At 39.0% G+C, this 72,089-nt stretch overlaps 1 protein-coding gene across 3 annotated transcripts; it reads left to right on the forward strand.

Moving 5' to 3' along the window:
• Positions 1-30,101: 30,101 nt before the first annotated feature.
• LOC311081785 (zinc finger MYM-type protein 1-like) lies at positions 30,102-42,349 on the forward strand. Of its 3 annotated transcripts, none has more exons than XM_084112427.1 (5): positions 30,102-30,161; positions 30,885-31,024; positions 31,539-33,096; positions 33,187-33,289; positions 37,796-42,349. In XM_084112427.1, exons 2-5 carry the CDS (start codon positions 30,940-30,942, stop codon positions 38,321-38,323), a joined length of 2,274 nt encoding a protein of 757 aa, XP_083968553.1. In that variant the 5' UTR covers positions 30,102-30,161; positions 30,885-30,939; the 3' UTR covers positions 38,324-42,349. The 3 variants fall into 3 exon arrangements, with proteins under 3 accessions (XP_083968553.1, XP_083968551.1, XP_083968552.1); XM_084112425.1 differs by having other exon boundaries at positions 31,494-33,096; positions 37,796-42,348; XM_084112426.1 differs by lacking the exon at positions 30,102-30,161 and adding an exon at positions 30,255-30,345 and having other exon boundaries at positions 31,494-33,096; positions 37,796-42,348.
• Positions 42,350-72,089: the final 29,740 nt, after the last annotated feature.

A 72,089-nucleotide genomic window follows, 5' to 3' on the forward strand; every position in this document is an offset into this window, starting at 1 on the left:
AAGCATTTACATGAAACATTTCAGTAGAGCAATAGATTTAGATTTTGGCTTCCAATGAATATGAGAACACAATAATCGAGATAAAACGATTATTGTGCCACATTCCTTTTCTTTTCAGTGGTGCGCTTTCACTCCTCCTCAAAAGCACAAACTTAATATGCATGTATTGTGATTTTTGTAAAATGGGATGTGCTTGATATTAAAAAGTGTGAAACAGAACTTGTGCTGTTCCTCAGGCAGCTTTCTGTACACGCGCTCCAAGATGGAGTGGAACACGGAAAACAAAGTTAACTTTTGAGCTTTGGCTGTGCGCCTAAACGGGTAAATACACACTTTTGGCAACAATATGTCAAAATGCTGGGCCTGGTGAGTATTCATGTAAACCCAGTCGGTTATGAATGTAAACCGTTGGGTTAAAACGGGATGTGTATCAGTTAGGCTTGCTACGATAGTCGGTGTTACAAGGTGTTCAGTTGCAACACCGGTTTCATCACTTGCCCACCGCGGCACCACAAAAAAAAAGTTTAAAGCGTTAAAAATATTTAACGCAATTACGCAATATCCGTTTTAGTAGTCCTGCCTATTACACACACAAAAACACACACACACACACACACACACACACACACAGACAGACAGACAGAAAAGACGCACGTCAGTATTGAGTTCTCTTTTGGGCTTTAACAAACCATAACACACACAAATTATGCCAAAATGTCTGTTTTGTCGAGTGTCCTCATAAGAACAGTCTTAAATGATTTAAATAAAGTCTTAAATGAATGTAGAGATTTGTGAGAAAATCTGTCAGCAGCGGCTGGTCTTAAAGTGTCATTAATGTTAATCAAAGAACAAAGGTAAGAGAGTAAATTACTCACTCAGACCCGGCACCAGGAGGATTATTATACCGGTAGCCCAGGCACGGTGCCAGGATTCCAGTTTTGGATGGGCCAGACCAATTGTGGGTGGGCCTTAAATTAAAAACGTTAAATTAAAAACGTTATCCAATCACTGTTTAACCTCATAAAAATTACTGACTAATATACTGTTATATTATCTGTGCGTATACATAATATAGATTTTAATAGCTTGATGCTCTTTAAATATTTTGTTGTATTGTTAAAAAGTTTCGGTGCATAGGACGGACCTATCCGCGATCGCTCTCCTTGGTTCTGACCAAAGAAGAGCGCTTTGGAATCTCCATTACGCATCATACCTGGGCTGCGTTTCCCGATAATAAAAAAAAAGCGGTGTTCTTTATAAAAGAAGCACTTCAGAAATAGTTGAAATTGCATTTATTAGGACTCATGGGATATTATTAAAAAAAAAATCTAAACTATAATAGCCTATATTTAGACTGTAAAAAGTGGTCAGGAATGTAATATTTTCCCAAAACATAGTTTAGTTCTGCTCGTATAACATGAGGCCGAATATTTCACAATTCTTCTTAATTGTTTTAAGTTTTCAACAATACATTACAGATCAACAACACTGCCCGACAGTTTCAATCAATACTCGGGCACAGAACTTGTTCATTGACAACGTCATCTGTCCATTTATTTATTTTCGATTTCATTAACAACAGACTGACTTATTATACAGAGAAGATGCCTTAAAATGTAACCTATAGGCTACTTCGAGATAACTAATACAATATAGGCTACCGCCAATTCACAGTCATCCACGAAGATTAACAGCCCTTTAACGCATGTCGGATCAAGCATCACAATATCAACAAAGTTATCTGCATTGCAGAAAAACAACAACAACAAAAAAAATTCAGAAGCCATTAACTTATCAGGCTAAAAAATAGCAACTGAGTAGGCTAAAAGACACTCATATTTTTGCGCCAACAGACAGGCTTAAAAGATTGCCAAACGTGAAGGTAAGGGATGAAGAGAGAGTATGAGAAGAATATTGATTCATTGCAAATCAAATTGTTTTACAGAGCAGTAGGAAAAGGCATGCTACCTATCTCTCCGAAATTACAGGAGTAGTCGGCGGGGTTTGCTCTTGAAAATGTCAATGATTTCATCGAAGTCGAGAGTTACTGTAAGCTCTCTCTCAAATGTCAACAGACAGAGGGACATAAGGCGAGAAGTAGGCATGGTGCTCCTATTTGGTGTTTTAAACCGGTTGACACTGGAAAAGATGCGTTCAACTGTACAGGATGTCATTGGCAGTGTTATCAAAGCTTTTAAGAAAGCATGGATATTCAGGAAAACGTCCTGATTGCATATGTCCATCACTTCAACAAGACTTTTGAGATGTTCTCTTTTTTTTCTTCCTTTCTATGAGTTGCACAAACACTTCGAGCTCCGACTCTGATATGGTTACGTGGAAGCGCTTCCCTGTATCATTGAGAGAGTTCACTATAGTGGCCAAGGTGGTGTCATTTGTATCAAGGCTAGGGGACATCAGGATTGCCGCAGATGCCATGAGGCCATAGGTGTCACTGTGGAATCGAGTGTTCAGTTCATTAAGCTGGCAGTCTGTTAGCGTGTTGGAAATGTTGCGCAGGTCACTGTCACTCCTCACCCTTGTCAATTTCCCCAACGTGCATGTGACAATACTTCCCTCAAATCGGCCTGGGAGCTTTCTTGAGCGGGGCAAACTGGGTACATCCCAGTTCTCGACATCATGATCCTCCATCATCTTATTTGTTGTTGCCAACATATTTGAGAACGCAGAGTCACCGGAGCGGATGTCTGTCAGTTCTTGTTTGAGGTTCTCGATCAAATCAACCGTGTCTGTCACTGATGTGTCGATGGACTGGAGGCTTTTAGACGTGAAGTCTGATTTACTGAACAACTGTTTGAAAAGTACAAGGAGGAATATGAACTTTTTTGTTCTGATCTGCTGAAGGAGTGACTGTGCCTCAATCTCACTCTGTCCCCCCTCTTCCGCATACTGTGCCAGCACCTCCACGATAACATCACACAGAATGAAAACTTTTGTCACTGCGGCCGATCTTGAATCCCACCTGGTGTCGCACCCTCGCTCCAATTCCAATGACCTCTGATCGGGCCGCATCTCTCTTTGCACATTAAGGAAATGGGCATGACGTTCGCTGCCGCACATGAAGGTGTGCAAGGTGTTGAGAGTGTCGAAAAAAGTAGAAGCATCCAGCGATGTCCGGGCCACAGCTGACAGGACGAGGTTTAACCTATGAGAGTGACAGTGCACGTAGATGGTGTTTTGAAAGGTGCCCTTAAGGATGGCTTGGACACCCCCCTTATGCCCAGCCATTACCGATGCACCATTAAACCCAAAACCAACGCAAAGGCTAGGGTCTAGTTCAAAAGGTGCGACAACTTCTAATATTTTCTGTGCTATCGCATAAGCAGTCATGTTGTCTGTGGCTACGAGGCCAACAGCGTGTTCTCGCACAGTCCCCATGTGCACATACTGAAAGCAAACGGCCACCAGCTGCTTTTTAGATACATCCTTGCACTCGTATGCTAAAATATCATAGAAAGATCCCTCATGCAGTTCACATTTAATCCGCCACAACAGGAGAGTGCACGCAGCATCCAACAGGTCATTCTGAATTTCGTGACTGAGCATCTTTGCATTGCTAGGGATCGCATCTAGTTGCTCTTGAGTTGCTTTATCATGCCTGCAGACAAGTCTATAAAATTCCAGGAAATTACCTGCGTTTCTGACCTCATCATTCTCCCGGTTGCCACGCAGGGGTACTTCTTGTTTGGCACAAGTGATCAGAACGTCCAGAATTACTTTGATGTGCTCCCGACTCAGACATTGACAGCATGTAATTGTTAAATTTATCCAGAGCAAATATGTGCCATTTGCTATTCTGGTGCTTTAAACAAGCGTGATTGAGGTGCTTCCAGTCCCGGTATCCAGTCTGGCTAAACTTCTCCTCCCTGCCCCGCTCACCAAAGTGCCTGCACATCTTACAGAAGACTGCATTCTTCCTAATGCTGTACTCAAGGAAATTGTATCTGCTATACCAGTTTGTGGAGAAACTCCTTGCTTTGTCACCTATCACTGTGACCGGAAACTTTAGCACTGGTTGAGTTGCGGGCTCATCCACGGAAGACAGATCCACAGGGCTATCATCCACTCGTGAGGCAGAGGCGCTGAGAGGCAGAGGCGTTGGCGCCCTCCTAGCAACGGCGCTGGTCACGCTAGCATCCTGCGGTGGCAGAGACGAAGATGTGCTAGGTGATGTGGATCTCAGCTCTCCTTTATCTCCTGGTTGCAGCAATGAATCCGAGACTGCACGTGCGCGTTTAAGGTACCTAAACAACGACTGTTGAAACATTGTCCTTTACTGGAAATTATTTTCACACTTTCACAAGCTAACGATAAGCGCTGGAAGCTGTTTCATGCAGCGGGGGCTGAGGCCTGGGTTGGAAAACGTGACGTCATTATGTTTTTTAATTTAATCAATGTTGATTTTGAAAGTGAGCATGCAGCATGATAAAGATATGATACATCATGAGATGCACAATATGTCTGGAGACATGGAGTGGGTAAAACATGATTTTGACCACTTCATTGAGTTTTGTTTTGTAGAAAGACTCTTTTTAAAAGATTTTCGTTTTGTATAAATTGTATCTTAATTTTGATCAATGTTTTATCAACCAATTGCTTGTATTTAAATGTATAGCAGACAATGTAATAAGGCGCCGGCACGATCACTTGCATTGCATGTGAACTGGAGGGCGCCGAAACTCAGCTTGTGCCTCACAGATTTGAGAAATATAGGCTAAATAATATATATTATAGAAAGCTTGAAATGTCTACTTTTAAACGAAAATATTCAAAACCCAAAAAAATAGGCTACTCTCTGATTATGTAATCCATATGAAATGTGCATTTCTCTCTGGCGTTCATGGCGAGTCCGCATCGTCAACTTCATCTTTGCAGCGACACAGAAAACACCAGTTTATTAATAAACAATTAAATGTCTCCTTGCCATTTTAGACACATTCATAATCATTATTTTTACCGGTTCTTTGTGGCAAGCTTTATGCGTGCGGTCGTGCGGCTATATAACATAAACGCTCATTAACCTGTAGGCTATATAGCCTGCCCAATTTAAGTAATTAAATTAATATAAAGCGGAGCGGAATATTCAGAAATGCGCTCTCTGCTCACATGTTCTGATCGGAACGAACCCGAACCTCACTGTCTGCTGAACTTGCCCATAAACATCAAAATAGACATACCCAGCTTTTTAAAATTATTTTTAAAACTAAACATTTAGACTATTTTAGCACAAATTATGAGCTTATTGCCGATTTTTTATAATTCTTGACAAAATTAGAACACACACACACATATATATATATATATATATATAAAAGATTTTGAAGAAAAGTATTGGGTGGGCCTGTTGAAAAGTGGGTGGGCACCCATAACGAAGCCTAATAATCTAGCCTGGATGCCAGCCGACTCTAGCCCCCGCACACAACATTTTTGCACATGAATCACGTAGTGTAATTCATCAAAGCTAATTTGATAGTGTTGCCTTTACTTTCAAAACCCTTTTTCTAAAATAAGAAAACCTTATATGTTCCCTATACAAAAGATCAAACTCATTCCAGAAAAGACATGAAGGATGTTCTGATTTCATCAAAAGTTTTTGTTCCACAGGATCAAATCCATGCACTGCAGTATGTTGAGGTCTTGTACATGTCATAAAATCCATCAGACAACTCAGACTCTATTAAAATTAAAACATACTATGTTAAAATGAGGGAAAACAGCTTCAAAACAAACATAAGTAAAAAACTGTACCCCAATATTTTCCATACAACCTGGTTCTGTTGTAGGCCGGCCATAACTGAACATTTTGTCTCTCTAATCATGATTCAACCAATTTACTATGGTAGAGACTCTCCAAGACAAAAAATTAATACAGATAGGGAAGACATCCAAAATGTGTAGGCTACTTTAGCTAATAATATAACATCAGAGTCAACAACCACTATCATCCAGCAGCATAAAACTTTTATCCAGGTAATTTAAAAAATAAAAAAAATAAAAAAATCTATCATTGACTAGTTACACAATGTTTCACAAGTTTTCAACGTTAATACTGTAGAAAATATAATTTTATACAAAATTATACATCTTGTATATCTTGGCCAGTCTGATAAATCGTCCGTTCGACACGGTTCAAAGGAGTACCGCTCTTTGGTTCCACATTTGATGCGTTAATACTGTGGTGCGCACCTGCATGAAAAAAATATCAATCTACACAGCTATCAATACGATGGTTCAGGAGTTCAAATAAAGGTCAACCCTCTCAACAAAGTCAAACACAGAACTACTTAAAACACTTACCTTAAAAATGTGTGTATATATATATATATATATATATATATATATATATATATATATATATATATATATTCTTTATTTTTCACTATTGTTAATTCATTCATTTATTTGTGAATTTTCAAATTTATTTCACTTTTCATAATATATACGTTATAATTACTTATTAATCCATATTAAATGAAGACAACGCATGTTCCATATAAAAATACAAATATATTTAAAAATGTTGACTTTATTATGTTAACACATCCACACTTAATACCTGAATCCAAAATCACACTCTAAACCCTAAATCACTATTCCCGTTACTCTATTAATATTCAATAGCAGGAGTGAATGGAAATAAGTAACCGAATTCGGACAATGCAATGCAATGTGAGATTCAAGTGCACTCAATAATGTCCACTGTGGTTGCAGACACCACAAACAGCTATACCCTCAAATAACGGCATATTAGACAATATAAAACGATTTCGTGTAGGAAATAATTTTGTCCAACAAATGTTTAATCTACTTTTCTTCCACTTGAAACGACACTGCGCACACTGGTTTTTAGGACATCAAAGAAATCTATAAATCAATTCGAATCGGTACTACCATGTTAATGCACATTAATATAAAATAACAATTTCATGCATACTTTTCCATTTGTAATAAACATTTTCTTGTCATATGTCTTACAATCTATTAACAAAACCTACACCATGTCACAGCTGCAGAGTAATTAGCCATCTAGACAGAGTTGAACACCTGACAAAGTGCAGGACAGCCGTATAGATACATTTGTAACTAATTTGATGTCTGCAAAGGCCCTTAAATCTAAAAAAAGTATCACATATACAACACCTGCTAGACGAACTAATTCACGTGTCAAACTACATAAATTTATTTCTATGTCGAATATATTTAAACTACCCTAAAGTTAATAAACACAGTATCGCTTTATTTTAAATAGAATTCATAAAAACGTCCTTATAAAAAGTTACACAAAACCTAAAATATAACGACATTTTTAAAACAAAGTAAGCCTAATAAATGAACAATCTTTTCATTTCTTTGGTAATCAAATAAACACTATGATGATCTAAGGCAGGGTTCACCAATCTCGGTCCTGGAGGGCCGCTGTCCTGCAGAGTTTAGCTCCAACCAGCTCCAACACACCTGTTTGAAAGTTTCTAGAATGCCTAGTGAGACCTTGATTAGCTGGTTCAGGTGTTTTTAATTGGGGTTGGAGCTAAACTCTGCAGGACAGCGGCCCTCCAGGACCGAGATTGGTGAACCCAAAGAAAATAAAATTGGACGACGAGACGTGTCACCGGATACAGTATCTATACTTAAACAATCAGCATAAAAAAAAAGAAGATATTTTAATGCATTACTACAAGTTGATCGCGACGACTTTCATCAAGTTGCCGTTTTTTTGCGTAGAGAAAAGAAATGTTTTCCTCCGAGCGCAAAACTGCAAATCTGCAGTTAAGTTGACTGGGATCTCGAAAGAACCAAGTAAGTAGCCTATTTAATCAACTTTCTATGATTTGTACGTATGCTACTTATTTTCCTACAAATAGTATATTTATGTCTTATTGCATTACCTCATTGCATTGACCTAGGTCATTCAGGTGAAGGCTTCGACATTGTATGCGGACGAAGAACCAATCTGACTGTAGTCAACGACCTGCAGTTTCCGTACAGAGACCCTCCACATAAATGCAAGCGAACCGTAGAGGAGGTGAAAAAAATGCCCCAAAGGCAACAAGTAAGTTCTTAAATAATTTATATTATTTTAAATTATACTTAAGAACTACTGTACTTGATCTGCTATTTTAATTAATGATTTTTCTTATTTATATTTTATCAGATTGGTGTACTCACTGCAAGGATAGCACACCTGACCGTGGGAACAGAAAACGTAGAGTTTCAAGGGAGGCAGCTGGAAACCCAGAGCACTCAAGTGGAGGACGTCACGGGAAGCTCAAATTGGATTACTTTCTTATGGAAAATCCTACCAGTTCACCTGTTTGAGCACAAGATAATTTAATGGAGAACTCTTTCTTACAACTACTAAAGAAAGTCAAATCGAAGAAATGCCATCCTTGCCTGGGCTTGGTGACATAACTCCTTATGCTGGGTACACACCAAAAGATTTTTTACATCTTATAAGATTTTCAAAATGTGATGGACCACAAACATGAGGACAAAAAATCCTAGATTTAACCGTTTTGCTCCTATAGTGTGTGGTGTGCCATGATGTGACAAGTCTTGACTGTGAACACAGGAAATCTCGCAAAATCTTGCGAGACTTCAGAATAACCATGCCGAACGATATGCAGGAAAAAATTGCGATGATAGTGTTTGGAATGATTTTGTTGTTGGAACAACAATACTTAGAATTATCAACAAGCTGATCCTCCATTTCTGCTGTCCACATCAATTTCACTTTGTGCTGCGCCATGACTGCGTTTGTTATGCTTCCGTCTTCCATCATCTAGCTTTCTGATTGGATATTGTTTTGTTTCATGTGATAATCTCCAGAGCGTGCGCGCGTTTGTCCTCGGGGTTCCCCCCACACATCAGGATTTCTGATCGTAAATATTAAACATGTTGAATATTTACGATTAGTGATCGGGGCGGCTCCGGCGTTCTTCCGAGCAGGTTCGGACACTCTTAACACACCTCACACCAAGGGAAAATCTGATAAGATAATCTGTTAAACAAAAAAAGAAAGAAAAGTGAAGTCCGCACATTGCGTGCTACTCAAGATAAATTTATTAAAAGCACAACGTTTCGACCATCAGGTCTTCATCAGGTGCAAAGACTGCATTTGCACCTGATGAAGACCTGATGGTTGAAACGCTGTGCTTTTAATAAATTTATCTTGAGTAGCATGCAGTGTGCGGACTTCACTTTTCTTTTTTAGTTTATGTTATTTTGATGTCCTGCACCTGAGCCCAATCTGGGTGTTTGGGATGTGCACACCAGTTTTGTATTTAAGATAATCTGTTGAACCATCAAGATAATCGGGACATAGCTAGGATTGTCGGAAAGGGGGAAATCAGCCCGATTATCTTTTGGTGTGTACCCAGCATTATGAAGAAAAAGAAGAACCGGTGACATCTGTTTACGGTGTCATACGAACTGCAAATTTTGCCAGACGGAGTTTCATCCAAAGAACAAATTCCATTGTTGCGAAAAATGCAAAATGCTTTAGAAACCGGGCATGTACAAGTCCACTGCCACTGCACGTCACTCTTTTCTGAGATTTCGGGGAGAGTATCTTCACAATTCACAATTCTGTCCTGCAAAAAAAAAATTTGAGCCATGACCTCACTAACCTTTTACAAGATGGACAGGACATTAAAGAATACTTCCTTGAATGTGGTTCATTGAAAGTGGACATTCAAAACGACAATGTCCTGGCGATGGTAAAAGTCCGAGAGGAAACTGATGGTCCATCATCGGAATCCTCTCCACAATCGTCCGTGCTTGCAGATGGAATGCCTGTGACTGAAGGTCAAAGTAGTTCTTAATTATGTTAAACAACATGTTCATTTTAATTAAACCGTTTAATTGTTCAAAAATAGTTTAAATGTTTAAATGTTAATGATGTTCTACTAAGGCCTAAATAAATGTTAACGTACAATTTCATACTTGCCAAAATAAAGTACACATTGAAAATAAAGTTGACAAATAAAATATTTACGTTGCATAGCCTATAAATAAGCTACTTCAAGTTCTTTTTTATTAGTGAATTTTAAATAGCCTTAAATAGTAGTTTTTTGTTCTTTATGTTTCAATTTCATTTCTGTGCAAGGCATTTTCCTTCCTGGTTCGGTTGAAACACGCCCCATAATCACAGCCAAATGGAGCAGTATCAGACTCATATTCTGACTAGAATCTGAGTATGATGACGTCAGGCTACTAATAATCATGAATAGAGCATCACAGTCCCACCCACAGCCCGAGAGCGCTTAGGTGCCGGAAGTAAATTTCCCATTCATTTCTCCCATTGACGTTTTGGAAAATCCGTATCTAAAGAGTTTTAGAGCATGTCTGAGGATAACCAGCTACGGCTGAACTCACAAGCATACAACATATCATTTCGAATGAAAAAACGACGAGAAAATCCAAAAAAAGTCAAAGGTACAAGACTGTGTACATATTTTCATTTCCGAGCGAAGGAACTACTCATCCCATAAACCACTGCGCCTCACTGAAGTCGACTGAAGCCACAACCGCAAAAGAGCCTTTAGAGCGACTTTCAAATCTGACGACAGCCACGCAAACTTTTTCTTGTGCAGTTTATAGCAGTTCTTTCAGTAGTAATCGTGTAAATAATAGTGTTTTTTATAGGTATTGTGTATTGAATTTTATATTTATCATTGTGTATTTTATCGTGTATTTTATATTGTGTGCGTGTGTGAAAAGCGGTTAACGATAACGTTAGCAACATGGTGCAGTGCTTTGTACCTGACTGCAATCACCGCTCAGTGGTCAACACATGTCGTTTCCATCGATTCCCCAAGAGTGATGCCGTGAGGAATCGGTGGATAAGATATATCAAGTAAGTACGTTATTTTATTATTTTTTTCAAATGAATGTAAGAACGCAATCAGGGTGTTGTGTGTTAATAGTAACGCAGTTATGTGTACACATTACCTATCTTATGTGTTCGTGTTATGGTATAAAGGACATCGACGAGGTGTACATTTAAATCCATTCATGCACATTAATGACAGTAGTGCATTAAAACATTTCTTAAATGCATTTGTGTAAAAATGTTTTTGTTCAGGTATTAATGGGAATGGCTGCATAGACCATGCAGCTACGGTATAAAGGACATCGACGAGGTGTACATTTAAATCCATTAATGCACATTAATGACAGTAGTGCATTAAAACATTTGTTAAATGCATTTGTGTAAAAATGTTTTTGTTCAGGTATTAATGGGAATGGCTGCATAGACCATGCAGCTAGCGATGTTTCTGGCTTCTGACTTTCTGCCTCTTAAGCTTCTACTTAGCTTTGATATTTAATAATTCAATAATAATCGCATAACTGTACTTGCTTAGGCTTTAATGAATAACTGTATTGGTTTATGCATTAATGCATACATGTACTTGTTTAGGCATTAATGCATAACTGTATTTGTTTATGCTTCAATGCATACATGTATTTGCTTATGCTTTAATGCATACATGTATTTGCTTATGCTTTAATGCATAACTGTGTTTATACATTAATGCATAAATGTATTTGCTTAGGCTTTAATGTATTTGATTATGCCTTAATGCATGTAAGTAAACCATGAGTATGAATAACAATTGTTTTTTGTTTAATCAGGCGTGCAGACAGGGCACCCAGTCCCTACTCCAGAGTGTGCAGCTGCCATTTTAAAGATGGACTTGAAAGGGGTCCAACATGGTTCCCAGGGCGTAGTCACAATGAACCTGTCGAGGACAGCCCGAGTCAGCCCCTGGAGCCCAGCACGAGTCAGCCCCTGGAGCCCAGCACGAGTCAGCCAAGCACGAGTCAGCCCACACAGGAGAGCCTGCCCATGACGTCCAGTCCCATTCAACATGTGCATCAATGTTCCAGGTACTCTGCATCAATCCTTGATGAAAAGGTCCTACGGATGGAAACTGGCTTCCCCGACAGAACCATTTTTAACATCTTTGTTGGCTATGTGTTGCGATTCAAGGAGTCTATCGTGTACTATGCTGGGTGGAAGGTAGAATGTCTGTCAATTGATGACCAGATCCTGATGACTCTGATGAAGCTTCGTCATAATTACACTAACCTGCATCTTGGTCAGCTTTTTCAATGTGGCTCATCCTGCGTGGCTAATGTAGTACTGACTTTTATCTATGTTCTACATGAACTTTGGTTCAAAGACATCATGGCTGCTGTGCCAAGTCGGGAGAAAAACCAGTCGAGCCTACCATTGTCTTTCCAGATGTTCCGGAACTGCAGGATGGTGATAGACTGCACTGATGTTGAAATTGCTACTCCAGCCTCAATGGACCTTCAAAAACACACCTACTCGTCATACAGAGGCATGCATTCATTCAAGATCCTGCTAGGTGTGGCACCAAACGCTGTCATTACATATTGCAGCAGATTGTTTCCTGGGTCAGTCTCTGACAAGGCCATTGTGGCTAAGAGTGGCATCCTTGATGTCTTCAAGTCGGGTGATGTCGTCCTTGCTGACAAAGGCTTTCTGATTCGAGATCTTTTGCCAGAAGGAGTCAGCTTGAACATTCCACCATTCTTGCACCATGGCAAGTTAACCAAGAGTGAAGTGAAACTCACAAAAGACATTGCACGGACAAGAATTCATGTCGAGAGGGCAAATGCTCGTTTGAAAGAATATAAAATCCTGCACTTTGTTCCTCACTCCTTACGAAGCCATGCTGATGTGGTGGTACAGCTCTGCTGTGCTTTGGTGAATCTCCAAAATCCCCTGATAAAGGAAGTTGCAGTGAATTTGGATGAGTGACTTTTTACACACACACACACACACACGGAGGAATGGACGCTGGGGAGCAGCGACTCTCTCACACACACACACACGGAGGAATGGACGCTGGGGAGCAGCGACTCTCACACACACACACAGAGGAATGGACGCTGGGGAGCAGCGACTCTCACACACACAGAGGAATGGACGCTGGGGAGCAGCGACTCTCTCACACACACACACGGAGGAATGGACGCTGGGGAGCAGCGACTCTCACACACACACACAGAGGAATGGACGCTGGGGAGCAGCGACTCTCTCACACACACACACACAGAGGAATGGACGCTGGGGAGCAGCGACTCTCTCTCACACACACACAGAGGAATGGACGCTGGGGAGCAGCGACTCTCTCACACACACACACAGAGGAATGGACACTGGGGAGCAGCGACTCTCTCACACACACAGAGGCATGGACGCTGGGGAGCAGCAACTCTCTCACACACACACACACAGAGGAATGGACGCTGGGGAGCAGGGGTGGGGGGAAAAATAGATTCTTAGATGCATCGCGATGTGGACGTGGACGATTCTGAATCGATTCACAAAATGTCAAAAATCGATTTTCAAAAAAAAAAAATATATTTTTTTATTTTCTCTAATAACGTAATATTGACGGAACGCAAAATACATGATGGCGAACGGCACCCTCTTTGTTAAAAGCTAATGTACTTAAAATTGTCAATTTCATTGTTACCTATTTTGTATTTTTTGTATGAGAGCTGCCTTCTGTATTGTTTAGTTTTCACAACAGTATGCTGTAAACCGATCTGTTATACGTACGTTATACTGCAATGCCAGTCACAAAAAGTTACATTTTGACTGTGCTCTCTGCAGATGTTCATTCACTTTTTTTGTATAAGCTGTTTTTGATTGTGGTATGCAGCAAACATTTCAAGTCATAACTCTTTATTATTTAGTTGTGTATAAGAGCGGCTTTGTATGTTACTAATTAGGCTATTCAGAATATGCACAAGCCACATGCAATAAGTCCACAAGCATTATATGAGAGCTGCTGGTACATAATTCAATATTTTTGAACGAAAACGGTTTGTGATTTTGCTACAGCAAAATGTTTTTTGTCTGAAGGATTATATTGCTCATTGGAAATAACAAGAGGATGTTGGATAGAAGTCTATTATTAAATGCTTGAGATTCTGAATATGCTGAAGTTTGTATTCATTTACTACAATTATGCTTTATTATTTATTTTCCTGTTGGTTCTTTGTAATGTTGGGACAAATGCTGGCAAATGTAACCTTACAGTTGACTTGCCAAATCACTTCCATTTGTTTTATTAATAAAATTAATATAGGAAGATTGGAAGATAAGTTCGTTATGGGTCATCATAAATACTTTGCTTTAAAAGTACCAAGTAAGTAAAAAAAAAAAAATCGTTAATAATCGATAATCGTTACCCTGTGAATCGTAATCGAATCGAATCGTACACACACGGAGGAATGGACTATCTATATGTATGTGACTTTGGGTTGCACTCTGAGAGGCTAGTTGTTTTTATTTCTTATGTTCTGGATCATTGGCTTCCCTGTAACCAGGTACTGACAGGAGGCGCGACGAGAACGCTGATCCTTTGCCACCCAAAAATGTTTGAACAGAACTGTGAAGAAATCCTCAAGGATGAACAAAGGGGAACTGATTGTAAGAACTATTACATTATATACACTATTTACAATTTACAAGTTCTGCTCAATATGTGGGAGCATATGAGCTCTGTAAAATGCCTCCAAAATCCCCAAGTTAGGCAGCCAGGAGTCATCCCGGGAGATTGGCAATATCATGCACTGCTTAGGTGTCCAAATGATGAAGTGGCATGTGGTCTTCCCTGTAATGTGCAGCTGCCCCTGCACTTGGTGCCAGTAGCTGTGGTCCCTTTTCAGGTGGTAGGTGCCACCTTCCTGGTGAAGGTAAAAGGTCTTCTCTTTCACCGCTTCCTCAAAGGTACTGTCCCTCCATCTGTATGGACACTTCACCTCAATAATGCCCGTCTCTCCAACGAGACCATCAGGGGTGGCAACAAGGATCCCAGAGTCAGCCAACCATAAACCAGACCCTCTGACTTTTAGGCCGGTGCCCTCCTCGAACGCAGCAATACCCTCTTTTTCATTTACTATGCCCCACTGCACAGCCAAAACTCCAGAAAGGTCCTGGTTCCCACAGAGCCTGTTGATGAGGGAAGGGGTGGCACGTTTTGGGGTGGCACGACAGCACGCTCCCAAAGTTGCTGGCCGTTAGGCGACCTTTCCGCAGGGCATGCCAGAGGTGGTTATCCTTTTGGCCCACTGTTGCTGTCTGGATGGCCATTATCTGGTCCAAGGACAGCCTTAAGGCAGCAAGAACAGCATCACTGCCCAGGTGTTTGTTGGCAGTTACAATGCTGTGACTGCAAAGATGAAGAAGAGATCCCTGCTGAGTTTCTGGCTCAGGAGTGAGCAGCCAGGAAACCCCCGTGAAGCGACCCTGGAATTGATCCAGCAACCACTTACGGTCCTCCAGGGTCACTGAACGAGTCAGTGGCTTGTAGCTACATCCAGGGAAAAGTTCCTCCACTGCCTTGACTGTGTCTGATGGACCACTAGGCTTTTCCACCTGCACTCCACGTCCGTGGAGCTCAGGTTATGCACAGCCCAGATCATCAGAGCAGCAGCGTGACTGCATTTATATTCTCCACGGGGACATTCACAGGAGGTAGAGGTGACATCGGCCGAGTCACCAGTGGAAACCTGAAGAGAAGCGTATTAATGCAAAATCACACTTAATCACCTATTTATTTCACAAATTTGTGATTTATATGTTTAATGCATCAATGTGATGGTTCTAAATAAATTGAAATGATGCAACACACTTTACATTGTTATTCATTTGTTTATTTATTCATTGATTTAATCTCATGTTAGAATATTGTCACAGCTGAAAGGTGTAGAGATATTTCTGTTTGTGTTAGCTGGTGAATGTCAGATGATTGTAGAATGTATAATTTCATGCCATCTGCTGTAGCCATCAGTACCACTGCCAATCTAAAAACAAGCACTCGACCTTAACTGACAATGTGAGTAATTGGTTTTATCCTGACAAAGACTATTAGTAAAATTCATCCAAAATAAACTTCAAACAAAATAAAAAAAGAAAGAAAGAAAATTACAATTATTTTGTGAAAAGACATTAATCTGTGTTTAATGAGATGGTTTAGCGTGTGTGTTCAGTGTGTAGTTTGTGTGTTTATTTCAAAGCCCTTTATGCCACAGGACACTCTGCTACACACTGATGATGGCTTAGGCCGAAACGCGTCTGTGTGGACATGGTTACAATAAATTTATGAAATTATACCTTGAGAGTGCGGTTTTTCATCTTTATTTTTGATAACTTTTTTATTACTCGCACCCATAAATGATTTGGGAGTTGAGCGCGCCTGTTCTCAATATTACAGGACACTCTGCTGACAGGACAGGTTGAAGATGTTTCTGTTCAAAGGTTCCAAAACATGTAGCATGCATTCTAGCCTACTTTACAATTATTTGTAATGTCTAGCATGTTGTGTTGTGTGTGGACGTGTTTATGAAACTGCTGGTAGCCGGGTCACGCTCTTAGACCAACAGCCTGCAAGGTTTAATAGTTTTGGTTCAGATCTGGCGGTCCGCGGCGTTCTGCTCATCAGTTTCAGCGGCCCACGGGCAGGTTGCTGACAAATGCCTCAACAATTTCCCACTTGTGGTCCATGCTCATTTTATTCATGAAGTTATAGTTCATCCTTAATTTGAATAACATTTAATGTATTTTCTTAATAACAAGTGAAAATTAAAAAGTGATGGTCAGCAAACCAGAAAGTGCATCATATTCAGTTTATTAACTTGCCATGAATTATTACACAAATGTTCAGTAAATGCATGAAGAGGTATGCCTAAGCTAAATATTGTTTTGACAGTGGCATCATAAAATGCTTGATATGACTCATACCATATGAAGGCTACAGTAGCCTAGCTAAAGTGAACGATAATGCTAACTAACGTTACCAACCTCCCTGCAAAACTCACCACAACTTTGTAGGTCTTGTCCCTCATGCTGCCCCTTACAAAACCCACAAGCTGACCCTCAGACACGCTACACTCAACTACATGACCCAATTTGAAGTGGTTTTCACCCCTTTTAACACTTTTGTTTTCCTCCTTGAAAAAAGCCATCATGGCAGCCAAGGAGATCATGATTGCACTGATAAATCTACCGTGCAAAGAACGCAACACACGTTTTTTTTTATTTGTTTTATGATCTTCAGTCTTCACAGACTTTCGCGGGGTTTAACCAGACAGTTACACAAGCTCCACCAATCAGATGCACCATTGTGGGATTGTGGGTAATGAAGTACTTCTCCAAGACATCGCGAATAAAAGGCATTTATCTCAAAACAAGGTTAGTGCCCCATGAACTTTTGGCGGTTATATGAGCATATACAATCGCTTAGTACAGCCGTAGCTGGTTTTAAGTCTACCATGTATGGTTACGTTTTTATGGCTTATACCCCAACTGTCAATGGAGAAATTGTATTGAATTTTTACTTCCGGCACCGGCTGTGGGCGGGACTGTGATGCTCTATGCACTCCGCTATCTTTTAACACATCTCCGGCGAACGGCTTCTTCACGCAAAAGAAAAACTCTTCATGAAGCGCAGTGAAATTCAGCGACCTATGTGGCGTTTCCTGATATATCGAGGTTGTTCGTTAACTTAATTTTATACGTGTAATTCACACAAGCTCTAAGCGCATGAGAGACTGCAGTAGTCAAACTTTATTAATGAAACAGAAAATCAGAGGAAATAATTTCTTTAATGTTTTATTTTTATTTATTTTTAACTGGTTGGCCGGTCACCCGGCTTTCATAGTTTTCAGTTATAACTGTGACAGTTATCACAGTTATGTGACTGGTGCGGATACCTGGAGTGTTATTTAATTTTTTTTATCTATATCATAGTTTTATCGTTTTATTCATATTTTGATTTTGATTTTTAATTAGTTTTATTTTTAGACTTATTTCAGTCTATTGTACAGTAACATATCTAATTTTGCCTTCAATTACACTGTAATGTTGTAAATCAATTTAATATGTCATCAGTAGCCTAGCAGTTGGCTAGTAGCCTATCAGTGATACTGGCCTTTGTAACTGGTCTGTTGTCTGCGTTGTGTCTTTGGTTGCATATGAGAAGAACAGGACAGCATTCGGCAGTTTCACTGATTTTTAATTCCTGATATACAAACAAATGTAATCAGCCTCTTAATGAGATTCACCCTTGTTAACTAAACAAATAAAACAATTTATTATTTGTTAATAAAACAAATGTGATGTACACTTGTCACATGTGCTCTCATTTCACATTTAGGCCCAGATACAAAAATATAACTTAAACAGGATGAAATGACAAAAATAACCACACAGATAGGTAAAATAATATTATATACATAAATTAGAGTGAAAATATAGACATAAAAGAAACAATTAAAATTAGGATTAAAAAAGATTATCAGGAGCCCAAAATAACCTCACCTCTCCACTGCATCACCAATGCAAAGAGGAAGAGGAGGGGACAGAACAGGAAATTGTATTGACTCATGACATCACATCAATTAAAGGGAAAGGTACTCACTTCATTTAGACAGTCATATCAGGTGCATGTAAATGAACAATTTTGTGAGAATTCTAATAAACTATACATACATTTAACAGTACACTTTCTGTACCTGTTACACCTTCATTTATAAAAAGATGCCATTAAAGTATTTAAAATATACTGTCTTCATGTTGTTTCTACATTAATTTGGAGATTAACTATTAAGTTATTACATTATAAAATATATGAAAAACTTAAAATATATTAAAAATATATGTTAAAATATATTCAAACTTTAATGTTTTTATCACAGGAAATAATGTGTGATTAATTAGTTAATTTTTTAATAGATTGACAGCACTAATTTATTCAAATGATTTATTATCTCATTTAGTTAAGTTAGAGAACAAGACACAAGACGTGAGCCAAATGACAGTTGCAGGAGTCAGATTTCATTTATCACGTGACGAGAGTGAGGCAAACTGATTTTCAAGAAGATCTGAAGATGAAAGACACGATGGCGGTGGATTTAGTTTCTAAACGAAATGTAAAAGCACCTGTTTGGCTATATTTTGGATTCAACCCAAATGCAAATAGGCAACCTGAAAATGTCAATGAGGCAATCTGCAAACTTTGCCTAATGAAGGTGGCAGCATCCAGAGGAAACACGTCTAATTTACACACACACCTTCGAGCGCACCACAAGAATGAGGCTGCCAAACTGGGCCCCGCTGCAAAAAATGTATTATACTTTATAAATACAGTAAGGTGAGTCTTGGTCTAACTCTGTATCGCAAGTGATCAATCACATCAGCAATACATATTGCCGCATTTTTATACCACGATATCACAATATAACGATGTATTGTTACACCCCTACTGTTTTGGCATCCCTCCACCTCCACAACTCCACCAATATAATATAAAACAGACTCATCTTCCAGGCCCACTGGGGGGTATATCTAAGTTTGAGTCCGGTGACATGCCCCCACAGAAGAAAATTTTGAAAAATAACCCCTGAAATGATGACTTCTGGTGAATATTGTGGAAACTAATTGATACATTTAGATAAATATATTTCATACGTTATAGCATATTATAATACAACTTATTAGGCCTATATATTTATAGAATAGCAAAGTAGGCCTAATCAATATACAAGACTGAACCACATAGATGTGAAATATAAAGGCTATCATGATCATTTTGCCAACAATGAACCATGGATTTGTTTAGTTTATAATACGTTTTATTTTTAACTTAAACAAATACAACATATAACATTCAAAACTCATCGGCTTAGACTGCATTTGAAAAAAAATAAACACAACAGTTTTCTGTAGCCTTGTGCAAACTTATTCAATATAATTAGACTTCTAGACTTCTGGAGACGTCTGACGGACAAGGAACCTTGACATCGTTCCCTCCTGTGCCCGCAGCCTCTCGCTCCTCTTGTGATTATCTCCTGATGCGTGCTGCTTAATATCACACACTCCGCCGTGACAAACAGAAAAAACGCGACGGCATATGGTACAATTGGCCTTGTATTCACTGTCCCTCACGCATTCCAGCCACGGGTAGTCATTTTCCAATTCAATTCTATATTTTTGTGCTCTTTTCTTTTTCGCCGGCTGCTCGGAGGTAGTCATTTTTACATTTCCCGCTGTTGTTACTTGTCGTCATCGTTGCTACGATACGTGACTCACAATGACTGAAACGACCAATTAAAAGGGCATTCTCTGATGATGTTCCAAGATGTTAAAAACGCTACGCTGATCATAGACAAACGGGGAGAAATTAGTATCTACCGCACCGTCGTTTTTTTTTTCTTATCATAGTCTACTACAAATGTCTTCGTTAATAGTCTGACATATATTAGAAGCTGTGTCTGTCATGGATTTACACTGAATTGATTCTCAAAAATACGGAACAAAGTGCGTTCCGTATCAGTTCAATACGGAACAAGACTTTTATGTCAAATACGGGACGATTCCGTATTATACGGAATGGTTGGCAACCCTAGCCTACAGTGTGGAAGCAAGTTCACTCGAAAAGAGCTTCACAACAAAACTTAAACTTTGGTATCATATAAACATTCACACTGGAGAGAAGCCGTTCCCATGTGATCAGTGTGGAAAGTGTTTCAGCTGTAAAGTAACCCTTAATCAGCACATGAGGATTCACTCAAAAGGGGACTTGTTTTGTATGTCATCAGTGTGGAAAAAGTTTCACAGACATGAAACGTTTTAATGTGCACGTAGCAATTCACTCCGGAGAGAAGCATTTCAATTGCCAGCAGTGTGGAAAGAGTTTCCGATTAAATAAAAACCTTGAGAGTCACATGAGAATTCATACTGGAGAGAAGCCTTTCACATGCCAGCAGTGTGGAAAAAGTTGCAATCATAAAGTTACCTTTAGGATTCACATGAAACTTCACACTGGAGAGAAACCTAACACATGCTCTGTGGAAAAAGTTTCAGATATAAAGTAATCCTAAATGCCCCCATGAGTGTTCACACTGTAGAGAAGCCTTACGGATGTCCTCGGTGTCGAGAGAGTTATGCATATAAAGCATCTCTTGAAGCCCACATGAGAAGTCACACTGGAGAGAAGCCTTTCACCTGCAAACTCTGTGGGAAGAGCTTCTCAGAAAAAGGAAATCTTAAAACTCACATGAGAGTTCACAATGGAGAGAAGCCTTTCACCTGCCCTCAGTGTGGAAAGAGTTTCATGGTTAAAGGAAACCTTAAGACTCACACAAGACTTCACACTAGAGAGAGGCTTTTCTCGTGTCTTCAGTGTGACAAGAGCTTCTCACATAAGAAAGACTTGAATTATCATTTGCGAACTCATTCTGGAAATAAATTGCAGTGTTCTGATTGTGGTAAGAGGTTTAGAAAAAGGTGTTATTTTAAAAATCACAATTGCATTCACTCTGGAAGAATGTCATTTAATTGTGATCAGTGTAATAGGACATTTATTTTTCCATTACACTTACAGATACACCTGAAAAGTCATGAAAATGTGAAACCCTATTTGTGTCATTTGTGTGGAAAGAGTTTTAAATGGCCCAGCAATTTAAAATGGCACCAGAAAATACATATCTGTTTAAAATCAAAGCTACGATCACACCGCAGTTGAATGTGGGCCAGAGATGATTATTCCCCTTCAGGACCACTTTTATTTGCATTTCTGATTTCGATTGTATAGAGACATCACTTCATTCTATATATTGATACCTCAGAATCAAATATTGATTAAACTTTTGTCTTGCTGTGCCATGAAAATATAAGATTATAAATAAAATGGTGTAACCTTAATAAATATGATCATTGCACTGCGTTATTTGATTAATTCTTAGCACTGGTAAACATGTTTTCAACCAGGACTTGAAGATGGTTACTGTTGGGGCTCATCTGGTAACATCTGGAAGCTGGTTCCATTTGTGGGTTGTGAAATAGCTTAACATTCTAACAATCCTTTCACTGATCCTAGGTGTTTCATTGAAGACCTCTGGCATAGCCTTTCAAGTATATTTGATAGTATATCTTGTTGACATATGCATACAGCTTATGTGCAGTTAAAAGAATTGCTGTTTGCATACATTATGCACATACAATGCTGATGATATTTATGACACGCCCTGTACGCATACCCAGCATGCATGTTAAAAATACTGTGGGATCTTAGATCTACAGGTGTGGCCTTTAAGAATGCATGTTTTTTTAAAAAACATAATGGAGCCCAACAGGCATGTTTCTTAGGGTACGCTTACACGACAACGATATGCTTAAAAACGGAGAAGTTTTTCTTTTGAGTTTTCTGCTTACAGACGACACCATCGTAAAAGCAATCCCCATTCACATGGATCCGCGAAAACGACTAAAAACGCTGTATTCTGCTGCCAGGCCATTACATGAACACGTAAAACACATGCATGACGTCATTTTTTTTTTTCCGTCAACAAATATTTTTCAGAGTATCTAGACTATTTTAAGTCATAAAGTGAGCAGGATATATTAAAATGAAGCGCATGGATTCAGCAGACATGTATTATGAAACTAAGCAGGGCAGCCATTCTCGGAGCCCTCCCTAGCTCTACAGCGCCCTACAAATTTCCTGTGTAAATCTGTGGTGAAAAAATATTATAAAGCTCGTTTTGAGGAAAGCTCGTTGTCTGTGTTACTATGATTGGAAATAGGTGTCATTTATGTTTTAACAACGTTTAGCTCACAAGTTATTGATTCGGGAAGTTTGAATTTGTGAATATATTGCCAACTTTACTGAACTACTTGAATTAAGCACGGACCGCATTTCTTTATATTTGAGTCCAAGTTCAAACTCTATGAACCACTCCATTATTAATGAATGGAGCTGTGTGAAGCAATGCCAGCGGGACAGTAAAGAGGAAGTGTTTGAAAAGAAATTAATATTTTTATTCAGCAAGTATGCATTAAATTTATAAAGTGACAGTAAAATTAATGTGGGCATTGACTCTGTTTGCATGCATAGCCTCCCATCATCACCATATGAATAGTGTGCACTGTCCGTAGGCATGTTCACAATAGCGGTAATGAGCTAACATGGGAAGGACTGTACATCTCTTTTCACACAGATTACATAAACAGAGAATATTTGTTTTTGTTTTGAATTAGATAATTTAAAAAGACACTTAAATATATTTCTAAGTATATTGCTCATTTCTGTGTGATGAGTATTTGCTGAGTTTTGTTTAATTTTTGTGACTCGCTCCAGAAAAATGTAATGGAGACAGAGACGGCATAAAGTTTTCTTTAGTGGACGTTTTTCTGTTTTCTTTATTTTACAAAAGCACCATTTTTGTTTTTAGAGGTAAAGCAAATCTCAATTGCCAAATGAGGATTCACTCAGGAAATAGCTATATTATATGCCATCACTTTGGAAGGAGTTTCACAGTCAGAGAATACCTTAAGGATCACATAAGTCACACTGGAGAAAAGCCTTTTATGTGCAATCAATGTGTAAAGACTTGCACAAACAATTGTGGATTATCTTCTTTGTTTTTGTGTTAGTTTAATTGCTGCAAATAGACCTTCTGCTCTTTATCTTGTCTGACTTGTTGTGACAGAACACTGAACCCAAAACAAGTTGAATCTAGCAGTCATGTCACCCTGTAGCCCAAGACTTGTTGACCACTGAAGCTAAGCAGGGTTGAGCCTGGTTAGTACCTGGATGGGAGACCTCCTGGGAAAACTAGGTTGCTGCTGGAAGAGGTGTTAGTGAGACCAGCAGGGGGCGCTCACCCTCTGGTCTGTGTGGGTCCTATCGCCCCAGTATAGTGATGGGGACACTATACTGTAAAAAAACATCTTTCGGGTGAGACGTTAAACTGAGGTCCTGACTCTCTGTGGTCATTAAAAATCCCATCAAAAGTGTTCTTTGAATGTCCTTCGAAAGAGTAGGGGTGTAACCCTGGCATCCTGGCCAAATTTGCCCATTGGCCTCTGTCCATCCTCATGGCCTCCTAATCATCCCCATAAATACTGATTTGAGTGCAGAGAAAATTACTATATACACTCACCTAAAGGATTATTAGGAACACCATACTAATACTGTGTTTGACCCCCTTTCGCCTTCAGAACTGCCTTAATTCTACGTGGCATTGATTCAACAAGGTGCTGAAAGCATTCTTTAGAAATGTTGGCCCATATTGATAGGATAGCATCTTGCAGTTGATGGAGATTTGTGGGATGCACATCCAGGGCACGAAGCTCCCGTTCCACCACATCCCAAAGATGCTCTATTGGGTTGAGATCTGGTGACTGTGGGGGCCATTTAAGTACAGTGAAGTCATTGTCATGTTCAAGAAACCAATTTGAAATGATTCGAGCTTTGTGACATGGTGCATTATCCTGCTGGAAGTAGCCATCAGAGGATGGGTACATGGTGGTCATAAAGGGATGGACATGGTCAGAAACAATGCTCAGGTAGGCCGTGGCATTTAAACGATGCCCAATTGGCACTAAGGAGCCTAAAGTGTGCCAAGAAAACATCCCCCACACCATTACACCACCACCACCAGCCTGCACAGTGGTAACAAGGCATGATGGATCCATGTTCTCATTCTGTTTACGCCAAATTCTGACTCTACCACCTGAATGTCTCAACAGAAATCGAGACTCATCAGACCAGGCAACATTTTTCCAGTCTTCAACTGTCCAATTTTGGTGAGCTCGTGCAAATTGTAGCCTCTTTTTCCTATTTGTAGTGGAGATGAGTGGTACCCGGTGGGGTCTTCTGCTGTTGTAGCCCATCCGCCTCAAGGTTGTGTGTGTTGTGGCTTCACAAATGCTTTGCTGCATACCTCGGTTGTAACGAGTGGTTATTTCAGTCAAAGTCGCTCTTCTATCAGCTTGAATCAGTCGGCCCATTCTCCTCTGACCTCTAGCATCAACAAGGCATTTTCGCCCACAGGACTGCTGCATACTGGATGTTTTTCCCTTTTCACACCATTCTTTGTAAACCCTAGAAATGGTTGTGGGTGAAAATCCCAGTAACTGAGCAGATTGTGAAATACTCAGACCAGCCCGTCTGGCACCAACAACCATGCCACGCTCAAAATTGCTTAAATCACCTTTCTTTCCCATTCTGACATTCAGTTTGGAGTTCAGGAGATTTTCTTGACCAGGACCACACCCCTAAATGCATTGAAGCAACTGCCATGTGATTGGTTGATTAGATAATTGCATTAATGAGAAATTGAACAGGTGTTCCTAATAATTCTTTAGGTGAGTGTATATGTAACGAATAACAAATATTTGGTTGTCCACCTGAGGACCTACTGCTCTCCCTGCATCAGGATGGATATCCATTGAAGTATTACTTTGAGGGCTTTTTGGAGCTAAGCCACTGTGTGCCCTGGAACAAAGGCACTCTTAAGGTGTGTTTTTGAAGTGGACTGGATGGTTCCCTCTGTGTACTGATGACAGTTGGAGAAACCGCCTGTACCCTGGCTCAGTACATAGACACGCTGTGGCTGAGTGGATCTTCCCTTACCATCGGTGAATTTTTTGAGAACAACAGCAACACCAGCCAAGAAGCACACTGTAAAACGTGGTAAGTTCAGAATACTTAAAACTTTTGTGGAAACTGATTACCCTAAAAATATTTAAGTAAACCAACTCAATCTTTTAAAGTAAACAATTATTATAAATTACAGTTGATTCAAACTAGGGCTGTCAACTTGATGAATTAAAAAATGGCCTCCTCCAGGGAAGACACCTCTGCAGACAGCTGGTCTCGCCAGGGAGCACCACTGACTGTCTCTAAAACATGCTCCCCCTCATCCTCCGCCACATCCTCCTCGTGCTCATCCTCCAGGGCCATGATGTCACAAACCCGGAGACAGATGTGATGGAGCATGGCACAGGCTGTGATGACCTGAAATGATAAAAAAATGGGGGTGTTGGAGACATGGGTACCCTCAGTCTGTCAGGATAAAGTGCCCTGGAGGAGGGTGCGCTGACCTCCTGTACAGTGGGCTGTAGTAGAGCACTTGTGCACTGTCCCGGGCCCACGTAGGTGTCAATGAAACGTCCCTGATGGTCACAAACAGCCTGCAGGATAATAGACGGGAACAGTCTCCTGTTCCTGTAGCTCTGACCATCAGGGCCGCTTGATGCGGACATGGCTGCCGTCGATTGCTCCTGCAGCTTTCAAGAAAGCTCTGTGTCTGGCCAGCCCTGCAAACACACGGAAATGATAAAAAAATATTTTTTGGTAATTATAATAATATTTTTATTATAAAAAATAATAAACTGCCTCCAGGTCCTTTGGGGTGTTCGGGAAGTGAATGACTTGGTGGCGAATGGCCACCACCTCCTCAGCGACTCTGTGGACAATGCAGTGGACAGTGGAACCGGGCATGTCAAACACTCTGGAGACGACCCTGTATGATGTACCACACGCCTGCCAGAAAAGAAATACCAGGGTCTCTATTGTGGAACCCCATCCATGTTGCCATTCACTTCTCAACAGGTCCAGCAGCCGAAAATGTCCAGCACTGGGACGTTCAGGTTTATCCTGCAGTACAGGGGTCTGGTCTGATTTAGAGAAACAAAGAAGAGAAATTGTGTAGAGCTATGATAAAGAAATTGGTGGAAGAAATATTGAGATACTTTAGAGAAGGTACTTGGGAAAAACTACAAGTCATATTTAAAACCTTAAGAAAAAGTGTTATCTTGCATACTCTGACGTCCTTAAGGTATCAAGAGTTATCAAGAGTAAAAGCAAAGGTGTGTATTCTACAGAAAAAACCCTCCTTGTCAGGGTTTTTATATATGATGGTTTTGCATTAATATAAGATAATGGTAAGATTAAATTAATTAAATTAAATTAAATAAGATTTAATGGGACTGCCAAGACTGGAAACTCTTGAAAGCATGACTTCATTTGACAGAAGTGCTGCAGAGATATTCAATGCACTGTATTTTCTCATTGTATTTCCTCAAATATATTAGATATAATTAAAGTGTATATATTAATTATATATATATATATATATATATATATATATATATATATAATTAATATGTATATATATATATGTATATATGTATATATATATATATATATATATATATATATTTAAAATGAGAGGAATCACTGCTTATTCTGAATTTTTACAGAATGCAGTTTCACTGTTTTCTGTCTACAGAACAAAATGAATAGCCTGAAAACAATTAACTTGCCATGTTAACTTATTAGAAATATTAGATATACATCTTGAACACTTTTTCCCTTTTGCTCCACAGGGCTTAGCATGCCGCTTGTACTAGCCGGTGTACATCGCTGATGGTAGTCTTGGAGGCATCTTGTGTAAAACAGCACCATCTGTCATATCTTCTCTCTTGTATCTCAGGGGCCTCATTTATAAACGTGGCGTACGCACAAAACGGGGCTGAAAATGTGCGTACGCCACTTCCGACGCATAGGCTAAGTTGTGATTTATAAAAACAAACTTGACGGGAATATATGCACACCTGCACGCAAACTCTGACCCATGCGTACGAACGTTTTGGAGATGGAGCAGTTTGGCGACACCGATGGTGAGCTGGAGTTAAGTGTCTTTTTGGTCACTTTTAGACAGAAAATCTAAAGAAAATTAAACATATACAGAAAGATAATACAAATATAATTTCACTCACCAAGCCTGTCACTTGAAGCAAATATCCATCCCTTCTTAAATGTCCGCGCCAGCGAGCGCGTTGGGCCGTTTAGTGAAACTGACGCAAATAACAGTTTAAATAAATAAAATAATGATTTAAACTATGTTTTACTTCTGATAAACATTTAGATTAAATATGACATTCAAATTATGGAGTTAAACACTTAAACATGAAATCATTACTGAGAAGCTACAACATTTTTTATATTCAAATTCAATCAATTGTTGTGGATGCGATGTTTTTGAACACTTTTCCTGTGGCGTGCTGTGTTTTAATGTTTTAACCACAAAGATAATTGCTTATCATGATAATACCAGATTGTCTAGAGAAAATTGTTTCGTGCAAATAATGCCCAAGGCATATCTGACTGTTTCCATTAAAAATATAAATCAATTAAAAATACAATTCGGCCAGTGGAAAAGATTGAGAAAAACTTTCTCTGAAATGTATTTTACACTATTTGATTTATGTATTCAAAAACAAGGCAAGGATAGGCAACTACTTGATTTTTATTAATGTAATGTGTCTTGTACCGTTAAACGTTATCACGTGGATGAATAATCATATGCAAATGATATGCAAATGAGGATCTGCATAGTAAAACTAGGCGTTGTCAGCTCCATATATGGTTATTTCGGGGTGGAGACGCATGTGCGCACAATCTTCCGCTGACTGGGATTTATAAAGTGAATTCTGCGAAGGGTCTGGCGTACGAACGGTTTTATAAGTCTGAATATTTTTTTGCGTACGCCATTTTTGGCTTTCGGGCGCACGTACATTTTTAGTAAGGTTCCTACGCACAGTTTTATAAATGAGACCCCAGGACCGGAAGTGTTCAAGCGTACACTCAAGGAAGTGTAAATAGAAACGTCAACCCGTGCAACTAGTCAATACTGGACTTGCCTGGTTTGCTAGGCAAGTACTGCTTGAAAGTGTAGCATCTTCTGGTGTTGTATGAATGAAAGAAATTACATGAGAGAGTTTATTGCGCCATAATGCTCACATCGCCTTATTTTGGATAAAAATACAACAAAAATATTCCTCTCTCAAGATATTTGAAGTAAACATCCATAAGTTTTTATCCGAATGAACAAAATTCTTTTTTACAACTTATAGAAAAAATATATTTTCTTTTTTTATGATAATAATGTTGACTTTAAAATGTGGTATATTGTAAACTTACCTATTATTTATGGAAAATGTGTATTATTTTTTTTGTATTTTTTTTTATTATTATGCAGAATGTACAAAACAAGACAGGGAACAAACAACACTGTAAGACACTTCCATTTAGGTAAATACAGAGTTTGAATTAAAAAAAAAAAGAAAAAGAAAAAAAAGGAAGGAGCAAGGGTGAAGACAAGCACGTAGCCAGTATACATCAAAGGAATGAAAATACAAAAAAAGTAAATATTTTGATAAAGAGAGACAAAGTTTCAGACTTTCTATTACGTTTTTTGAAGTATTTGAAGCTCTGAAACATTTGAGTAAAATCACATAGAAATATATTAAAGGAGGGCTTACATTTTTTCCATTTACAAGTATGGATATGATATTTACCCATCAATAAAACAAAATTTACAACATCAATGAAGGGTAAGTTTAAATCACACTTAAAAAAGAGCACATCTTGTAGGGCTATAGGAGGAATTGCCTCCATTTTTACTGACAGCCAGCTATGTATATCAAACCAAAATTTCGAAGTTACCTGACAATAAAAGAATAGGTGATCGAGAGTTTCAGGACAAGAAGAACAAAAGCCACAGGATTCCACCTCGAAATGAAATCGATTCTGTATAAAATCATTAACTGGGTAAACCTTAAACATGATTTTGTAATGAGTCTCCTTGACCTTCGGAGCAACTGGGTATGCCATATAGCAGGTAAAAGCTTTATCCTTCACTGAGGTTTCAACATCTCCCAAAAAATAGCACTGATAATCGCCAGTGATAATACGTTTGAGTTCTTTGTAAATAAGTTTGCTATTACACTTACTGTCTAAGAGGTCTACATTACATATTTTTAAAGAGGGAAGGGAAACTACAGGTCTAGATAAAGGATCAGAAAAACTATTTGGATTATTCTTAGCAATCCAGTGGGTATAGCATTGCATACCTTATCATAACCTTTAATTGTAATTCTAACTCTATATTTATTAATGAAATCATTGTGAGATAAGAAATATCCATTATCATCTAATAAATCATGAATAAAAATAATGCCTTTACTATACCAATCACTTTTAATGTGTATTATTATAGAGATTCTTTTCTCTGTTTTTCATTTTTCTTTTATTATCGTTGTATTTGTTTCTTCTACTATTTGATTTGATCTAACTGATGTTATTATTTCCTTTCTATGTTCAGTTTTCAAAAGATTGCAAGCAAGCAAATACATATACATACTATTGTTTTAGAAAGCAGCGTGTGAGAAGGACTTTTATTTTGATCTGGCAAAATGACGTCGTAAGGTTGCGCCGCGCTGCGTGTTTTGTTTTGGCTGAGGAAAGGTTTGTGGTTTTTCCAGCATGTTTAAATCGATAAAACCCCAATTCAGTCAAATGTATAGTTTTTACTAGCGATATAAAATGATGGAATTATTATTGAATATAATATTGCAATGCTTTAACTAACATTAAGTTTATTTTTGTGAGTAAAGCTCATCTGCATAGTAACAGAAAAGAAACAGAGAAGGTGCGTCTTATTTCGCTCCCTATATCTTGAATTAGGTTATCGTAAACGAATTTGGCTACTGACTTGTATTGATGAGAGAAAGGGAGCTTTTCGGAAGACCGAGTCAACTTTAATCATCAAGTTCTTTGAAACATTAACACTTTTGAAGCGCTTGAATCACCACGCTGACGACACATGTTGGTCAAACCCGTTTAATTCAACGAGAACATCAACCATGTGTAATGACAACTTTTACAAACCAACAGCAAATATTTTGGAAATGTATTAAATGTAATCAATAAATACAAATATAAGTCATAACTAAATATGAAAATTCGCTGTATAATTTGTTCTTTTATTAATTTGCAGTGCTAGTTTTGAGTGTGTTTTTTTTTTTTTTTTTTGTCTAATCAGGTAATTTAAGATCATTAACTCTCACTCTGACTGACTCTTACCAGTGCACTAACTACTGAACTATGGAGCTGATTGAGACGCACACTGAGATTTAGTTTTGATTTGTCTTTTCTTTCTTTTAATTATTCTCATCTTAATCATGACAGAGTGTCTAAAGTCCTGGTGAAGCAGCTGAGATCCATGTGACACACTGTTATAAAGATGGCGTTTATTAAAGAGGAGAGTGGAGACATCAGGATTGAAGAAGTATTCAGTGTGAAACAAGAAGATACTGAGGAACAAACAGGTTGGTTTCATTCTCAAAACTGAACTCAGTCAATTGATCCTTATTAAAATATCGGCCTCTACAGAAATGAATGATATATTTGAAAAATTGTCATATGAGCAGTGGCGGCTGGTAAATAGGGGGCGCTGCCCCCTTCAAGTTAGTCAGAGAAGAAAGCTACTTTAACATGTTAACAAGAAGTTAAATGTATATCGCAAATGAATAAAGAAATAAAATTTAGTCACAGTATTCCACTATTAGTCATATTAAAATGTATTTAAAAAAATCTAAATTGTTTTTCGTTCATATCTGTGTGTGGGGCGCTGGCCAAATGAGTGTACGTACTAGGTCTGTAAACTTTTGAAAAGCACGTGACTTGAGGCTGAGCTCTGATTGTCTTGCGTCACTTTGTCCTCGGGTCGCAGCGCTCTGCGCCCCAGACCCTCACACTTTTGATTTTAGTGAATCAATGTTGTTTTTATATTTTTAGCCTCATGTGATTGGACCGTTCTCAATGACTCCTATTCCCGCACAGTGGCTTGTCAATTGACTGGTACTGATCAATGTGGAAGCAAGCAAGCGCAATTTCTCTTCGAGATGAAAGAAAATTCAGTTTTATCTTTACAAAAATACCCTTTTACAAAACGTTCTCACAAAGAAAAAAAAAGGATCAAGGAGCTTGGACCAGATCAACCCAACTTGCATATTCAGCAGAAGTCAAGTAATCGCGGGCGAATTTACACTCGGGCCTTCTCCAGCACTTCTTACGGCAAGCGGAGTTGGCTAGCTGGATGCAATATAAGTCATGCCTTTTATTGTTTTCCCTGTTTGCTGTTTCAAAATCCTGGCACCGAAACGTCGTGGACAACGACAGGGGTCCGCGACTTAAAACATCTTTCTGAAAAGTGCAAACGGCATGAAAGTAGCCGCAGCCATCTTGACAACGCTATGAGACTACAGTTTTTTGGGAAGCTTAGCATTGCTGAACAGCTAGATGAAGGCTACAGGATCGGCATTAGAAGGCACAATGAAGAGGTCGCAAAAAATCGGCACATCCTTTCTAGGATAATAGACTGTGTGAAATTTTGCGGCGCGTTTGAGCTGGCTTTGCATGGCCATGATGAGAGCGAGAGCTCAGATAATCCCGGGATATTCCGTGGCTTGGTGGATTTTGTTGCTTCTCTTGATGGAGTGTTGAAAGAGCACCTCGAGAATGACACTTTGTTTAAGGGAACTTCGAAAATGGTGCAGGACGAGCTGTTGGACTGTATGTTGTCTGTTGTGAAGGAACACATAATCAAAGAAGCACAGAGCAGCGATTTTCTCTCGATCCAGGCCGACGAGACCACTCATATTGCCACACAGTGCCAACTTGTGCTTGTGCTGCGCTACATTGATGCCAAAAGCAATGTCCAGGAAAGGTTTTTTGAGTTTATTCCACTGCATTCGGCTACAGCTGATTCCATTGCCACAGCACTGAAAGAGCGTCTCGCTGTCATCCTTCCTGAGGATCAGAAGGGTAAACTCATCTCCCAAGCATATGATGGAGCCAGTGTGATGAAGGGTGCCACTGCTGGTGTTCAAAGGAAGATACAAAATGTCTACCCAAATGCCCACTACATCCACTGCTATGCACATCAACTCAGTCTAATAGTACAACAGGCCACTTCTCACATACCCAAAGTGAGAATTTTTTTCTCTGACCTTGGAGGATTTGCCAGCTTTTTTTCGAGATCACCCAAGCGCACAGATGCTCTTGATAAAGCAGTGGCCCATAGATTAGCAACTTCAAGCAATGTTAGATGGAACTTTCACAGCTGTGCCATCAATACCGTGTTCGAGCACAGAGAAGACCTCATCCGCTGTTTTGAAACCATACGAGACTCGGGTGACTTTGACCCTGTTACCGTCAGAGAGGCAGGAGCCTTTGCAATGCTGCTTGAGGATCAGGATTTTAAGTTCTTTCTGCAACTTTTCCACAACATCATACCGCATGTGGAACTCCTCTTTACTCGACTCCAAAAGAAAGACATCGATTCGGTCCACATCAAGAAGAGCATCCAGCAGTTCCAGCAGGACATACAGAAGATCAGGTAGCAGCTATATTCCTTCATTTGCGATTTTTGTTATTATTATTATTATTATTATTATTATTATTTATACATTTTCTTATTCCTTTTCAGAAATTCTCACCCTTCCCTGGTTGACCAACGCAGTACAGGTGGTTCTAAAGCGAAGAGGCGCCGGTCGCTCAGTCCAGAGGTCCATGAACGGATTGCAGCAGAGGTGAGTTTTATTGTAGTCCATATTACACTGCAGTATGATATTTAATCAAATAAAAATAAAAAATGTTTTAGCTTGTACTCCAACCATTTGAAATTTTGCATTAGATACTTTAGGCTACGTCTACATTAATCCGGATAGATTTGAAAACGGATTATTAGTTTCAAAACACTCTCCGTCCGTTTTCAAGTGTTTTCTAAGTTTCTCATCCACACTGAAACGTCGGAAACCGCTAAATACACCTTTACTGCGCATGCGTAAAACCCTCATAAAAGCTCACTGAGATGAAACGGACAGAACAAGACATAATGAAGTTATCATGCAATTCTTCTGGCAGGATCATTTTATTCAACAAAATATCTCACCATTCACTGATGCGTCCAGGTTGCACTCAGTCACCATATGTTTGGTCTAAAAACGGTGTTTTCAAATGTATCCATTTTGGAGGGCGTTTTCAACAAGCTTTGTTTTTGGTGCTAAAAACGCTGTCTCAGTGTGGACAGAAAGCCAAAACGTTGAGAAAAAGATGCATTTTCAAATGAAAATGTATTAGTGTGGACAAGGCCTTACTATGAGAGTGTAGGGGAATTTACAGTTAAGACCCAAGGGCCAGATATGATGAATGAAGTCCAGGAGTCAGAGATGCAATCAATTAAAGAAAATTTTACTAAAGAATAGTTTGCCGTTTCATCAGCAGATGTCAGCTTCAACACTCACAAAAAGCCTCATATGAGGAAACTCAACAAAATTTCCACATATGAGGAGTTCGTCAGAAGCATATCTCCATCTATTATCTGGATGACGACTGGGACTCTGGCTTAGACATATCAGATCGACCACCCTGATAACAACCAAATACCGGCCATCTGATCTTCATGCCGTTGTTCTCCGATTGGTGAAAGTAATATGAACCGGTGTGGCAATCTTGGCGTACTAAGATGCACATCTCTTCCTCAACAAAACATGGATAGTGTCAATATTAAAATGTCTCTCATTAATACTCGTTCAATATCGAACAAGTCTTTTAGTCTTATTTTTTTATACCACAATCTTTGGACCTCTTATTCATCACTGAGACGTGGCTGAACCCCGGCAAACAAATGGCTTTGGGGGATCTAATACCCCCAGGCTGCGACTTTCTAAATTCTAATTTCAGGACGTGGCGGTGGTGTCGCTACTGTTTTTAAAGACTTTTAAATGTAGAATGCTGCCGATGGACGCGTATACCAGTTTTGAGGGCCAGTTGTTAAAAATCGACATCTTGGGTCCTGTTTTCTGCGTACTCGTCTGCAAACCTCCCAAATTTAACAAGGATTTTATTCAACAATTTTCGGACTTCCTCTCTGGACTGGTGTCTCGTGGTGACGGACTCCTCATTCTTGGGGATTTTAATATCCACGTATGCTTGTCCGTCGAAACCTCTGGTAAATGAATTTCTCTCCCTCACTGAGTCACTAAACCTTGTACAGCACATCACTGATCCTACTCACAACAAAGGTCCTACATTAGATCTGGTATTATCGTATGGTCTTTCTGTGTTCAATTTAGATATTTTAGATACTGGCATTTCTGACCATTATTCAATAATATTTGAGTCTTTGTCTACCTGCCCCCGCCCTACATACATTCAGCCTTAATGTAAATCCCGGTCTAATCACTCGTCTACTGCCAATCTTTTTTCAGAATTTTATTTAATGCATTTTTCAGATAATGTCTCAACTGGGCTTGACACTGAATCACTGGTTGAAGCTTTTAATAAGTCTTGTACGTTAACACTTGATAATGTCGCTCCACTTAAGTTTAGGAGGGTCAAGGGTGTTTCACAGCCTTGGTTAAACAACATCACCCGCGCTCTCAGACAAGAGTGCAGAAAAGATGAGCGCAAGTGGAAACGAGACAAGCTTCAGGTCTCTTATGGCATCTTAAAAGATTGCTTAACAAATTATCAGCGAGCTGTAAAGGATGCGAAAGACAATTATTTTTCTACATTAATCTCTGATCGACCTAAAGTTTTGTTCAATACAATTAATTATGTTTTAAACCCAACCAAAAATACTGTTCTGGATGTTACACAAGAGAAATGTAAAACATTTCTATACTCCTTTACTCACAAAATTGAGCAAATTAAATATGGAATTGTACTTGCTCCATTTGATCAACCATAAATTACTCCACTATCCAGCTCTCTGACTAATTTTGAACTAGTTACATCAGAACAATTAGCAGATGTTGTCTCCAAGTTGAAGTGTTCCAGCTATAAGTTGGATTCCCTTTCTACACGTCTTTATAAAGAGGATATTTATGACTTTCAGTGCCAGTGTGACAGCTGTAATTAACAGCTCATTAGCAAGTGGAGTTGTTCCTAGCAGTTTTAAACACACAATCTTGCATCCCTTGTTAAAAAAAAAACTTTTCTGGATCCGGCAATACATGGCAACTACAGACTGATCTCCTAACTGCCTTTCTTGTCAAAGATTTTGGAGAGAGTTGTTTATTCCCAGTTCTACTCCTATCTAAATACATTTAACATTTTGGATACATTTCAGTCTGGTTTCAGATGTTTGCGCAGCACTGAATCTGCATTATTGAAGGTCACAAATAATATTCTACTCTCCATGGACTTTTGTTAGATCTCAGTGCTGCGTTCAATACAATCGACCATGATATTCTTTTAAATAGTTTAGAATGTATGGTGGGCATCCAGGGGACAACCATCCACTGGTTTTCATCCTATCTAAAAGAAAGAACATTCTCTGTGAATTTGGGCAACTTTTCTTCTGCATCGGCTCAGCTACTATGTGGTGTCCCTCAGGGGTAAATTTTGGGACCCCTGTTATTTTCATTGTATATGCTTCCCCTGAGCTTTATCTTTCAGAAGTACAGCATATCTTATCACTGTTATGCCGATGATTCACAGTTTTATTTCCCTGTGAGTATAGACAAAAATTGCTCATCTGAGAATGCCTTAAATTGTTTTAAAGATATCAAACATTGGCTGGCTAATAATTTTTTACAATTAAATGAGAGCAAAACTGAAGTCTTGATCGTATGTTCCTCCTTGTCCCGTTTACCTGCCCTAGCTGTCCAGTTAGGCCTGTTATCGCTGAACGTACAAGATCATGTGAGGAACCTTGGATTGATTTTTGACTCATCTCTACTTTTCAATAAGCAGATCAGTGCTGTTGTAAAGAGTAGTCTATTTGTGGTTGGCAGTGACATCGTTGAATAACTATGAGCACTGCACGTTTTAAAGTCAAAACGCGGCGCGGGTGTTATTATATGAATGTATCTGAAGTGAACTGACGGTCTTTAGAAAAGTTTCGATGTTATTTCAATCGAATATTTTCTTTATCTTTTCTGATAAAGCAGTGTTTATGAGCATTGCTGGTTTGTGTACAGCCGTTACCGGGGAAACCACCGTTCGTAAAGTGCCTCTTGCTGGCACCTCTTTGTAAACCGCCTTGCAAACCTGTATTAATACTAGTGTGGATTTTGTTTTCTACAATATTCACTCATGACAGTAAAATAGGGCATTCTAAGTCAATCTACTGCAGTATTTCCTCTCAATCAGTAGAAAATGTGGTTAACACCCAGTCATGCTTGGAAAAAAATAATACCGTCATATACAGTGAAACCGGTATAATTTTGAAAAAAGTTTGGTCATACCGCCCAGCACTAATTTATATCAGCATTTTTTAGGCTCCAGTTTGTCTAAAAGATGGTCATTTCATCTCGTCTGGATGCCAGTTGTTCACAAAGTCAGGACCTGTAACTATGGATACTGACACACACACACACACGCACACACACAGCTTCTTCAAGGTTGGAGTTGGTCAAGCTCTAGCTCTGAACAGGAAACCTTCCCAAAACATAATGATAAGATTTCAGTGAGAGGTTCAGACAATATTCGTCATTATTCTCTAGTGATTGAAGATGAAAAGTCATTTAATATTTAGAAGGATAAATATTGATAATTAACTTGATTATAAATTACTCAAAAGATATACACTGAATCAGAAGTGGGTTCAAGAATCCAACCTTTCAAAAGTTTACTATGCCATTTATGTAGGATCAATTGGAGGAATTTAATTTTTATTAGTTTATATATTTTTATATTATTATTTAGATATGACTTTAACTTAAGGATCTCTTCTTTGCTACAGTATTTAAGCAAAAATATTGTAAAATCATCAAAGACATGAGAAGACATTTACAAGTACCCATAGAAGGTAAATGAAACAATGCAGTTGAACTTGTTGCAAAGGTTTATTGTCTTTTTGAAAGCTTCTTCTGTTGTTCAGCAAGGTGTTTTATTATTCTAGTTGCACAGCAATTTGTATATTTTACAATATAGCCGAAAGTGGCAATCATCAGGGTCCAAGCACAATGGCTTCAAACATTGAAACTGGTCCCCCTTTATAACTTAAACTGGTCATTTCAAATGTTGCAGTTGAAATTGACATTTTGTCATCACTACATAATTAATTTTTTTTTTATCCTTCACTGTAGGTCTGCGATACCATACTGGGACACATCATGGAACGGTTCTCCTTCACAAACCACCTTGTTAGCGCCACCTTGCTGCAAGGGGATAGGTTTGAACAGTTCATGGTGGTGTTTCCTGAAGATGCACTGAGCAGGACTTTGAAGGCCTATCCAGTGCTCAATGGGAGTAAGCTGAAGACAGAGCTTAGTCTCATCTACTGCAAGGAAGACTTCAGAGCCTGTTGTGGTGCAGTGGATCTACTCCAGCTGTTTATTGAGAACAATCTTGAAGAAATCTTTTCAGAGACTGTCACTCTCCTAAAGATCCTCATCACCACACCCATGACAACAGCAGAAGTTAAGAGGTGCTTCTCAACCTCGAAAAGAGTTAAGACTTTTCTGAGAAACAGCATGAACCAGGAGAGGTTGAATGCATTGGCCATGCTGTCAATGGAAAAGAAACTGGTGACTGAGATAACTGACTTTAACCAGAAGGTCATTGAGAAATTTGCAAGCCAGAATGAACGGAGGGCGATATTTCTTTACAAGTAGTTAGGCAACATTACAGTGTGTGTTTGACATTGTAAACTCATATTGAACTCAGATACATTGATTCGTGGTACCTTTATTTTTGCATTTTGCAACGTGGAATTTTTGCATTTTTAGGTAAGCAGTAATGATGCATCATCACCTGTTAAAAATATGTAACAATTGCATTCAGTCTTTCATTACTAACAGTTGGATTTTCAGTTTGTTTTTAGCACCAGCCGCCACTGAGAATTACAGTTTATGTCTTGGCGAGTATTCATGCAAACATTATCTGTTATGTCTTAAATGAACGCTTGGTTAACTGTTGGGGAAAAACATCTGATGTGTAACATTATATTAGATCCGTGCATTACAGTTACCATTACATGCAACACATTATACACATGGTTTTCTTAGCTCACTGTAAATTAAACAAATACATACACATCCTGTGACAGCTATAACTTACAAATAAAAATAAATGCACAGCCATTCACATTTGTTCTCTGTATAGAAAATATATATGAACACGCTGTTGCATTTCTGATAACTTGAGGCTTATTTTGGCACCGCATCACTCTCAAGATGCAAACTGCGTTGATGAGCAAGCTGACATGTCATCAAAGTATTATAGTGTAGTTTGTACTCTGTGGACATGATGTAGATTTTAAACCAAGATGAAAATAGCAGAAAAAAGCTAAAAATTAACCAGGCTGTCTGTCTCATTAATGTTAATCAAACAATTGTGGTACCATTGAAAAAATTTTTTATATATATTTCTTCTAGATAGAAAGATATGGGCTGAGAGACACACAGCTCAAACATACTCTCTGCAACTGGTTACAAAGCATGTAACGCTCTTGTTTTTAAAAAAAATATCTATTGGATGAACTCACACCTCGATTGGACTCATTTATGTAATTACGTGCTGTCAATTGTTCTAAAACTTCACACCCAAAAAACAACCTGTGGCAACATTAGGCTTGTTTGAGATGAGCAAAATCTGCGCAGAATCGATCACCGGTGATCAGCGCGAGATGCATGCCGGTTAGAAATGTGTCCGAGTGTGGTCCGCCTTGCTCTGATGTCATGCTGACGTATGTCAAAAATCTCTCGCGAGCGCAAGGCGCACCTGTCGGATTCTGCAGTCGAGCGCAGTTGCTCTCCACTGACTGCGCTGATCAAAAGCATGATGGGAAACGACTTGCTGACGACACAGCTTGATGTTCATTGGTTTAAACAACCGTGATGTATTGTTCTCTTTTAAAACGTTTGATTTTAAAACTCTGATATCATGTTTTATGTGTATATGTTATGTGGTAATATTCCCAAACTATCTCAGTGCGATCTCTATGGGTTATGCAATGTAATTTTTATAAAAAAAAAATAAAAAAACACATGTCTGTATTAAAGAAAAAAGACTGATAAACATGTATTTGGAATGGAATTAAATAAGTAGGCTACTTTGGGTGTCTTGTTCATTATATTTATTTTCATATAAAAGCAACAGAACTTAAATTCCATCCAGTTTATTAGCAACACTGTGCACAAGCGTGAATCCGGTGAATCCCGCGATATCCGCCTTTGATCTCGCAGGTGTCAGATCCACTGCGAGAAGAGAGAACTGTCCGGCTTGCCTGCGCTTTTTTCACTCCTCCTCTCTCTGCAGCCGCCTACTCTCGCGTACATTTCAGGCGAGGCAAGGCGCATCTCAAACAAGCCTATTGTAAAAGAAGCCCAATTCCACTGAAAAACCGCAGGCTTGGCAACACTGGTTAGAATGTGGTTGTGACATCAGCTGTTTGATCATACAGCTGAATTAACATATTCAAGCAGCTACTTTAATTTCTTGACTTAAATTTTTTTTTTCAGGATTCACACTTGTAAGCAATTGCAGCTGTAAATCCCACAAAGTGACTGTGAACGCTAGGGATGGGTGAAAAAATAGATTTGCATATGAATTGCGATCTACCTATTCGCATCGATTCACAAATTTAAAAAATACACTTTAACTTTGCAGTACTACTTAAAGTTATTGACACATTAGTGTTATTAATCACAATAAGCTGCGAAAAAGGACTCGATGCTCTGTGCTCACGCTGATGGATGCGTAAGCACAGATGCCGCCTCTTAATCTCAAATTATCTATGCACAAATGCACACTCAGTTATGTCAAAATGCACATTGTGTGGAGTATTCATGTAAACATTGTTATTTCCTACATGAACATAAACAGTTAGGAGAAAATTGGATGTGTAACAGTATATTAGATCCGTGCATTCATTCTTAAAGGGACAGCAGCCTCATAAACTGCTGCCATCATTAGTTGATAAAAAAAATCACTCACTGCTCTTCACTGAATCACTTTTGTATCTTTAATATCAATCAATTTCTATTTAATTCATACAGTGAAAACTACAGTATTTTATTTTTACATTTGATTATTCAATTTCTGTAGTAGTTAAATAGACCTAGGCTACTGTACCTGTAAAACTTTTTCTTTAAAGTCCCCCTGTAGTCAACAATTTAATCCCCTAAAACTCATCTTTGATCACCAAAATGACATTTAAATATTTTTTCCTTAAAAAAAAAAAAAAAAAATGAATTCCTTAAAATTGCTTGAATGTAACTTTACGCCCTTGCCTCATTTAGTATACGGGGTTCTATTAATATGCAAATTAGCCCCGCCTTCACTCACACACTACACCTCAGAGATCCACTCGTTGATGTGATTGGTTACAAGGTAGTTTGTGACGACAGAAACTACAGCAATTTCAAACCGCGTTTTTGAGACTATCTTTGGTTCACTGGAGTTTTATTTTAAAAAGGATTTTTCAATTGCATTTGTCCTATTGTTTGTAATTTGCTTATTTGTTACTATTTTTAATATAACAAGTAAAATAAAATTGCCTGCCTTGCTTTATTACAGAAGGCTACCAGTCATGTGTGTAATGATTATAGTCAGCTTAAATGGCATGTGTTTTATAATATTAGGTTGACTAAAATGGGAAGAAAAACTAAACAAATTTCAAGGTTTTAATTTAATTGAGTGGGATTTTTTTCTTCAAGACCCATTAGACTGTCAACCGCAGTAAAAATAGGAAAAGTAACACAAACCAGTAAACTACAGTCAAATGTATGCATATATCAAATCAAAATTTGATTTAAAATCGAGAATAGATTTTCAATCAAATCCCCAGCAAACACATTTACGTTGTGGCACATTGCATTTCTACTATGGCAACGTCGCTGTCTACGTGCACACAACTTTGTAACAACGTGGAATTGTAAGACGCTACAGGCAGTAGCAACGTTGTTGCGCGACATTAAGCAACTGAGAGATGACATTCTGACAATTTATTTATTAATTAATATTGTTTATCCTTACTATTATGTATGGGCCTAACAGTGAATTAATTATAATCAGCACCTGCAAGTGTACAGTAAAGATGTAAAGTTTGAAGAGTAAAAATGACATAGAAGGTTAGCTAATTCAACTTTATTAAAACTACATAATTCCAAAAGTCATACATTTGTGAAAAAAATAAAAATATACGAATATACAAATTTCTTTTAAGTATAATAAATAAAACATAAAAAGCAAAGGCATATCAGAACATTTAATGAACAAAACTGGGTTCTGTACATAGTAGACGGGAGCATAGTCGAAAGCCAGGCAATAAAGGTCGGTAATGGGAATCAGTCCAGGGAACATCAACAAATACAGAGGAGAGATGCAAGCCCTGAAACCAGTAGTTAGGCATGAGTCCGAAACCAGATAGACAATCCAGGACCAGAGAGGGTGGCACTGCAGGCACAGGTAAACTTGGAGCTTCACATGAAAGGAATACAGAGAGTGACTACCGTTAACTAGCATGAGCAGACATGAGAAAATCCAGCAAAGAAACGAATGAGACTAAATAGACAAATCAAAGGAAAAATTAAACAGGTGTGCGAGTGGTTAAAAAAAAAGTTTTTTCTGTGCGTTTCCAAAAAAGAAAAAGAAAAAAACATTAACGTGCAACAAGTACGCTCTTAAATCGCTGTCTGTTCAAGGAGTGCTGAAATGTCAATTACTTCTCATTAAAGTAATTTTGGCTTCATTATGGCATATAATCTGAATACTAAAAGAAATATAGCTAACGTTAGCATACACTGGTACTTTAATTTACATAAGATCGCAAACTCACTGAATTATTAGCTAACGTTATTCTGTCCCTTCAGTTAGACAGAACAAATAAATGGCAGATTAGACAAGGAAGTTGTAGGTTGTGTTTGAATAATTATGTACAGTTGTGTTCAAAATAATAGCAGTGTGTTTAAAAAAGTGAGTAAAGCTCAAAATCCTAATAATAACTTTTATTTCAATACACAAAAATGCATTGGGAACACTGCACATTCTATTCAAGATCAAAACATGAAGAAAAATGTATCAAATTTGTTATTACTTTATAGAAAGTGAAGAAAAGGGAATATTAGGCTGTTCAAAAAAATAGCAGTGTCTGCATTTTTCTTTACAAAGTCAAACATTTACTGAATAAACTGAAAAATGCTTGAAGATTTAGCTTTCTTGTGAAACACTGAACTAATATTTAGTTGTATAACCACGGTTTCTGAGAACTGCTTCACATCTGTGTTGCACGGAGTCGACCAACTTCTGGCACCTGTAAACAGGTATTCCAGCCCAGGACGATCGCACTACAGACCACAGTTCCTCTGCATTTCTTGGTTTTGCCTCAAAAACAGCATTTTTGATGTCACCCCACAGGTTTTCTATTGGATTAAGGTCCAGGGATTGGGCTGGCCACTCCATTACGTTAATCTTGTTGGTCTGGAACCAAGATGCTGCCCGCTTACTGGTGTGTTTCGGGTCGTTGTCTTGTTGAAACACCCATTTCAAGGGCATTTCCTCTTCAGCATAAGGCAACATGACCTCTTTAAGTATTTTGATGTACTCAAACTGATCCATGATCCGTGGTATACGATAAATAGGCCCAACACCATGGTATGAGAAACATCCCCATATCATGATGCTTATACCACCATGCTTCACAGTCTTCACAGTGTACTGTGGCTTAAATTCAGTGTTTGGGGGTCGTCTGACAAACTGTCTGCGGCCCCTAGACCCAAAAAGAACAATCTTGCTTTCATCAGTCCACAAAATATTGCGCCATTTCTCTTTAGGCCAGTCAATGTGTTCTTTGGCAAATTGTATCCTCTTTAGCACATGTCGTTTTTTCAACAATGGGACTTTGCGGGGGCTTCTTGCCGATAGCTTGGCTTCACATAGGCGTCTTCTAATTGTTTCAGTACTCACGGGTAACTTGAGATCTTCTTTGATCACCCTGGAGCTGATCATTGGCTGAGTCTTTGCCATTTTGGCTATTCTTCGATTCTTCCGTTTTCTTCCACGTCTTTCTGGTTTTGGTTGCCATTTTAAAGCATTTGATATCATTTTAGCTGAGCAGCCTATCATTTTCTGCACTTCTTTATAAGTTTTCCCCTCTCCAATCAACTTTTTAATCAAAGTACGCTGTTCTTCTGAACAATGTTTGGAACGGCCCATTTTATTCAGATCTTCAGAGAGAAATGCACTATAACCACCATGTACAGTCCAGTACTGCCTTCGTCCTTAAATAAGGGCCACTTTTTGACACTAGTTTTTTCACAGAATGATTAACCTCACTAATTGAACTCCACACTGCTATTATTTTGAACACACCCCTTTCAATTAATGATTCAATTATACAGAATTAGCAGCATACATGTCATGACTGTTGGGTCTGTTGTTTTTCTATTACTCCACTACACCTACAAGTAAATGATTTGCCATGTAGAAATATAATTTCTACCAAAAACAGTGATTGACCTGGTTAGTGATGTTGGACTGCTATTATTTTGAACACAACTGTATCTTATTTAGCTGAGGTAAATTAAACGCAATACTCGCATCACGTATCCTTGAAGAATGAAACGGCCCAACAGTCGGTTGAAATTTAAAAGGCTGATTTGTACTGGTCAACCGATATATCGGCAAGGCCAATATATCGGCCGATATTTGGCACTTTTAAAATATCGGCATCGGCTGATAAGTTTTTCTGATTGGCCGATGTGTTGGAAGCGGCCAATGGACTTTTATTTTGACGGCGCTCCGGACTTTTATTTTGACGGGCGGCGCTGAGAACACCAGCGCCTGAGAAGAGAACAGCAGCGCCTGATCACACACACAGCGCTCACTCACATTCTCCGTCTTCATTAGTTTACGATCTCTGTCAGTCATATCTAATACTTAGACAGAACTGGTAAATAAAGAAAGTAAATGGTATGCGAAAAAGTAATGTGTTGATTTTATATTATTTGTTACAGAAAAGGCAAACAATTAGGCTAAAATACTTTCTCATTTACTGTCAACATTCAGCAAATGCGCATCTACATCATTTAAACAAATCTCTGAATATCTAATAAACATTTCATTTCACAAACCTTGCAGATTTAATGGAATCCAGATGTGATAGCTTGTGAAGTGTGCATTTGTAGCCTGCATAAACGTGTTACTGCGAATGACAGTCGGTCCGTGCGAAGTAAGTGAATGCAAACAGAAGATTAGCTTCACAGGAGACGCGATCGAAAAACTTTAAATCCTTCATTTTAAAATATGCTGTGCTATATCCATTTGCCCACTGTGTCATATTCATATCGTTTTCACTGTGTGCTGTATGTAATATTAGCGTTACCTTGTCTTTATTTGAAAAAATATGATTACCAGTGTGCACGAAATTACCAGATTACTGAGTGCAATGTTACAGTTTACTTCCTTTTTATTCACATATTCATATATTTTTAAACAATTACTTTATTTGTGAAAATACTGTAATAGGATTGCAGATTCAAGAAGTTGCCTAATTTATTTAAAATGTATAAAATATTGATTAAAATAAATATAAAGTATATAATAAAAATATCGTCCTTACATCGGCCATCCTGCTCTCTAAGATATCGGCATCGGGCAATCAAAAAACAATATTGGTCGACCACTACTGATTTGCGCTTTAGGGCAGTGATGAGTACATATGTTGTCCAGTGGTTGTCCAGACACCCTAGGCACAAACTTAAGCAATGGCCCTGAATGGTGGTTCAATGTCAACATAGTGACAACGCTGTAACAACCTTCACCACACAATGTAGTTATAGCAACCTTTTGGCCATGTTCAAATCAAATTGTGTGGTACCAAAAGCTTCCTGTCATAAACAGAGGAGGACAGACGAGGTAAGTAGTAAATATAAAGCTTTATTGCAGGAGTGGATGAAGAGGTAGAGCGGGGAGGCAACACAGGTGAGTCAACACGGTCAGATACAATATCCTCGGGCAGGTCGAAGTGGCGGAAGACATGGTGGAAGAGTACTTCCGACGCTTCGAAGGCTGTGGGTTGGCCCTTCAGGGGGACAAGTTTGCAGGCTTTGGAGAAGCGATCCACAATGACAAAGACACGGGTTGGATTCGGAAATGGGAGATCTGTCATGAAGTCGATCCCGAGATGAGACCAGGGACGTTGAGGAATGGACAGTGGTACCAGCTTACCTTCGGGAAGCTTGGCCGTGTATTGGTACCGGCACAGACCGAGCAACCCTTCGGACATCGTATCGGGAGATGTCCTGGGTCATAGAAGCGAGAGGGTTCACTGACTACCTGGGTGTCCAGAGCCCGGAGAGGTGTGAGCTGAGTCCATGAGGGGCAAATGGAACTGGGCAGGCGGATGGAACGTAGATTCACCCCTCAGGACCTCCAGGCGGAGCAGGTTCAGCCTGAGTGGCTTGGTTGATTTGATCGTCGATGGACCATTGAATGGGACTGACTATCATGACTGGAGGGAGAATGGGTTCAGGATCATTCATTTGGGTTTGGGATGATACAACCGTGACAGGGCATCGGCCTTACAATTCTTGTGTCCAGGTCGGTAGATGACTACAAAGTCAAATCTGGGATCCCACAGCCGTCACCATGGTAACCCGGGACGGAACCACAATCGCCATCCCCGCGCAACAGGGCCACACCGGGCGGCACATCACCATGGTTACAGATGGCAAAGAGATGCATTTTTCCTTCCTTTCCAAGTATCAACAAGGACGTATTTGCGTTCAGCTTGTTCACCTGCTCGCTATGTCCGACAAGCTACGCCGTTCTCACGCCACACCATGTTCTCACGCAGTGAAAAATACATTGCGGAGCAGAGAGGAGACTGACAACACGCTGACAGACAGGACAGACCAGGTTACTTTTCGGGTACGTTTGATATTAAACATATTAAACAAAGTCTCACCTTTCAAATTTGGTCATTTTTTAAAAGAAATTTAAACAATAAATACCGTTTTGTGGCTCTTTAATGAGTCGTGACAGATCGCTGTAGAGCATCAGTTAAAGCTGCTTGTGAACTGATCATCTCTTCCTTCTAGTTAATTTATAGCCTCAAATAAACATGAACAAACATAAGAAGGAATGTTGTTTTAACCACGGAAAGACGTCAGTACACTCCATTTTTCAAGTTCAAATCCTCCCATGTTAATCTACTAACTCTCCTGACTGCTTTGTCGGACAAAATGGCGGATGGCGAAGTATGATTGGTCAGATCACCTGTCAATCAAGCTCCTTGCGAAGGGTCAATTTCACTGCTGTGCAGTGTGTACCTCAGTCGCTCTCGCGAAACGTGTAGAGGCTCTAAAAAAGCTTGCTACAAAGGCTAAAGAGTCATACAAAAATTGAGGCCTTCTTTTGACATGAAAATTTGCATGTTGCACATTTAGCTGTTAAAGTTGGGTAAAAATGTAAAACAAAATAAAGTTAATAAAATATAATAAAATTATATGTTATAATAAAATATATAATATAAGTATAAATAATTATAAAATGATACATGATTTTTTTTGTCATGGTTGTTGTTATAGAGAGAGGTGGTGATGGAGCAGTGGACAACACACTTGCTTTTGATTCCCACTGTTACACATCCACCAAATAAGTTGTTATGTGTCATACTCATGACATAATAAGTTGGATGTTGCACATTAAGCAGTTTAAGTTTGGTTTAAAAACAAATGTAAAAAGATATATTTTATTTTTTAAATTCAAATAAGTTGTTGTCATGTGGCATAAAAAGTTGGATGTTGCACATTTAGCAGTATAGGTTTGGTAAAAAGATATTATTTTTTAAAATTCAAACAAGTTATTGTCATTGTTATTATAAATATTATTACTACTATTATTATAGAATGGTGTTGATGGCGCAGTGGATTAGACACTCGGCTTTGATTTCCACTGCGACACATCCAGCAAATAAGTTGTCATTTGTCATACTGTACAAAAAAAGTTGCATGTTGCACATCTAGATGTAAAATAAATTAAAATGTATTTTTTTGTTCAAATAAGTTGTTATGGGTCCTGCTTTACTATCAGGAGGAGGAGGGGGGGGGGGGGGGTCTCAGTATATTTTCCTGCTTTTTTGTCCTTAGCCAATCACATGCCTGCCTTCTGCTCCGGGATGGACAATGGGTAAACTCTGGTAGTAGGGCGATGGTGCAGTCCCATGGCCGATGAGGTGGTAGTTGAGTTGCCAACCGCTTACTAAACACATCCTGGAACGCCCGGTATTCAGGAGGGATTTGTCTCTGGGCTTTCAACGGTAGTGGAATTCAGGCAGACGACAGTATTAGAAACGCCCGGCTTAGACCTTGGAGTAGGAAGGGGTCTTGGTGACTCGTGACAGGCAGTAGTGGAAACAGGAATCGCCCCATTGAAGGATCTCACCAGAATTCCAGTTGACCTTTGGTTCATGTTGCAGCATCCACAGGCTTTCCAGGATGATCCTTCCAGCACCATGAACGAGATCTCTGAATGCAGGCAGCCGATGGGGTGGGGGAGAAGTGACGGATGCGACCACGGCCCAGCAGTTTTCCCAGAATGGTGTGAATTTGTAGGTCTTGGGAACAGCATTTCCTCTTGATATTGAAGAAGGTGGTGAGATTGGAAGTTCCCCGCTGAGCCAGAGTCGATGAGGGCTTGCGCTGAAACGGAAGAACGGGGTGTTAAGACTTGAACGGTTGTCCTTAGGTGGAAGTTGAATGGTACTCACCGCGGGGCGTGGTGGTCGAGTAGGGCAGCTGGTGATGATATGTCCTTCTCCCCCACAATATAGACAGAGGTGGTTCAACAATCTTCGTTGATGCTCTGCAGGAGTAAGGTGATAGGAACCCACCTGCATGGGTTCAGGTGCTAGAAGGGCGACAGATGGTATGGAGGGCGGAGAATGCAGTGCGGGTTGTGGTAATGAACAGGCAGTGAGGCGCTGAGACACACAAATGGTTTTTTGGATAAATTTCTCCAAGCCAATGACATCCTCATATATGACCATGAGCTGACGGATCTCCGCATTAAGACATTGTCGAAAAGCAGTGAGAAGCGCCATCTCGTTCCAACCACTCGAGGCAGCAAGTGTATGAAACTGTAGGGCATATGAACTCATTGAGTTTTTATCTTGCCGCAGATGGAACAGCTGGTCATGTACGGATAGCACAGAAACGGTTTGGCCAAAAACCTCCTTGAAGTGATTGATGAATGATGACAGAGAGTTGATCACTTGAGCGTTAGATTGCCACAAGGATTGTGCCCATTGAAGCGTGAGGCTGGATAGAAGTGTGATCATAAACGCCACCTGCGCTCAGTCAGTAGTGATTAGATGCGGCTGCATCTCGAAGTAGAGCAAGCACTGTAAGACGAACCCACTGCAATCCTCCGCTTCACTGGTGTATGTCGCAGGTCGGGCCATGGGACCGGCAGAGGCAGCAGCCGAAGGAGTGGGTGTTGACGGAAAAAGTGACTGTCAAACTGCCTGGACTAGTTCGGCGAACAGATTCCCGCTCGTGCCAGCGGCTTCCTGCATGTTGGTGGTCTGGTCTTCTGTCATAAATAGAGGAGGACAGACGAGGTTAGTAAATATAAAGCTTTATTGCAAGAGTTGATGAAGAGGTAGAGCGGGGAGGCAACAGGGGAGTCAACAGGCAAATGATCTGATGTAAACTTAGCTGGCTGGTGATATGGTGTTTCTCTGTACAGGTGAAGGCTAGTGATGGTGACGGACGAGTGGACGAACAGTAGAACACAACTGGACACATGGAACAGATGATGGCAGGCAGAAGACTGAAGTCGGATCGGGAAGTTCAGATAAGTCTCTCTGGTGAGTAAACAAGTAGGGTCTGTAGAGCATGGCGTAGACGAGACCAGTCAAGGTCTTCTCTTTCTTGTTTTACGGCAGTTGGCATCCAGCTTATTGGTGCATTACCGCCACCTTCTGCCCCGGAGTGTGGATCAGATAATAGGTTTACAATCTACTTTCCTTACCCTTTTTCCCACTAATGCACTCAAATTTACCCATTCACTCATACCTACACACACATATCACCAAAAAAAAAAATTCCTTAACCCATTTAATTTTCCAAAATACCTAGCTCTGTTCTTCTATACTTTACTTATAGTCCATTACAATACCTCCCTCACATTCTAATAATTATACTTCAAATCCAATTGAAAACCTCTGATTCTCTTAAAAATGTCATCAGTACTCTGATCTGTGCCCTATCTTTTGTGCTCAGTAACCTTTTTAACGTGAACTCCTGCACCCCTTTCTCCCTCAGTTTTTCTCTCATCACCTCTCTCTGTTTCATATTTTCTACAAATCATGATTACATACTCTACTGATTTCTCTTCTTCACAGCCCTCACACAATCCTGTCTGATGTTTTCTTGTCCCAACCTTAACCTCGTCAATACTATTTCTTCTCTTAGTGCAGCAGATTAATGGCATATTTCAAGAGAATCGTTCACTTTGGTATAGAAGCATGAAATTTGGCACAGATACTCTCTAAGGGTCACTTTTTGGGAAAAAGGCGTTGGCCACCCAAAAATTCAAAATGGCGGCCATTTTTTCAAGATGGACGCTATTTCTGTCAAATGCTCATTATGTCAATCGTTCAAACAGTGATGTAGGCATAACATTTTGTGAAAAAACTCTCTTCAGAATGTTTTTTTGGAAAATGGTGCATTTTCTGAATTCGGAGTGGCAGTTGGGAGTTGAGAGTTGCCATGACGACTGTGGCATCCTCAAACAACACAGAGAGGACCACTGAAATTACACAGTTTTTGTCTCTCTCACTCTCATTTATTGCTAAAGGTTAGTAAAAATGACACGATTTCAGAAAAATAACTGTTATTCAGATGCTTTGGCATCTACTATTTTAATTCAATTGGATGTTCGTTTTATTAATGATTTTGGTTTAGTTCTATTATAGAAAATCTGTTAGTGTATCAATCATCTAACGTTACTGTGTGAAACAACTGTGAGAGTCTGGAATATTGTATTTATTATTATTAGGGGTTCAAGCACGAAGTGCTGAAACCCTATTGTAATTGTACTGATTTTTAGGGGTTCAAGCACGAAGTGCTGAAACCCTATTGTATTTGTAAGGATTTTTAGGGGTTCAAGCACGAAGTGCTGAAACCCTATTGTAATCGTCCTGATTTTTATTATTATTATTTTTCCGCCATAAAACGCATCGTGCAGCCCAAACCGTAAGACCTAGAGACTTGAAACTTTTCCAGATGGTAGTACTATTGCTCGCTACTCAGATACACGGACTCAGCCCAATCGGCCCATAGGTGGCGCTATAGCAATCAAAAGCGCAAAACTGCTCAGAACTCCCAGACCGTAAGGCGTAGCTTCAAGTGTCTTATATCATTGAAATCCAGAGCTCCTGAAGAAAAAAACGTATATCTCCGATTTCATTTCCGCCATGATAGATTTTTCGCCATTTTGAATTTTGTCAAAAACCTACTTTTGCGAACTAGTCCCTGGTTTTTCGCCCGATCGGAACCAAACCAGTGCGGAATTGTTCTCTGGAGTCTGAAGATCAATAATTATCGAAAAAAAGTTGAAATTTCGATTAATGGTCGCTAGGGGGTGCAAAATTAACGTTGTGGGAGGAGCCTATTTTACTAAAATGGCTATAACTCAAGAAGTAATTAAGTAAACTTCACCAAACTTGGAACACATGTGTAAGAGGTCAATCTGAGGTCACAGTAAAAAAATTGCGTCGATTGGCCACATGGTGGCGCTATAAAACAAATAAAAACATATAGACAACTGACCGTTTTTCCGAATGACTTGAAATTTGGTATGCAGTGTTTTGGCCCAAGGGGCCATGTATGTCTAAAAGGATATTGGCGTATCTCGAAAAACATGGCTGCCATTGGCCAATGAGGTTTGAGCATCGTTAACGAAGTCCGATCGGAGCGAAACTCGATGGGCATGTTCGGCTCAAGCCCCTAGAGGTCTGTAAGAATTTTGAAAGAAATCGGCCACTAGTTGGCGCTAACGAGTTTTAAGGCTCTGTAATCATGTGGTGTTACACTTATCATCACAAAATGCATATCATTTGATAGATCTGCTCATGCTGAACAACTTTGCCTCAAGAACCATCACTGTCAATCAAACTGTTCATTAAATATTCATGAATATGTTAAAAACCTACTTTTGCGAACTAGTCCCTGGTTTTTTGCCCGATCAGAACCAGACCAGTCTAGGACAATTCTCTGGACTCTCTAGATCAATAATTATCGAAAAAAAGTTGAACTTTTGCATTTTTCGCATGGGTATAATTGGGTCATAAAGAAAATGGGCGTGGCAAAATGCACTCAAAAGCCTATAAATCCTAAACGAAAACTCAGAACTTCACGAAAATTGGTGAGCATATGTGCCACAACATCATTAACAAGCATGCAAAATATCATGGAGATCGGACTATAGGTGGCGCTATAACTGTTAAAAAGCTTGCCTGTATTGGCTGTAAATGGACTTTTCCATCTATTATTTCAGTGGTTAAAAGCTTTCTAAACAAATCTTAATGTCTTAAATGCTTATGTGCTTAAAGGCCTTAAATGCTTGAACCCCGATAAATGCTGCTTGCAGCTTTAATTATTATTATTATTATTATTCTTCTCCGCTAAAACGCATTGTGCAGCCCAAACCGTAAGTGCTAGAGACTTGAAACTTGGCCACAAGGTAGTACAAAAATCGAGGAGAGGTTATCAAAGTATGAGCCCGATTGGCCTATAGGTGGCGCTATAGCGCAAAAAACAAAAAAAATCCACTATTTTGCTCATATCTCAATAACCATTTGTCCCAGCTTCAAGTGTCATACATCATTGGAATCCTTGGCTCAAGCCGAACAAAAAATATAGGAGGTATTTCATTTCCGGTATGCAAATTTTTCCGCCATATTGGATTTTGTTCAAAACCTACTTTTGCAAACTAGTCCCTGGTTTTTCGCCCGATCGGAACCAAACCAGTGCAGAAATGTTCTCTGGAGTCTGAATATCAATAATTATCGAAAAAAAGTTGAAATTTCGATACATGGTTGCTATGAGGTGTCAAAACGTTCGCAGGAGGCGGAGCTAATTTTACTAAAATGGCTATAACTCGGGAACGCAATGAGATATTTTCACCAAACTCGGTACACATATGTATGAGCTCAATCTGGGGTCACAGTAAAAGAAACGCGACGATTGAACACTAGATGGCGCTAAAACATGGAAAAAACATGAAAAGGGCTATAACCACCTGACCGTTAGTCCGATTGACTTGAAAATTGGTATGCAGTCTCTTGGTCCAAGGTGCCATGTAAATCTATGAGGACATTGGCGTATCTTGAAAAACATGGCCGCCATTGGCCAATGAAGTTGAGCACCTATTAGACAAGGTTAATGGAGACCGATCGAAACGAAACTCGATGGGCATGTTCAACTCATGGTTCTAGAGGTCTGTAAGAATTTTGAAAGAAATCGGCCACTAGTTGGCGCTAACGAGTTTTATGACTCTGTAATCACGTGGTGTTACACTCATCCACACAATATGCATATCATTTGATAGATCTCCTCATGGAGAACAACTTTGCCTCAAGAACCATTGCTGTCAATGAAACCATTCATTAAATATTCGGAATTATGTTAAAAACCTACTTTTGCGAACTAGTCCCTGGTTTTTCGCCCGATCAGAACCAGACCATTCTAGGACAATTCTCTGGACTTTCTAGATCAATAATTATCAAAAAGAAGTTGAAATTTTGCTTTTGGTTGGCTATAAGAGGGTCATTTAGAAAATAGGCATGTCCTAATACACTCAAACGTCTATAAATCCTAAATAAAAAGTCAGAATTTCACAAAAATTGATGAGCATATGTGACATAACATGCTAAAGAAGCATGGACATTTTTATGGAGATCGGACCATAGGTGGCGCTATAACTGTTAAAATGCTTTAAAACCATATATTTCCTATGGTAAATTGCCTGTATTGGCTGTAAATGGTGTTTTCCATCTGTGCTCATATAATGTTCATATAATAATGTTCAAAACCAGTGCAGTGCAATTATCTGTACTCAATAATTATCAGAAAAATTATAACTTCTTCATTTGGATGGCTATAATAGGGTCACTTCAATATGTAGCCTTGACCAAGTGTCCACAAAAGCCTATATCTCTAATATGAATGATCAGACCTTAAAAACAAGTCAGAACAAGCATGAAAAAGACAGATCGGACAAAATTTGCCTCTATAACAGTTAATAAAAAAGGTGAATATGAATAACATAGCATATTAAGCCAATAAGTGGTATTTTACTGCCCCCTGCTGTCATTTCATCATACTACTCCCTAATATTGTTCTATAATTCATATTTAGACTTTATAAAATCATTATTTTAACATTTACAATCACATTTTGTCAAAATTAATCTATTGTTGTATTACTATTGACAACTGAGTCACAAGTGAATACTGAAACCGAAAGTAAAACGGCATTTACGCCACGTCCCCGAATACAAATTAACTCATAACTCGAAAACGGAAAGTCGTTGCGCGCTCAAATTTTGATGGTAAGGTCCTCTCCAGGCTCTTGATCGAAACGTGTTGACGTAGTCTCATTCAACAGGGCTCCTCGAGCACTATCTATGCTCTGAGTTTCAGAATTTTTTGCGTTCTGGTTACCGAGATATAAGTGAAAAACCAAATTCCCATTCATTCACTCATTCATTTAAACACTTCAATTGTAAAATGTAAGCTATAATACCACTTTTGTCCACTTGAGGGAGCAGCAAGATTACATATGATCTTTTCATTAGCTTTCAGTATTGGGAAACAAAAATAAATTGCTTTAAAAAGCAATCTTTTTTATTATGATAGGGCTGTAGCTATCGATTATTTTAGTAATCGAGTATTCTATTCAAGTAATCGGATAAAAAAATGTGGTAAAAAATAGATTCAAGTTAACAACAGCCTTTAAAATGACTTAAAATACAAATATATAATAACAAGCAATAATGATTGGTTCAAGTAAAGTATCAAAGTAAGTAATTATATGGGTTTTATTGAACAACACTGTTAAAATATACCCATGTAAAATAAATGATATAAACTAATATAGAGATAACTTATGTACATGAATAACAAATGCCTGCAGAGGGCACCAGCGGCCTGGTTGTTGTTACACTACTAAGGCATTATCAAATCCTTGTTTATTGGCCAAACAACATTAAATTCAAATGTCAACTTAACCTTTAATATTTGGCCACTTCTGTACGATAGAAATGCTACAGCCACTGTAATTTCTTGAACAAGAACATGTGCACATCAAAACATGCAAACTCAGAGCGAGAGTTTAAACTTTTATTTTGAAATCGCGATGTTTAAACTTTTATTTTGAAATCGCGATGAACAGCAGTTTGAGAAACCCAGATGTGCTCCACAAATGATAACAGTGCAACTATGAAACAAACTGCGTCCGACTTGCGTTCCCATATTTGCACGTTATTGGAAACGTAAACAAACAGCACTGCAGAGACTGAGTTTGCTTGGAGCAGCGTTTACTGTGGACGGAGCTGAGGTAATTTTAACATGTAGGCTAATCTGCACTCATGTAATTGAAGTGTCTTCTCTGTGAAAAAAACAAACAAAAAACAGAGGATATATTTATTTAACTGAATCACAGCCTTTGTGATTTCACAATGGCACTATGCTATATTATGACTGTAAATGGTGGGCTCCAGACTGCGATCAATTGGTCGCATTTTGCGACCATTTTTCCTGCCGGTGCGACCAAATATTTATTCGATTTATTCGACCACAACGTTGCCGAGCAGCGAATCCAAACAAAATGAAAGCGGAACGAAAATGCGCTAACTTACTCCTTTATGCTTCACAGACCGTTTATTAGTTTGAATCAATAATAGACAGCGCAGCCCATAGATATAATATATAAACGCGTTTATATATGATATCTATGGCGCAGCCTATGAGCGCAGCAGCCCGAACTTGCCAGTCGCGGGCCGATCTCGATCACGCGACACTGTTACTAGGAGATCCAGACTCTGGAGATCCAGTGAAGAAATCCATTGAATTCGCCTCAGAATTAATAACATAATCAGATATCAGATCAAACAGCGCTGATGTGGAAACCAGGAGAAACACTGGGCTTTCAGACCACAAATCAGCGACATTCACCATGGATTTAATGTAGTAACTGTAACCATAATGTGACAGAAATAGTCAAACGCTTACAAGTACTAACTGTTAGGCTACTCATCTTTTTCCAGCACTTCAAAACTATCATATAGAAATGTTATTTTTAATGTGATGACCAACACATTTTTTTTGTTCATCCTTCAAAAATGGTCTTATTTAAACTCTTATTTATACACTTATTTAAAAATAATAAAATAAATAAATTACCATTGTAAACAGTAAGATGCTTATTGGCTATTTTCACTCCCTAATATAATTTATTTCACTCGGTTTGCTTTTTAATTAATATTAAGACATTATGAATGATAATAATTAAAGTTAATTTCATCTACACCCTAAACTAAGCTTAGTGCTTTATTGTCAGCCCCAGTGCTACCAGATATTTTTTTGTAAAACTCAGTGTCTGCGGTGCCGCTGCCCTCAGATGTTAGTCTGGTGCCTGTGAACTTAAAATAAAACTGCACATTGTAATATCTGTACATTAAGTCTATTTATTATTAAATAATAAATAAATAATTTGTCAGTAGTTATTTTGGGGGAAATTTGAATAATTGCATTGCAAGTTGATTTAAGGTGTGCCCCTAAATTTTCAGTCAGGGGCTACAGCGCTCCTAGTAAAAAAAGTTAGTCTGGAGCCCTGTTTAAATATCGCGTTGTCCTAGAAAACTGTAATTCTGCGGTTGTTGGATTCTCATCTGTGGAATGCACCACTTTCAGTATTTTGCCAATTACTCGAGGGGTAAATTGCAATCAAGGATTTTTTTAAATCGAGTACTTGACTATAATCGAGGAATCTTTACAGCCCTATACTGGTAACATAGTTTTATATTATTAGATCACAAAGAAATGCCTATTTTTATACAATTAAATATATTTTCTCAACAACATATCCAAAAAACATATTTGTGTGTGTGTGTGTGTGTGTGTAAGCATGCATTATTGAGTTAACATGGAAAGACTGGTTTGATTTAGTGCAGAAAACTGGTGCAAATCATGAAGTTTAAAGTGAAAGTGAGCCAATAAGTGGTCTTCTACTGGCTTCTGCTGGCCATTCTACTTATTAATGAAGTCTTTTCACATGTGCTTTTGGATTCATTCATATTTAGAGTAGACACAAAAAAAATCACTTGTATAACAATAACTATTATAACACAATCATATTTTGTCAGTGTTTATCACTTCATTTGCACTGACACTTCACATAATTGCTAGTAATGTGGTAAATCATGGTAAATCACGCTAGAAACATGGTAAGTCATAGTAAATAATAGTAGAATGTGGTGTATCAAGGTAAATCATGTAAGAATCCTAGTAAATCATTCTAGAACGTGGTATATCATGCTAGAACATGGTAAATCATGGTAAACTATGCTAGAACAGGGTAAATCATGGTAAACCATCATAAATCATGATGAACTATGGTAAATCATTTTAGAATGTGGTATATCATGGTAAATCATGCTAGAACATGATCTTTTCCATCTATGATGTCAGTGGTTACATGCTTGCTAAATAAAACTTAATAACTTTTTATGCTTTTGTGCTTTAAGGCCTTAAAGGCCTTAATTGCTTGAACCCCGATAAATGCTGCTTGCAGCTTTAATTATTATTATTATTTTTCTTCTGCCGTAAAACGCATCGTGCAGCCCAAACCGTAAGTGCTAGAGACTTGAAACTTTGCCAGATGGTAGTACAAAAATCGAGGAGAGGTTATCAAAATATGACCCCGATTGGCCCATAGGTGGCGCTACAGTACAAAAAACAAAAAAAAATCATATTTTTGCTTAAATCTCATTAACCGTTTGTCACAGACTCAAGTGTCTTATATCATTGGAATCCTTGGGTCAAGCCGAACAAAAAAGGCCTCAAGGATTTCATTTCCGGTATGCAAATTTTCCGCCATTTTGAATTATGTCCAAAACCTACTTTTGCGAACTAGTCCCTGGTTTTGTGTCCGATTGGAACCAAACCAGTGCAGAAATGTTCTCTGGAGTCAGAATATCAATAATTATCGAAAAAAAGTTGAAATTTCGATTGACGGTCGCTAAGGGGCGCCAAAATGTTTAAAGAAGGCGGAGCCTATTTTACTAAAATGGCTATAACTCCAGAAGTAAATGAGGTATCTTCACCAAACTCGGTACACCTGTGTAAGAGGTCAATCTGAGGTCATAGTAAAAATATTGCGGCGATTGGCCACATGGTGGCGCTATAACATTAAAAAAACATAAATCAGGCTGTAACCACCTGACCGTTAGTCCGATTGACTTGAAAATTGGTATGCAGTGTCTTGGTCCAAGCTGTCATGTATATCTATGAGGACATTGGTGTATCTCAAAAAACATGGCCGCCATCGGCCAATGAAGTTTGAGCACCTATTAGACAAGGTTAATGGAGGCCGATCGGAACAAAACTCGGTGGGCATGTTCGACTCATGGCCCTAGAGGTCTGTAAGAATTTTGAAAGAAATCGGCCACTAGTTGGCGCTAACGAGTTTTATGGCTCTGTAATCACGTGGTGTTACACTTATCATCACAAAATGCATATCATTTGATAGACCTGCTCATGCTGAACAACTTTGCCTCTAGAACCATTGCTGTCAATCAAACAGTTTATTAATTATTCACAAATATGTTAAAAACCTACTTTTGCGAACTAGTCCCTGGTTTTTCGCCCGATCGGAACCAGACCAGTCTAGGACAATTCTCTGGACTCTCTAGATCAATAATTATCAAAAAAAAGTTAAAATTTTGCTTTTGGTTGGCTATAAGAGGATCATTTATAAAATAGGCGTGTCCAAATACACTCAAACGTCTATAAAGCCTAAATAAAAACTCAGAACTTCACAAAAATTGATGGGCATATGTGAAATAACATGCTAAAGAAGCATGGAAATTTTTATGGAGATCGGACCATAGGTGGCGCTATAACTGTTAAAAAGCTTTGAAAACCATATATTTCCTATGGTAAATTTCCTGTATTGGCTGTAAATGGACTTTTCCATCTATTTTTTCAGTGGTTAAAAGCTTTCTAAATAAATCTTAACCCCCAGAGGTCGGCGGTATCGCCGGCGATACCAGCTCGCTTTTTTTTTTAGCAGTGTAAAAGAAACTCAAAAATACTCGGTTGACTTTGATTTTCCATTGGAGTTTCATACATCAATCGATTCTGTTAAATGTGTATTATTTTTGTGTATACTCACAATACAAACAAAGTGTTGTGCTTTTTGCCAAATAAAGAAAAATAAACACGAAGCGAGTTCTGCCTCCTCTCTGTCAGTGTAGTCCATTCTGAAACGCGTCCGAAAATGAACCATAACTCAGTGAATACTCAGTCAAACAGGCATTCAGACATACAGGCATGAAGCTTGAATTCTCATCTTTTAAACGAAGTAATTTTTATAAAAAACAAATATTCACAGTTTATGTAATATGTATGCAAAGAGAGAGATGTCAGTCGTTCTCATCTCAGCTAATTAAGTTTTAATGTGCTCCGCCCACGGAGAGCACGCGCTATTCAAACGCAAATGTGAGCCGATCCAAACAAACCTGTAAAACGCCCATCAGCTGGATAACACACACCGCGAGTTCACTTTCAGACTTATGTACTTTACGATGCTGTGAGGAATAATACTGTCTTGATAATAATCCTGCAAAAATTTACCTCAGAAGTTCTGGAAGTATCATTTCGAGGAGCAAACGGATCCCGCTGAGGAATTAGGTCAGTTCTGTTTGCTTTGTTCTAATCGGAATGAATGAACGCAAAGATGCGTGCTGTTGTGGAGCTACTACAGCTGGCAAAAATACTGTTTAAATATGAATCGCGTTACTATGAATGAATGAACGCAAAGATGCGTGCTGTTGTGGAGCTACTACAGCTGGCAAAAATACTGTTTAAATATGAATCGCGTTACTATGAATGAATGAACGCAAAGATGCGTGCTGTTGTGGAGCTACTACAGCTGGCAAAAATACTGTTTTAATATGAATCGCGTTACTATGAATGAATGAACGCAAAGATGCGTGCTGTTGTGGAGTTACTACAGCTGGCAAAAATACTGTTTTAATATGAATCGCGAATACAAAGAAAGATTACACTGGAAATATTGTTACAATTATAAATGTTGTTGTAATTGTATAACCTTAAAAAAAAAATTATATATATATATATAAGGATAGATGTAAACAAAATCTTAAAAGGTCATTATAAGCCTTATCTTTAAATAATTTTATTATGCTTTATTAGTGACACATTTGGGAAGAGAATATATTCCAAATCTGAAAATACAGTATGAGAACAATTAACTGCACAATTACTAGAAATGTTTACCTTGGATATTGTACAATTTGCAAGCAAAATTTGTGGAAAAAACAACAAACCAGTTATATATTGTCCTTGCATTCTTGTGGCTCATTCACACACCTGAATGAAAGGCTCATTACCTATGCAGCCTCATTATGCGGGCCCCATTGACTCCATAGGTGTGAATCACGCCCACCCGCATATGGCCTTTCCAAACAAAAAGTGTTTTACAAGATTTAAATCAATGTATTGTGTTATGGGAATGATTAGGCAGGACGATTTTCACATAATTTTGAAGAAAAAATACTAGGCAACGACATCCATTAGTCAAAAGTCTTATTTACATATATTTAGAATGTGTTTTATGGCCTTATTTCAGAAACTTTAGTTTTTTGTTTTTAAAAAAACCATGCATAAACATTATTCTATCAAAAATACAAACATGTACATGCAAGTTGTTCACATATTATGGTAGCCCTGTTTGTGCTAAATAGAGTGAATTTACACCTTTGCCATTAATATGTTTATAAGCAACTGAAAAAAGCACAAATGTCAGGGCATGTCAGAACATCTCAAGGACCCCAAAAACCCCTCAGACTCCAGAGGGTTAATGTCTTAAATGCTTATGTGCTTAAAGGCCTTAAATGCTTGAACCCCGATAAATGCTGCTTGCAGCTTTAATTATTATTATATTTGTTGTTTTCTTTGTGTGTATATTTGTTTACTTATTTATTGAGAGTTAAGAAAATTAAATTAGTTTAATGACATGGAAAACTATGATTAAATAATAAAAACAACACAGAGAGGACCACTGAAATAACACAGTTTTCGTCTCTCTCACTCTCATTTATTGCTAAAGGGAGTACTACACTTACCTGGAAGGTGTACAGATCAAAATGGTAAATGAAAATCCCATGTCAGCCAAGAGGCCAACTGATTGGATGAAATGTTGTATTTGTCAGACAGACACAAAGGAACCCATCCAATCACCACCTACCCATCACATTTCTCAACATGATGGCTATAAAATGATTGCCACCAACATTCCATTCTTTCACAAGATGAACAAAATGCCAATGACCCTGGATCTGGAACGACTGGATGAAGGTGGTGGTATAGAAGCTACTTTGAGAAGGAACCAAGCGAAGTATCACTACAATTGTCGACTTCGGTTCAACAACACGAAGTTACTTCGTGCCCAGAAGCAATAATCCGATGCTCAATGTAGTGAGACAGATGAAGGCCAAACAAAGCGTCGAAGAACCATGATGCAGAAAAGTCTAGATGATCAGGTTTGCTTTCTTTGTGAAAACATATCTCCTGAATCTGATCTACATCAGGTAATGACAATGCACCTGAATGACAGACTACATGAATGTGCACAAACACTGAATGATGATAAATTATTGTCTCAACTAAGTGGTGCTGATGCCATTGCACAGGAGCTGAAATACCATCATTTATGTCTCATTCATCTTTACAACAGAGAGAAAGTCCACCTCAGAAGGCTTGAGAAAGAGTCACAGAGTGAAACGATTCAACCAGCCATCTTTCCTATGGCTCTTTCTGAACTGGTCACCTATATTGTTGAAACCAGTCTCAATTCTGATGGTCCTTCCGCATTCCGTCTCGCAGATATGTGCAACCTGTACCAGCAGTGTCTAGATCAACTGGGTTTTCATTCCCCTACAGTTAACTCTACTAGACTAAAAGAAAAGCTGTTGGCTGAGATCCCTGAACTCACGGCTCACAAACAGGGCAGAGATGTGCTCCTGGCTTTTCAGAAAGATGTTGGCTTGGCTCTTTCTCAAGTGTCTGAATACTCTGAGGCACTAATCATGGCCAAGGCTGCAAAAATCCTGAGAAGGCATATTCTGGATCATCAGTCCAGATTTGATGGAACATTCCATGAGGGATGTATCAAAGAGGCCATCCCCCCATCTCTCCTGCAATTTGTTGGTATGGTAGAACATGGAGCCGACATCAGATCGCAGCTGAGATTTGGCACTTCACAGACTGCCCAGGCTATTGCACAACTGTTGCAGTATAACTGCTTCTCCCGGTACAAAGAGGGAGCAGCTGCCCACAGACATTCCAAAGATAGAGAAACTCAAAAACTTGTTCGCCAAAACCAGGAAGAGAAGCCTGGTTGAAATGCTGCATGAACATGGTATGAGTATCTCATATGACCGGGTGCTGGAGATATCAGCTCAACTGGGAGATGCCACAGTAAGCAAGTATGTTGAGGAGGGTGTGGTCTGTCCACCGGTGCTCCGGAAAGGGCTGTTCACCACTGCTGTCATGGACAACATTGACCACAATCCTTCTGCAACAACTGCTACAACATCATTCCATGGCACCAGTGTCTCTGTATTTCAGCATCCGACAAAGGACAGCAGTGGTGAGGAGCGTCAGCAGCTTAGGTTTGGTCCAGAAAAAGTCAAGTCTGTTCCAGAACTTCCAGACTCTTTCACCAACATCCACCCTGCTTTTTTCAAGAAAAAGAATCCTTTACCACCAAATACCCCAATGCCAAACCCCGACACCAATGTTTTCAGGCCACAACTTGCCCTTGAGTATGAGTGGCTAGAGAAAGTAACAGCTGTGGAAGAAATCGATGATGCAGTTAACCTTACATGGTCAGCACATCATGCTTCATTAAAGAGGAGCCCAGAATTTAATGTAAGCATCACATCACTGTTGCCACTCCTCAGAGACCAAGCCCACTCTGTTGCTACCGTCAAGCACATGATGGAGAAAGTGCAGGATATAGTGGCATATCTTAACCCAGGACAAGTACCCGTCATCACAGCTGACCAGCCAATATATGCTCTTGCAAAGCAAGTGCAGTGGCACTGGCCAGAGCAATATGGAGAAGACAAGTATCTTGTCATGTTTGGGGGTCTACATATTGAAATGGCAGCACTCAAGTCCATTGGCACTCTTCTTCAGGGTAGTGGATGGACAGGTGCCTTAGTTGAAGATGGAGTGGCTTCTTCTGGCACTGCAGATTCATTTCTGTCAGTTGCCAGTGTCACTAGAACTCGTCAAATGCATCAGGTAACAGCATGTAGTCTCTACAAGCTCTTGAAGGCAGCATACACTGATTACTGCCAAGAGAGGGCAGATAACAGTGAAGAAAGGTTGGGCTTTGAAGAGTGGTGTGAAAGACGCAAAGAAGAAAGTCCACAGTTTCAATACTGGCACTTGATTCTTTCCATGGAACTGGTGATCTTCTTGCTCATTAGGTCATTCCGTGAGGCTAATTTTAGTCTTTACTGTGAGGCACTGAGTGAGCTGATTCCATACTTCTTTGCCAACAACAACACCAACTATGCTCGCTGGCTTCCCATCCACCTCAGGGACATGTTATCTCTGGACAAAAAACACCCAGAACTGGCTCAGGAGTTCAGGCGTGGCAACTTTGTTGTCCACAAAACCCGTCGCAATTTCTCTGCACTTGCCCTTGATCAAGCCCATGAGCAAGCAAATGCCATCATCAAGGCCGACGGTGGAGCTATTGGTCTCACAGAGAATCCATCTGCCCTGAGGAGATGGATGGTCGCTGGCCCTGAGGTTAGCCATCTGGTGTCACTATATGAAACTGAAGTACAAACCAAAGACGCACAAGAGCAAACAGTCCACCATGAGCAAACTCCTCAAGCTCAAAAGACAGTCCTGGAGAGGGTCAAGAAACTGTCTAACTGTCTGCAAGACCTAGGCAACCCATTTGAAGAAGAGTCTCGTGATCTGTATTCTATAGACACAAGTGATATTGCGAATCCCAGCTCTGCTGCACTGCTACAGACACACCTTAAGAAGGGACAGACAAAAGCCCAGTACTTTGCACAAGGTCTGCAAGAGAACCCAACCACTTTCTATGATCCAATCAAGAGAAATAGAGTCGACTTCTTCAGCCAAGAAACCGCTACTGTTGAGCAATCAAAGCAGAAGTTGGTGAAGGAGGATTGCCAACTATTCTCCAAACTCTTTATCTCCTGTCAGAGCAGAGAATGTGACCTGCAGGAGTTCTTCCAACATGAGAATCAGCCCTACCCCACTGCACTGAGTGATGGTGGAAAACTTTATGCTTGCCAGAAATCGCAGCTGGTCTCCATCCTTGAAACCTACATCACATCCCCAGAAAAAGAACCAGACACTGAAGTCATCATCATAGATGGTTCAGCTTTGGTCCATACACTACCACCAAAAACATTGAAGACATTTGAGGACTATGCAGCACTGGATGTTCTACCCAGTATATATGATTATGCCATGAAGTACAAGAGCACACATATTGTGTTTGATGTGTACAATCCATCAAGCCTCAAAATGGAAACAAGATCTAAACGAGGCCAGGGAGGTCGACGGCAAGTGACAAACAAGAATAAAGTCCCATCAAATTGGCGCAATTTCCTGAGACATAATGATAACAAAACAGACCTCTTCCACTTTCTGGCTGACAAGATTGCTCAAATGACTGTGCCAAACATAGTTGTTGTAACCAAGGGACCTGATGTCTTGAGTACATCTGAAACTCGATCGTCTAGACAAATGTTTCCATGAGGAAGCTAATAGCCACATCTTTGTACATGCCAAACATGCCACAGAGGAGGGCAGCAAATCCATAATGGTCAAAGCCAATGACACTGATATTCTTGTTATTCTTGCACTGAGCATCTTCCCATCCCTCCGGGATCTTGGTCTCCAGCAGCTGTGGGTTGCATTTGGGCATGGTGTGAGCCTACGGTGGATTGGTGTTCATGACCTGTTGACCATGTTATTGGGCCAGTTAAGACCAAAGGCATTCTATTCTTTCACGCATTTACAGGTTGTGATACTGTATCAGCATTTCGCAACAAAGGCAAAAAGACTGCCTGGCAAACCTGGGACATTTTCCCTGAGGCCTCTTTCATCTTTAGCAAACTAAGTCAATACCCTCCTGTTCTGACTGAAAGTGACCTGGAGATCCTTGAGAAGTTTGTGGTCCTGCTGTATGATCGATCAAGCACAGCTGTTAGTGTAGATGAGGCTAGACTTGACATGTTTGCCCGAAAGCAGAGGCCATATGAAGCCATTCCTCCAACAAGAGCAGCTCTGCTTCAACACACTAAACGTGCTGCATACCAGGCAAGCTGCATATGGGGTCAAGCAACCCAGTGTCAGCCAGAAGCAAAGAGTCCTGCTGACTGGGGATGGAAAAAGCTTGGTGAACAATGGGGGATCTTCTGGACAGCAAATGCAACAGTTGCACAAAGTTGTGAACAACTAGCCAAGTGTAGCTGCAAATCAGAGTGCCGTGGAAGATGCAAATGTTTTAGATTGGGTTTCACTTGCACAGAACTGTGCAACTGCAAATGTGAATAAAAAAATGTGGCCATCTTGAAAATGGTCACCATCCTGAATTTTTGAGTGGCACATACCTTTTTCCAAAAGAGTGTTTTTTGAAGAGTATTTCTGCCTAATTTTATGCTTGCATCACCATTTGAACAATTTAAATAATTCATATTCGACAGGAATGGTGGCCATCTTTAAAAATGGTGGCCATCTTTAAAAATGTCGACCATCTTGAATTTTTGAGGGACAAGCATCTTTTTCCATTAACATATCCTTTAGAGAGTATTTGTATCAAATTTTATGCTTGGATCACTGTTTGAATAATTGATATAATAAGCATTGAATAGCCATATTGAATTTTTGAGTGGCCAACGCCTTTTTCCAAAATAGTGGCCCTTAGAGAGTATCTGTGCCAAATTTCATGCTTCTATACCAAAGTGAACGATTTTTTTACTAATCTGCTGCACTATCTCCAATTCCCACTTCCCACCCGATCTCCTTTGACATTCCTTTGAATTTGATACAACTGTCTCCCTTTCTCCTCTCTTTCCCACCTTTGATTTATTTTCTTTAAAGATTTATAATACTTTTAACTACTGCTTTGCTCATTTTTATTTGCATTTCTCTGTTATCTTTCAATAATGCCCTCTTTGCTAGCTTATCTGCCATCTCATTTCCCCTAATCCCTACATGCACTGGCACCAAAATAAATATTACCTGACTACCTTTATTAACTATACTTGTAATTAGCTGAAGTACTTCATACAGAATATGTTGCCAGCTTTTTGAAAGAAATGACCTTTAACTAGCTAAAGCTGATGAAGTGTCAGAGCATATCAATGCTTTGTCCTGTCTTTTCCACCCACCTTAATGCAATTAATATTCCCGACATTTCTACAGTATATACTCCTAATTTATCCAATGTTCTTCTATTTATTCCAATTCCTTTTCCTGGTATTACCACCTCAAACCCTGTTGTCTCTGTCTCTAGTTTTTTAGCCTCGTCCATATAAATCTGTTTAAATTCATTATATTTTCCTCCTACTCAATTTTTAAAAACTCCTACCAAATCAATTTCCTCCTTCACTTTCCTTTTTTCCTCTAGCACAAACAGAGGCCACACCATCTTCCATAGAGCTATCTCTGGAAAAACTACCGTATGACTCTTTTTTTTTACCGTAGGACTCCTACTTTATTTCCAATCCGCCCAAAATTGTCCCTTTGATTTCTACCATTTTCCCAGCACCCCTGGAGTACTGTTTTTGTGGGATGGGAGTCCTTATGCCCCTGCAAATTAGCCCAATAGCTTGCCATCAATTGGATCCTCCTTAAATCCAGCGGCATTTCTCCCATTTCAACCTGTATGGCTGATATTGAAGATGTTTTAAAAGCTCCACAACAGATTCGCAATGCTTGTGTCTGGATCACCTCCATTCTCTTTAACACAGATTTGGCTGCTGATCCAACCACTATGCTACCATAATCCAAAACCGATCTAATCAATGACACATATATATACTCTTTAGAGATGAGCGACTAGCTCCCCATTCTCTTCCTGTCAGACATCTCATCACTTTTATTACTTTTTTGCACTTACCCTCCATTTTCTTAATATGCTCTGCAAATGTCAGTTGTGCATCCAATGTCACTCCCAAAAATGTAAATGTACCTACCCTCTCTAACTCTTTCCCATAGATCCTTAGCCTCATACCTTCATGAATTCTTTTCCTGGTAAAAAAAGACTGACTGCGTCTTTTCTATTGAAAACCTAAACCCCCAATCATAACCCCATTCTACCACCTTATCAATTGCCTCCTCTACCTTCCTTATAACATATTCCACATTCCTTCCTCTTTTCCACACGCCCCATTGTCTGCACACAAAGACCTTCCTATGTCTTCTGGACCCTGTCCAAATACATCATTTATCATAATGATAAACAGCAACGGGCTTATCACACTCCCTTGAGGTGTGCTGTTTTCAACCATATACAGGTTTGACATATCTGCCCCAATTCTCACTTGAATTTTCCTTCCAAACAGAAAGTATTTTATCCAGTTAAACGCTCTCCCACCTACGCCCATCTTATTCAGCTTGATTAATAATCCCTCTTTCCACATCATGTCGTAGGCCTTTTCTATATAAAAAAATACTGCAACTACACTTTCTTTGTTTGCTTGCGCTTTTCTTACCTCAGTCTCTAATCTTAAAACCGAATCCATAGTATTCCTTCCCTTCCTAAAACCACTCTGACAACTTGCAAGTAAACCTCTTTTTTCAAGTTCATATGGCATTCTATCTGTTATCATTTTTTCCATTATTTTACATAGGTTGGACGTAAGAGCTATTGGCCTATAACTCGTGGGTATAGTTGGATCCTTGCCATGTTTCTTAATCGGAATCACTATTGCTTCTTTCCATACATTTGGTAATGTTCCCTCCTTCCAGACTTTATTGTATAACTCAAGCAACTTTAAAAGTGATCTTTTTCCTAGTTGTTTTAACATTACATAACATATTTGATCTTTACCTGGAGATGTAGGTTTTGCTCTCTTAATTGCTCTTACCATCTCTGCCAAAGTGAACGGTTCATCTATTGCTTCTCCTGACTCATTCTTTCTATTTATCATCTGTAAATGCAGATTCAAATGTATTGCCCTTCTCCTTCTCTCTTCTTCTGACAGAATTTCTGAACTGTGAACCTTTGTAAATGATTTTACCATGACCTCTACCTTTTCCTTATCAGATACAGCTATTTTCTCCTCAAATGTTAAAACTGGATATTCCCATTGCCTCCTGTTCCCTCCAATCCTCTTTATCATTCCCCAGACTTCTCCCACAGGTGTTGTTCTTCCTATCTCACTACAAAAGTTTCTCCAACTTATCCTTATTTGCCTGTCTTATTGTTCTTCTCACCACTGCCTGTGCCTTCTTATATTGGATTAGATTCTGTAGATTGGGGCCGGGGGTTCTTTTAACTAATCTGAATGCTTCTGCTATTTCTATTTCTTACTGCCTGATGACACTCCTCATTCCACCAAGGCACCAATTTCCGATTTCTTCTGTTCTTCCCCTTTGGAATAGCTTCCTCCGCTGCTATAATAATTGCTGATGTAACCTGATAATGTATACTTCCAGACACATCAATCCTAGTCACTGTTTCATCGCTTATTTTCTGAAATTTGTCCCAGTCTGCTTTTTCAAAGATCCACTTTGGGATCCTTCCCTCTATCCTTACTTCTATTCTCCCACCCACCGTGCATAAAACTGGATAGTGATCACTCCTCACTGTTGTTGCTGACCAAACTTCCCATTTACTATCTCCTGCCATTGTATTCGACACTAAAGTTAAATATAATGCTGATTCAATTCCTGTTTGTAAGTTTATCCTAGTTCCTCTACCATCATTCAAACAAACCAATTCCTTTTTATCCAGTAGATCTTCAATTATCTTACCATTTGCATCTGTCTGTACACCTCCCCACATTGAGCTATGAGCATTAAAATCTGCACACCAAATTACTTTTTGTCTATCTTGCCCTTGTATTCTTAGTACATTTTCAACATCAACCTTTTACAGGGGTTATAATAATTGGGTTTTCCCACACCTCCACCACTATGTATTCCTGATCTTCTCCCTCTTCTAGTAATTTAAATGATATTCCATGCTTGATGAAGGTGGCACATCCTCCTCCTCCTCCTTTCATCCTATCGTTCCTAATTGTTGTGTATCCATGTATTTCAAATTCTAGATGTGGTTTCAGCCAAGTTTCCTGAATACATACATCCGGTTTTCCATCTAATTAATTCATGAAATGCTTAAATTCCTGACCATTGGCCATTAAACTTCTAGCATTCCATTGTAAAAGGATTACCATTGATATTAGCCAACCCATGATGTATCTCTTGACTTGACTGATTAGCAAGGTTCTCCCTCACTTCCTCCCATGTCAGTCCTACTAATCCTAAATGATTTTTTGCGGCTTTGACCACCAACTGAATTTGGTCATTTTTAGATTTTACTTCTGCGGTACTGTTAATCACTCCAGCTATAAATGTTACCAAATCTCTTTTTTTCCCACATAAACTCTGTCATCTGTTCTTGTTTGTTGCTCTTGCACTCCCACATCTTCTACCTCATTCATTTTATTTTTCCTCTCTCTTGACACTTTAACAGCATTTGCATAGGTTATCCTTCTTTCCACTATTATCTTTTGAATTTTGGTCTCCCTCCTCATTATTTCACATCCCCCATTTGCCACATTGTGATCTCCTCCACAGCTGCAACACTTTGGTGGAACCCCTATTCCTCACTTTCCATACGCATGGTCCCCTCCGCATCTAGCACATCTTCTCTGTCTATTGCAGTTTTTTGCAGTGTGTCCAAACCTCTGACAGTTGAAGCACCTCATTGGCTTTGGTACATACATTCTCACTGGATAACTCATGAATCCCAAGAATACTTTATTTGGCATATTCTCTCCTTCAAATTCTATTGACACCGATTCACAGTCCCTCATTACTCCTTCCTTTGTTGATTTCAGTCTTTGAACGTTCAGTACTTTTCTTCCTTTTATATTCTTTTTCGATTCACCCATGCTAACATTCATTGGCACCCCCGTAATCACTCCTATGCAACCATCTTCTTTCCGAGCTCCCACCCTTCCTGTATTTTCCACTTTACATTTTCCTATCTCTTTAATATTTAGTGCTTTCTCCATTTGCATTGCATCAGCACACCTCACCAATAAGTTGCCATCATTAAGGACCTTCGCATATTCTATTTCCCCTTTCTTGTTTGCCAGAGTTGTTGTTAACACAAAAGGGTTCAATGAGGTGAAGGGAATGAGGATTTATATATGGTGTGTTGATGAGGGCGCGCAGGTGCGGGTGATCAGAACTCAGGTGATTGAGAACGAGTGGCCAGAGTGTAATAATCTGGTGCTGATGGCTGGAGTGATGGTGCTGTTGAATCCGTGACACTTCCCACCCCTAGTGAATGCAGCCATAGTAAACACATTTCCCAATTAATTCTACACGTAAACCTTATCTTTTGTCATAAATAGTATCATTAAGTAGAAGTTCATACAACGATTAGGTACAGTTATTTATTGGTAAATTAACCAAAGGATTAATAAACTATTCAAAAAATAAACAATTATTCAATTAATCAGAAAAATAATCAATTGAAAAACGAATCGTTAGTTGCAGCCCTAACTGAATCAAGCAGTATTAAAGTCATATGTGAAAAACGTCAGCCTGTCACCATAGAGGTCTTTTTGGAAAGACGGTCTGTTTTGGACCTCTGTCTTGGGGGTTAAACAATCCTTGGTGTTTTCTTTGTGGGGCTCAAGCTGTGCAATCTCCAAACTCCAAACGTCTTTTAAAAACTGCCTAATGTTGACGCCTTAAGTGTTCTGTCCTCTAGTTGGGATTATCTATTTCCAAACTTTCTCTGTTTCTGAGTTAGTCCGTTTCAGACTGAATGGCGTCTTTGGCTCAAATCATCTGATTTAGGTTCCTGCATGTTGATTTATAATTTCTATGAAATTCTGGTTGAAAGAAAAAAATCTGTCTGATTCTGTCAGAAAAATTATGTCTCAGTTCTTACACTACATGTGTTCTTCATTTAAATGGCTTTGGTAAGCAAATAAAATGGGCAGTAGCTTAATAATGAACTGCAATGTAATTTAGTATGCTTCTGTAATACCCTTTTCCTATCCGCAGTTAAGATAAGATTATGCACTTAAGAAATGTAATTTTGTTGTCAAATGTCACATTTGTCCTAAATGAGGTCCTAACTGAAATTGCCATGGTTACCAAACAGATAAGATAGGATTCTAAAGTTAGGATATTTTGTAATGCACCCCCTGAACTCCATGTAGCAGCAACAAGTGTGGAAATTCTTCACATTAAAACCCACACTGTCAATATGAGGAACAATATCTTGATGGATCTTTAGTAACAGGTGGATTTTTACAGAGAGACTGAGACTAGCTCGTATATGATGCTTCAAGTGAATGCTGCTTGTTAATTATAGCTAAATAATACTATTGTCATAATGACAAATATATTTTAATGCAAATTTTGTAAATACTTTTTAATGACTAGTAATACATATCTTGCCCTGTACATTTTCTCATTTCACTCTCTGTTGGCAGGTGTTTTTGTGCCCTGCCCTGCCCTGTCTGTAGCTTTCGGTCCTTTCTTTTTTGAAATCCGGATTTTAGCATTATTTTTGTAGCTTCATTTAAAGGCCCACTGAAGTGCCCTGAAATGTGCAGCATTATTCAATGTGTTGACGTAATTTCCGCTGAAACAGGAAGACAGGGTGGGACATATCAATCAGCTTTTTCCCTTTTTAAAATAGCTATTAGCGTTTTGTTTATATCACAGTTTGGCCAGAGCCATTGAGCTCGGTAAAGCCACAATTTCCTCCTAATATCTAACCTAATCTCCTCCTAATCTCCTCCATATCGCTTTAAAATTTCATTCTGTGCAGAAATCAAATGGGTCCAATATGTTTTGTCGTCTGCACC

Source organism: Abramis brama, assembly GCF_963993115.1.
Source record: "Abramis brama genome assembly, chromosome: 4".
Lineage (NCBI taxonomy): Eukaryota > Metazoa > Chordata > Actinopteri > Cypriniformes > Leuciscidae > Abramis > Abramis brama.

Bases quoted from the DNA above. Each gene is read 5' to 3' on its own strand.
- LOC311081785 (XM_084112425.1), top strand. From the start codon at position 30,940: ATGGCGTTTATTAAAGAGGAGAGTGGAGACATCAGGATTGAAGAAGTA. The intron at 31,025-31,493 runs GTTGGTTTCATT...TTATATTTTTAG, and splicing joins AGATACTGAGGAACAAACAG to CCTCATGTGATTGGACCGTT. The intron at 33,097-33,186 runs GTAGCAGCTATA...ATTCCTTTTCAG, and splicing joins CAGGACATACAGAAGATCAG to AAATTCTCACCCTTCCCTGG.